Here is a 72,089-nt window from a genome sequence, read left to right as displayed (position 1 = left end):
ACCCAGCAGTGGCACAGCAGTGATGTAGCTGGTGGGGATCCCCAAGCCCCGCCAGCCGAAGACTCCTGGCATTTTTCCCTCCAGGAGATCAGGGGGTTTCTTAACTCTATGCCTCCAACTCCCCCCCCCCCCCCCAGTACCTTTAAACCCTTTAGTTCTTCACTGGCAGCGAGTAGCAACATGTTCCCTCTGCTTGAGTCTTCCCTCTGATGCAACTTCCTGTTTGTAGGACGAGGAAGTTGCATCAAAGGGAATACTCAGATGCTGCTCACTGCCGGTGAAGTAGTAAAGGGTTTAAAGGTACTGGGCTGGGGGGGGGGGATGTTGGGGGAGTGGAGTAAAGTGACTCCCCCTATCTTCTGGAGGGAGGGGGGAGAGATGCCAGATAGGGGGGTGGGAGTTTCATGCCCATCCACTTCTTTGGGCTCAGGCCCACCCAAAATTGGGTGTCTGGCTACGCCTCTGTTGTTGACCACTGTTGGAGACCAGATGGTGGACTCCATAGATAGCCAGCCTCACCCAGCATGGCACATCTTCAGCTCTTCTGTTTTTAAAGAGGCTGAGCCAGTTTGGCTTGGCCCATTGCATGCTGGAGGCACAGCCCTTTGTTCTTATAGAAACCTGGGAAATGACATCCGTATGCAAGTAGTGGGGTTAGAACCAGGCCAGGACTGACTCAACCGCCTTGGGCTGCCTTTTAGAAATAATGCCCTCCCTGTCTTCTGTACATTAGCAGTGTTCAGTGAGACCATCTTATTCTGATTATAAACCAGCCTCTGCCTCTCAGCCAATCAGAGGGCTCAGTGAGCTAAGCTCCTGTATCTGCTGCAAGAGGGGTCCCAGGTTGAGAGTTATAAAAAAATCCTAAAGTTTGTTCTTATTTTTCAATTAGCTTTATTGGTTTTTATAACAAAACGACAATCTATAAATAGCCAATTGTGACAAAATTAACAAGTTATAAACATGTACTCGGGTAGACAAAATACAATGGAGAATTTAGCTCGAAAGTAAGCAAATATGATACAATAAGGTGAAATGCTAGTGATAATGTTATTCACACCAATCTTAATAATTTTATTTATTTATATATTGCACTTGTATCCCACATTTTCTCACCTATTTGCAGGCTCAATGTGGCTTACAAAGACATGTTATGGCATAGCCATTCCAGGGTAACAAATACAATTTGTGTTACAAAGAGATCAGGATGACAAAAAGAATTAAGCAAGCAGTTATAGAAATAAGACATTCAGAATAAGGGTGAAGTGGTGATGGGTTGTGATTAAGTTATGGATTCTCGTGATAGACCTTGTTGAAGAGGTAGGTTTTCAGAGATTTGCGGAAAGTTGGTTATTTCATTAATTGTTTTCAAGTTAGTTGGTAGTGTATTCCACATCTGCGTGCTCATGTAGGAGAAGCTGGTCGCGTGTGTTAGTCTGTATTTTAATCCTTTACAGCTGGGGAAGTGTAGATTCAGAAATGTGCGGGCAGATCTTTTAGCATTTCTGGCTGGCAGGTCCATGAGGTCTAGCATGTAGGTCGGGCCATCTCCGTAAATGATTTTATGAATAATCGTGCAGATCTTGAACGCGATACGTTCCTTAAGTGGGAGCCAGTGTAGTTTCTCTCTTAGGGGTTTTGCACTTTCATATTTTGTTTTTTCCGAATATGAGTCTGGCTGCGGTATTCTGGGCTGTTTGAACTTTCTTCATAGTCTGTTCTTTACAGCCAGAGTAGAGTGCGTTGCAATAGTCCAGGTGACTTAGTACCATTGACTGTACCAGGTTGTGAAAAACGGTCCTTGGGAAGAAAGGTTTTACTCTTTTGAGTTTCCACATGGAGTGGAACATCTTCTTAGTTGTGTTTTTCGCGTGGTTTCGAGTGGTCAAGTAGGTAAGGGTATACATAAGTATATAGCTATAGTACCCAATAGTAGAACGCAGTTAGTTTTTAGAAATAGAAGTTTGTACTGGAGACCATACTTTCTTGAAAGATAAAGTGGATCCACATCTATCAGCAGCTGCATGTTCATATTTTGGCAGTTAAACAGACTTTATTCCACCACATATCGTATGCTAACTTTGTAAAGTCTTTCCAACGATGGCGTATCATCTTGATTGCTATGTGCAATAATATGCCGAGATAAATGTGCACATATCAGCCAGTCGCAAGAGCAAGTGCTGCGCTGCCTTTTGAAAACTGCATCCTTCCTTTTCCCCTTCCGTTCCTCCCCTCCCCCCAGCATTTTCCTGGACAGTGGCAAGCTAAGGAAAGGGGGGAGGGGTCAGATCCCTAGTCAATTGTCTGGATGCTTGGTGGCAGAAATAAACAAATTTCTTTCAGAACAAATGAATCTCAAGTACAATAAGGAATGTAAGAGTAGCCATACTGGGTCAGACCAATGGTCCATCTAGGCCAGTATCCTGTTTCCAACAGTGGCCAAGTCAGGTCACAAGTACCTGACAGAGTGGAGGAGTGGCCTAGTGGTTAGGGTGGCGGACTTTGGTCCTGAGGAACTGAGTTCGATTCCCACTTCAGGCACAGGCAGCTCCTTGTGACTCTGGGCAAGTCACTTAACCCTCCATTGCCCCATGTACAAATGTAACAAAAATAAAATAGATACTATTGGAGATTCTACATGGAATGTTGCTATTCCACTAGCAACATTCCATGTACAAGGCTGCGCAGGCTTCTGTTTCTGTGAGTCTGACGTCCTGCACGTGGCTTCTGTTTCTGTGAGTCTGACGTCCAGACTCACAGAAGCAGAAGCCTGCGCGGCCACATTGGTGATCTGCAAGGGCCGACTTCTACATGGAATGTTGCTAGTGGAATTGCAACATTCCATGTAGAATCTCAAATAGTAGCAACAGTGGAGGAGTGGCCTAGTGGTTAGGGTGGTGGACTTTGGTCCTGGGGAACTGGGTTTGATTCCCACTTCAGGTACAGGCAGCTCCTTGTGACTCTGGGCAAGTCACTTAACCCTCCATTGCCCCATGTAAGCCGCATTGAGCCTGCCATGAGTGGGAAAGCGCGGGGTACAAATGTAACAAAAAAAAAAAAAATACCAATAGTACAAAAACACACACAAAAAAAATAAAGAACAAAACTCCACAAGAGTGAATATACAGAAAAAAAAAGAGCTCTGTCCACAGTGACACCCAACACCTCGAACAACATTGCTATTCAAAAAAATGGGGAAAAAGGTGCAAGCACATGAGATTTGAACCCATGTCATTAAATGCCAAGAAGACTTTTCTAGTAGAAGGAACAGACATTCCACAAATAATTCATGACCAGATGTAATCATGAAGCTGAATTACTAATCAGGCAGAGCCAGGAAGCCTTGAAATAAATATGTGTATATCTGAAATGTGCATTTTGTGGCAGAATTTGCTGTGTGGTTATACTTTCCCTGGTAATTGACCCTACTATCCATTAGGGGTCTGCACAGGGCAAACATTTCGTGTTCATTTTTACTCTATTAGACCTTTGCCCCCCAATTTTTAAATGTTTTGTGCTTTGTTTCATGCATACTGACAACTTGCTTTCATTCATAGGTTAATGCATACTAAATTCATTTAGCATGCATTAAATCGTTAAAGGCATATTAACGAACTGAACATGCACTAACAAATGCAAATCCCTATTAACCATCATTCAACTCCTAGGAGCAATTCCTTGCTTGCTGTACTCCCAGGAACAGTCTAATGGCATTTAAAAAAGGTATTTGTTGCAGGTGCGCTGAAAAATTATTCTGCGTGCGCCCAAAACATGCGCCTACACTACCGCAGGCCATTTTTCAGTGCACCTTAGTAAATGGACCCCTCTGTTGCTTGGTGAGGGACATGAGGGCTACACACCAGGGGCGTAGCTAGGTGGGGCCATGGGGGCACGGGCCCCCACAGATTAAGCCCTGGCCCCCTCTACTTTGGACCCCCCCTCACGCTGCCGCCGACCCTCCCCCGGCGCCGTCAGGTACCTTTGTTGGCGGGGGTCCCCCACCCCCACCAGCTGAAGTCTTCTTCAGCGCCTTCGCTGTTGATCTGTTTCTGACTCTCGATCTCCTGCATGCATGTCCTGCACGGGGCTACACACAGGACGTGCACGGAGGACGTCAGGAGTCAGAAACAGATCAACAGCGAAGGTGCTGGAGTCAGCCGGCGCTGAAGAAGACTTCGGCTGGCGGGAGTTGGGGACCCTCCGCCAGCAAAGGTACCTGGCGGCAGCAGCGACGGGGAAAGGTCGGCGGCGGGAGGGGGGTCCAAAGTGGCAGGGGGGGTTGGCGGCTGGGGAGGTGGCCTAAACTGTGCCTCCCCACCTCGGGCTCTGGACCCCCCTCCCGCCAAGGTCTGGCTACGCCCCTGCTACACACATGTAGGGATCCAAAAGTCTTACCTTCAGGACTATCTATAGAATAAGTCACATGACAAAGTGATCCCCTCTTCTATAAACAAGTGAGAATCCTGCACATGTGCAAATTTTCCTGTATTTTCAGCTTGACACTATTCAAAGAACTGCTCCCTCGTCAGGTTCAGACAATTTTCAATAGAGTATATTCCAGGATTGTGGTTGGCCTCCACCCCAAATTTAATCCTGATCAGGCCACTAGTAGGAAAGTTATTAAGCTTGTGGACAGAGAGATGTAAGGACTGAATCACTGCACGAGTGCTCTTTCATGTATGTTGGAAAACCTAGGGTTACCATATTTTGTCCCCCAAAAAGGAGGACACATGCCCTGCCCCCACCACACACCCTGCCCGCCCTCTTTCACACCCCACCCACCCCCTTTCACACCCTCACTCCGCCCCATCACATTTTCCCCTCCCCCCTGTCACACACCCCGTCACCCTTTCTCCCCGTCACCCCCCTCCCCTTACCTTACTACTGCCATTGTGGTCTAGTGACCTCTTCAGGACAGGAAAGAGTCCCCTCTTTCCTGTCCGGAGCGCTGCCCTGCATGCATCCTTCCTGTTGGTGATCTCGGCGCCGATTCAAAATGGCCGCCGAGAGTTGAAGTCTTGCGAGGTCACTTCAACTCTTGGCGGCCATTTTGAATCGGCGCCGAGATCACCAACAGGAAGGATGCATGCAGGGCAGGGCTCCGGGCAGGAAAGAGGGGGCTCTTTCCTGCCCCGAAGGTGGAAGAGGTCACTAGACCACCAGGGCAGTAGTAACTAAGGGGAGAGGATGCTAGCAATCTGTCCGTTTGTCCGGATTTCTGGACAAATGGGCAGATTGGCAAAACCCGCCCGGTTGCCCGGACATGTCCTCAAAAAGAGGGACATGTCTGGGTAAATCCGGACATATGGTAACCCTAGGAAAACCTAAGGAAATTTCCATTGACAAAAGAGGAACCAAACTTAAGATTTTGATCTGTAGATGTGCAGAACCACATTCATTTTCTCCTGGGACCTTTGACCTGGATATAAATCCGGTCATCCACTTGTCTCAAGTCCAAATTTTCATAGAAGGGGTCATTTGAAAATAGGGTGCATTATTATTGGTGAATGAAAAACACAATACCTCCAATGTTCAAATTATTTAACTGGCCAGACATGGCTGCTGACTGGTTAAATAGCATATCGGCGCCTGCCAATATTCAGCGAGAGATAACCGGTTATCTCTGATGAATATTGCTGGTTAGCACCTAGCTCAAAACCAGCTATATCGCGCAATTTATCCAGTTAGGACCTGCTGGGAGCAGCCGCGCCGCTGTCGGCTCCGCTGGTTCCCTGCTCCCTCTGCCCCAGGACAGGAAGTAACAGCAGAGGGAACAGGGAACCAGTGGAGCTGACAGCTGCGCAGCTGCTCCCTGCACCCCTCCTGCCACGCGCACCCGGGGCAGACTGCACCACCACCCCGCCCTCGGTACGCCATTGACAGAATGCAAGTGAAGTGGGTATAAGGTAGGTTTTAAGCACTCCTTTAGGAAGCCGTCCAATCCTTTTTTAAACTCCACTAAGCTAACCGCCTTTACCACATTCTCTGGCAACGAATTCCAGAGTTTAATTACACGTTGAGTGAAGAAAACCTTTCTTCGATTCGTTTTAAATTTACTACATTGTAGCTTCATCGCATGCCCCCTAGTCCTAGTATTTTTGGATAACTAAGATCGTTGGACCATGGGAGGTGGCCAGGCTGCCTCCTGTGGTCTGTCCTGAGCCTGGATATCAAAGAAAAGCCACACAGGAGCAGAGGGTGACGAAGTGACTTCCAGCCTGGGAAAGAATGTTCAAAGGTTCTTTATTTAAAGGCACCAGAGAAATAACCCAAAACCATTGTTCACCATTCAGCTTCAGATTGAAACAACATGGTTTCATTTATTTATTTATTTATTTCAGGTCATTTATACCCCGCCTTTTGCCACAGTTTTGCAGCCCCAAAGCGGCTTACAATGAACTAATAAAATAAATACAGTTACAGTTACATTTCAATAGTTAGAGCGGGAGAACAGGATAAGAAGGGAAAGGGAAAGGTAAGGGAGACAAAGATGGGCAGCAGAAGTCCAGGTAGGCCAAGGGGGATGACGGAAATCCAGTCTGACACGAACAGGTCCAGCAAGGCGAATGAAGCTATCTCCCAGATCCAAGTGCTTAAGTCCGAAAACTCCCAGTGATCAAGTTGGAGGGGACATTCCAGAAACCTCATAAGTGCATTTCCATGATCCCGGATAGAGGTGGGGAAAGAAAAGAGGTCCAGCATCCCTCCCAGGCCATCTTAATCCCTCCATCACTGATGGACAAGTCATCAACCTACCATTTAAATATTTACAACTGCCCAGGGAATAAAGATTGATGCATGAATTATTTACCACCAGACTTTTATCTATCAAAGCACAGTGTATTTAGCAGAAAGGATTCCTTCTGAGGCATCCAGAGGAAGCGATATATAGACATTTTTTTGGCTAAAGCAAAATTCTCCAGAACAGCATTATTTATGCATAAAGCTTCCTTGTAATAAATGATGTGCCAATCAAAGCCAGCTATGTTTTTGCTTAAGACTCCTGAGTTAGGCAGCAAATCGTAGAATTCAGCAAAGCCTGTTACAATCAGGTAGTATAAAATCAAGGAAGCAGTGAGAGCCGCTGGTTACAGAACTGGCTTCGAGTCCAAGGGAAGCTGAGTCCCCAATCGCATCGGTTCTCGTTACACCCTGGACAAGTCACTCCCCCTCTAGCTCTGAGACTCAGTTCAAAATAAAGCGCTTGTCTTAACCTGGGTCCCAGTTAACAAATTGTTTTTGAAATATGTAGTCACTAGTAAAAAAAAGCCCCGTTTCTGATGCAAATGAAACGGGGGGGGGGGGGGGGGGGGGGGGCTAGCAAGGTTTTCTTCAGAGTGTGCATGTGGGAGTGTGTGTGTCCCTGCCCTCTGCCCTCTCTCCTCTCTCCCTTCCCCTGTGCTGTCTGTCCCCTCCCAGTCGAGCCCTTCAGTGTTAAGTTTCCTGCTGTGCTGTGTTTGTGTTACAGAGAGAGCGAGGGCGGGGCAGACACTCATGGGCAAACCGGATATCTCTGCCGCTTCACACTTCCGGCTGAAGGCTTCATTTAGAACGTTGGTGGTGCCTTTTATACATAGCGATATGTTCCGCTCTTGAAATTGACTTGCAACCAGGATTTGGGCTTTGTAAAATTGGTTACACCTGTGAATAGCGTGGACTTGGATACGAAATACTGCCCTGAAATAAGGCTTCCTCATATGCCCTTATCTCTTTGTGGGCTTTTCTTCCCATCTTACAAAGTCTGGGAAATTAATGTGCTGGGCAGCAGATACTGACTTTTGGGATGTCCCTTTTACCCTATTATGGTTGCCAGAAGTCTGAACCTGGTCCCAAGTGCAGGAAGAGTGCAAAATGGCGGTGAATAATTAGGCATGAAAATTTCTGGGACTAGATGTGTCTGCCCGATTTTCTGTGGGTTGTGATATACATTTCTGAGGGACCCATTCCTCTCCATAAGTACATAAGTATTGCAATACTGGGAAAGACCAAAGGTCCATCGAGCCCAGCATCCTGTTTCCAACAGTGGCCAATCCAGGTCACAAACACCTGGCAAGATCCCCAAAAACTACAAAACATTTTATACTGCTTACCCCAGAAATAGTGGATTTTCTCTAAGTCCATTTAATAACAGTCTATGGACTTTTCTTTTAGGAAGCCGTCTAAACCTTTTTAAAACTCCGCTAAGCTAACCGCCTTTACCACATTCTCTGGCAACAAATTCCAGAGTTTAATTACACGTTGAGTGAAGAAAAATTTTCTCCGATTCATTTTAGATTTACTACATTGTAGCTTCATCGCATGGTAAGGGAGCTATGTTCCTGGGAGCATTTTATGAAGTCCACTGCAGTGCCCCCTAGGGTGCCCGGTTGGTGTCCTGGCATGTCAGGGGGACCAGTGAACTAGAAATGTTGGCTCCTCCCATGACCAAAGGGCTTGCATTTGGTCGTTTCTGAGATGGGCGTCCTTGGTTTCCAATATCGCCGAAAATCATAAACGACCAAAGTCATAAACGAAAGGCTAAAGCAACTAGCGCTCTTCAGCTTGGACAAAAAGCAGCTGAGGGAATATATGATAGAGGTCTATAAAATAATGAGTGGAGTGGAACAGGTAGATGTGAAGCATCTGTTTACACTTTGCAAAAATACTAGGATTAGGGGGCATGTGATGAAGCTACAATATAGTAAATTTAAAACAAATCGGAGAAAAGTTTTCTTCACTCAACGTGTAATTAAACTCTGGAATTCGTTTCCGGAGAATGTGGTAAAGGTGGTTAGCTTAACAGAGTTTTAAAAAGGTTTGGACGGCTTCCTAAAGGAAAAGTCCATAGTCTGCTATTGAGATAAACATGGGTGAAGCCACTGCCTGTTCTTGGATCGGTAGCATGGAATATTGCTACTATTTGGGATTCTGGTAATTGTGACCTGGATTAGCCACTGCTGGAAACAGGATACTGGGCTAGATGGACCATCGGTCTGACCCAGTATGGCTATTCTTAGTTTCATTTGTTAGTTGCCCTTTGGGATGGTGATCTCCAGTGTGTGTGTGTGTGTGAATAGTGAGCACTGTTTAAGTGCACACTGCTGAAAGAGTGTGAATAGTGTGCACATGTGCATACATCAGGAAAGAATGTGCACATGTATTTTTATCTGAGAGTGTGTGTTCTTTCTCAGAGTGCACAATCTTTCCTGATGTGTGCACATGCACACGCTATTCGCACTCTTTCAGCAGTGTGCACTTTTTTTGGAACAGCGCTCACCATTAACAACATTCAAAAAAATTGAAATGTAATTTTATTTCTTGTTGTTTCAAACAAATGCACATTCCTGTTGGCCACTGATTTCACATACAATTGAAAAAGGGGGAGGGAACAATATCAGCCTGATCATGACAATTTGGTGCCATCTGGTGGTAAACTTTATTTAAACCACCTGTCTCATAAGGGTCATGTCTCCTGTAAAAGGAGAGAAAGGGGATGGGATTTGATATACTGCCTCGCTGTAGTTACCAAGTGGTGTCTATATTATGTAGGGTACTACTTACTGGCTACTGCAATAGTATTTTTATTGGGTGCAAGGCCCAAGTCCTGAAAAAAACTCCAGACTGCCCAAAACACGGCAGCCAGACTTATTTTTGGTAAATCACGGTTTGATAGTGCAACGCCTCTCCGTTTTAAACTTCGCTGGCTCCCTGTTTTGGAACGAATACATTTCAAAGTCCACACGATGATTCATAAGATTATCTACGAAGATTCCCCAGCCTACATGTACAATCCGATTGACCTTCCTACCAGGAATTGCTGTAGATCTTCTCGGACTTATCTAAATCTACAGCTTCCCAACTGTAAAGGAATCAAGTATAAAACTTATTATGCATCCAGTTTCCCCGTTATAGGCAGCAGGCTCTGGAACACCTTGCCAAGATCAATTCGAATAGTCAATGGCCTTCTACCCTTCCGGAAGCTGCTGAAAACTCACCTTTTTAAGCATGCCTACACATATGACGAGACTTAAATTAGTTATTCATCTGTGATACCTGGATCTACTACTTGACAGAAATTAAAGTATGTTTTTTTTATCCTTTTGAATTCATCCCTCTTTGAACCATTATTATACATTCTTCCTAACTCACAACACATTACCCCAACTTACACCCTCTCCCTGTTCCCTACCTCTACCACCGTCCTCCCTTATCCTTTTTATTGTCCATCTCTTTATATACTACTAGTAAAAAAAGGCCCGTTTCTGGAGCCAATGAAACGGGCGCTAGCAAGGCTTTCCTCTGGCCCCCCCCCACCCAACGCACCTTTGTTTTTAGTGACGCCATTGTGCTGCCGTGGTCACCGTCGATGTGTGACTCTGGCCCCCCCACCCAATGCACCTTCGTCGTCAGTGACGCCATTGCGCCGCCCTGGCCACCGTCGATGTGAGTGAATTGCTCCGCCCTCAACGTCATAACGTTTGACGCGAGGGCGGGGCCCCGAGACTGTGCTTTTCGTGGCTTCAGAGCTTCGAACTTACGAACCTTGGCTTCAGTGACGTCAGACAATAGAACGTTGAGGGTGAGTTTTATATATATAGATAGATGTTTAGATGTTTTATTCATTTTGCTTTATCTTGTAAATTTGCTATATTATGTAAGCCGCATTGAGCCTGCTGACAAGTGGGAAAGCGCGGGTTATAAATGTTACAATACTTAGAGAAAGGGAAAGTTGATTTGCCCAGAATCACAAGGAGCTATAGTGGGAATCAACAACACTAGTCATTAGGCTACTCCTAATGCTTGTATGTAGGATGAGTTTTATTGTGCAATTGTCAGATTGTAACCTGCTTCAAATACTACGCTGAGGTTTGTTCTAAATCAATGCTTCTCAAACCTGTCCTGAGGGATCACTAGCCAGATGGTGTTTCAGGGTATCTCTAATATATAATGTATATAATATGTAATTTGTGCCCCTCCAGCACAAACCTATGGACGGATTTTTCCACAGTTGGAATGTCAAATTATCCTGTTAGGAGCTGAACATTCATGATAAGTAAAAGTGTTTTGCATGTTTTTTTTATGGATGTTGAACAGCTGAAGGATTTTGAAAATGCTCTTGAATTTAGGGGGAGGTGCCTTGGACTGATTTTATTGATTTACAACTATGAGGGTCAGGTCTGGGTTCATTATTACAAATTCGCGATTTAGTCTGTGTGGGTGGTCTCACTGTGCTGTATAGTTATAGTGGTGTAGAAGACAGTGAGTTTTTTTAGATCATTCGGTTTTCTCACGTTAAGGTGAGTTTTTTTACGTCTGGTCTGTTTTTCTCCTGTTCTTCTTCCACTAGGACCTGTGATAGTAATTGACTCCTTACAAAAATGGGGTTAAGATTTGTACTTGCAGACTAATGTTTGCAGTAATTTCCCCAGTAGGAGAGTTGAGGTCCTTTGATAAGTTAAAGAATAACAGGAATTGTCATTTTTAATTCCTTGGACAGAGGGAGACTCACTCATTTGATATTTTCAAACATTTTGTGTGTTATAATATATAATATACATGAATATATATAATGATTTTCCTCCCCCCACGGGATTAAACAAGGAAGTAGAGTGGGCGGGTATGGTCTAAAGGGAGGAGGGGCCGACAGCCCTGGATATGTATTTAATCAGGATGGGCGTATGCGCTGGCGTTTTACAGCAGCAGCGCCATTTTTCTATGACTCCTGCGTGGGGTCTGACCTGCGGGAACAGCCGATATGATTTTGAAGGTACAATTTATGTATAAAGAGAGAGTACTTAGGAATTTTGTATAATAAAAATTTGATAAAAATTTATAAAGTAGAGTGGTGGTTACTATTGAGAAGATAATGAATATACATGAGAGAGATTAGCATATAATGGAAGTGGCAGGCTTGCAAATCTGTTTCATGCATATCAATTAGGGGTATCCTTAAAACCTGACGGACTGGTGGTCCCCTAGGACAGGTTTGAGAACCAGCGTTCTAAAGTGTGATTATAAAAATAAATACATGTGGAATAAGCCACAGTCTCAATCCAGCTCCCAGGGGCTACGTGTCCACATTACTAAAACCCACCCTCAGATTTGATTGAGTTCAAAGAATGACACGAGGCATATTTTCAAACCACTTAGACCTACAAATGGATCTTTGTAAGTCTAAGTGCTTCGAAAATGAGGCCCATAGTAAATGTTGGCAGATAAAGACCTGCACGTTCCATCCAGTCCTCCCAACCAGGGGCGTAGCTAGGTGGGGCCATGGGGGCATGGGCCCCCACAGATTTAGCCCTGGCCCCCTCTAATTTCAACCCTCCTCCCCCCGCCAACCCTCCCTTGCCACTTTCGACCCCCCACAACCACCGCTGCAGCCACTAGGTACCTTTGCTGGCAGGGGTCCCCAACCCCCGCCAGCCGAAGTCCTCTTCAGCGCCGGTATCTGGCGCGTTCGCTGATCTGTTTCTGTGAGTCTTGACTGCTGACGTCCTGCACCCATTGAGCTGGTACCTATGCTCCTGAGTCTATTCTCTTTCCCCTTCATCCCAGAGCTCCCTTTCAATTGAAAGAGACTCACCTCTCTGCATTTATGTAGTGGAAGTGTTTAAATGTCTCTAACAGCAATTCCCAGACTGTGATTCAGGACCCCAAAAGGAGAAAGGGAAATGGGACTTGATATACCGCCTTTCTGAGATTTTTGCAACTACAATCAAAGCGGGTTACATATATTCAGGTACTTATTTTGTACCAGGGGCAATGGAGGGTTAAGTGACTTGCCCAGACACAAAGAGCTGCAGTGGGAATTGAACTCAGTTCCCCAGGATCAAAGTCCACTGCACTAACCACTAGGCTACTCCTCCACTAGCAACATTCCATGTAGAAGCCTGCCCTTGCAGATCAGCAACGCGGCCGCGCAGGCTTCTGTTTCTGTGAGTCTGACGTCCTGCACGTACGTTGATCTGCAAGGGCAGGCTTCTACATGGAATGTTGCTAGTGGAATAGCAACATTAACATTCCATGTAGAATCTCAATAGTAGCAACATTCCATCTAGAATCTCAAATAGGGAAAGATAAATGGGACTGGATATACCACCTTTCTGAGGTTTTTGCAACTACATTCAAAGCGGGTTACATATATTCAGGTACTTATTTTGTACCAGGGGCAATGGAGGGTCACAAAACTTGCTTTTGGAGTCATGACCTTGGTGGACTCTCAGTAGATGCATCATTATTCAGCACCACCAGGTGTCACATAATTTTATTTGGCTGGAATGATGGGGGTCACAGCCGCAAAAAGATTGGGAAGCATTGCTCTATCATATCTCCCCTCTCCCACCTTTCTTCTGTTTGATATTTAATCTGTCTCCGTACACTTTATAATGAAAACCACGAACCATTTTAGTGCCACCCTCTGGACTGACTCCATCCACTTTATATCTTCTTCAAGGTGTGATCTTTAGAATTGTATATAATTTTGTTAAATGGGGTCTGTGAGGGACTGGATAGTATAACGAAGAGCACCCCCTCGTGGATGACGCAGTTCAGCCTCCATGTAGCAAGGGGCACTAGCCTGCTGAGGCTGAGGCAGTTGTTGAGTCAGAGGGGTGGGGCTTAGATCAGGATGGAGCTAAAATACAGAGGCCCTAGGAGGAGAGAAGCTGCCTTGTAGTGTAAGGGTTCCCCTGCTGATCATGACATGGCTGAGGTAAGCCACTTTTGTTATTTGACGGAGACTTGAAAGTTGTGTTTTGAGGTCTGGCTGGAGACAGACCTGGGACTTGGAGAAGAACCAAGACCTTACAGGTTGTGTCTGGGACGTGGCAGCCGCACCAGCCACAGACTATGTTTGGGCCTATCGACCAGAGGCCTGCTGGAGATTGAGTTTATTGAATAGAGGAAGGTTGTTCAACTTATATTCCTGGCCCTGTGAAGTAACAGGCCTCAGAGATAAATAAATAAATTCAAAAATGCATAGGATATACACAAAGGAATCCTGTTTAGAAGGAATGCATCCACAGAAGCTTAGTGGAGATTGGGTGGCAACACCGGTAATTGGGAAGCAAAGCCAGTGCTGGGCAGACTTCTACGATCTGTGCCCTGAAAATAGCAAGGACAAATCAAGGTCAGGTATACATATGAAGTATCACATAGCATATGTAATGAGTTTATCTTGTTGGGCAGACTGGATGGACCGTACAGATCTTTATCTGCCGTCATCTACTATGTTACTATGTTTGTATCCTCTTATCTGGCTGAGTTCTTCCATCGGGGTATCACAGGGTCTCATCAGATACCTATATAGAGGCACTATTAACTCCTTCATTCTGGTGGCCATTCCTTTCCCTATGCACCCAAGCAACATTTTGGCTTTTGTGGTTGCCTTTTCTACCTGTTTGGCCACCGTAAGATCATCACATAAGATCACACCCAAGTCCTGCTCCTCTTTCATACATAGAGGTACTTCATCCCCTAAACTCCCTTGGGTTTTTGTAGCCTAAATACACAACCCTGTACTTTTTTAGCATCAAATATTAACTGCCAAATTCTAGACCGTTCTTCAAGCTTTGCTAAGTCCCTTCTCATGTTATCAGGGGTTTCTACCCTATTGCAGAGGAATAATTGGTAATGAATGGTTGTGACTATATCCTCACTACTTTTATGAAGTTCAAAAACATATATATCCTGTATGATAGATCTGATCATTATGAAATAATAATGTGGATGAAAGCATATTAACATAACATAGTAACATAGTAGATGACGGCAGATCAGAATATTTGTGATCAATAATGATCAATTTGTTTTTGAGGAATTTTCGGGGCACTTAGACTTACAAAGTTCCATAGTAACCTGTGGAACTTTATAAGTCTAAGTGTTTTGAAAATGAGCCCCAATGTAACCAAAGACCGATATGGACATTACCTGACTCTTCCTCTCAGAGAGGGAGAGGAAGAGTCAGGTAATGTCCATATCGGTCTTTGGTTCCCCCCAATTGTACCTACCATACATGTACCTCATTTTAAATTTACTACTTTATAGCTTCATTGAATGCCCCCTAGTCCTAGTATTTTTGGAACGAGTAAACAGACGCTTCACGTCTACCCTTTCCACTCCACTCATTATTTTATAGACCTCTATCATATCTCCCCTCAGCCGCCTTTTCTTTCTCCAAGCTAATGATCCCTAGCCGCTTCAGCCTTTCCTCATAGGGAAGTCATCCCATCCCCTTTACCATTTTTGTCGCCCTTCTCTGCACCTTTTCTAATTCCACTCTATCTTTATTGAGATGCAGTGACCAGAATTGAACACAAGATTCGAGGTGCGGTCGCACCATGGAGCGATACAAAGGCATTATAACGTCCTCACTTTTGTTTTCCATTCCTTTCCTAATAATACCTAACATTCTATTTGCTTTCTTAGCCGCAGCAGCAACTGAGCAGAAGGTTTCAACGTATCATCAACGACGACACCTAGATCCCTTTCTTGGTCTGTGACTCCTAACGTGGAACCTTGCATGACATAGCTATAATTCGGGTTCCTCTTTCCCACATGCATCACTTTGCACTTGCTCACATTAAACGTCACCTGCCATTTAGACGCCCAGTCTCCCAGTCTCGTAAGGTCCTCTTGTAATTGTTCACAATCCTCTTGCGATTTAACAACTTTGAATAACTTTGTGTCATCAGCAAATGTAATTACCTCACTAGTTACTCCCATCTCTAGATCATTTATAAATATGTTAAAATCGTGAAGTAGTGGAACCTGTAACTCTGGCCAGCTTGATGGATGGTCGTTGAGGTCTTTATCTGCCGACATTTACTATATTACTTTGGTGCTTTATTTCTAATACAATGCCAATTCCTAAAAGAAAACAGTAATCACTGGGGAAAGCGCCCTGGCACTGATTCAGAATGTTCTAGAGATGAGTTTAAATTATTGAAGTGTGAAACTTATCAGGTAGATGACACCAGATAGAAACCACTGTGATCAGGTTACAGGGAAGCCCTGGTACTGGGCAGGCATGCCCTCCCCCACCGCATCTCCTGCTCTCTCCTTCTCTGGACCGTATTTAAGGACTGGGCAAAAATTGCCGAACCTTCCAGCAATGATGTCTTCTTTTAGAACAAGTTGAAGGTTCAAAATCTCGTATTAGTTGTGCAAAATATTTGGAGTATAAATGTAAAAATAAAGTACTGCTAGGTTTGGAGCCATGGTTTAATGTGATCATTTAATCTCTCTCTTCCTCCTCCTCCTTCCTTTCTGTCTGTCTGTCTCTCATCGGTGAGGTCCTCTTCTTCCCATGCAAGGCTTCGTTCTGACTGTTTCTGACGTCCTGCATGTTGTACGTGCAGGACGTCAGACTCACAGAAACAGAACGAAGCCTTGCAAGGTAGGTGATGGTGACAGCGACGGCGGATTGGCAGCGGGATGGGGGGTCGTGAGGGTCGTCGGCAGGGGGGTCCAGGGCCAAATCTACAGGGGCCCAGGCCCCTGTGGCCCCATGTGGCTATGCCACTGCTATGGGGCCCTTTCACTAAGCTGCATAAGTGCCCAAAGTGTGCCAAAATGGATTTACCGCATGGCTCTTGCGGTAATTTCATTTTTGGTGTGCATCCAATACGCACATCTGAAAAATATTTTTTTATTGCCGGGCGCATGTAATGGACGTGCGCCAAGTGGCGCGTGAAGGTCATTACTGCCCGGTTACCGCTTGAGTCTTTACCGCTAGGTCAATGGCCGGCGGTAAGGTCTCAGACCCAAAATGGACGCGTGGCAATTTTGATTTCACCGCACGTCCATTTTCGGCGAAAATTTACAAAAGGCCTTTTTTACAAGCGCGCTAAAAATGGATCGGCGCACGCCCTAAACCCACGCGTACACTACTGCAAGCCTTTTTCAGCGCGCCTTTCTAAAAGGGCCCCTAGGTTATTCCTCCATGCTACTCACTTCATTTACTTTTCGTTTTGTGATTGCATTGACAGCTGCGCCTGAGTAACCACTGTTCTCCTTTTCTCTCTGCTGATTCTTGCTCTCTCCTCTCTCCTTCTCTCCCCTGTGCTGTCTCTCTTTCATGCTTCTGGTTTTTCTTTTTTATGCCACTGCCAGAAAGGCAGAACAGGGACAGGAGCAGTGGGCAGGGCCGCCGAGAGACTGAGCCAGGCCCGGGGCAAGGTTGCCCCAGGGCCCCGCCACCCCCCACCCCCGAGGCTGTCGCCCTCCCAATCGCTACTCAGGCCGCTGGCACCACAGTCCCTAGTCTTCACCCACCCACCCCCAGCCCCGTCGACAGCCCCCCTCCATCCGCCACTGGGCCCCCTGCATTCAAATCGATTCGGCAGCGCCTCACCTCCATGTGAAAGTGCAGCGGCACATCGCCTCCCTTCGGGCCTTCCCTCCCTGTGTCCCGCCCTCGCAGAAACAGGAAGTTACATCAGACGAGGGTGGGACACAGGGAGGGAAAGCCTGAAGGGAGGAGATCTGCCACTGCGCTTTCACACGGAGGTGAGACGCTGCCGAATCGATTTGAATGCAGGGGGCCCAGTGGCGGATGGAGAAGGGCTGTCGACGGAGCCGAGGGAGGGCAGGGAAGACCGGGGACTGTGGCGCCAGGCCCTCCCCTCTCAGCGGCCCTGGCAGTGGGACCACTTATCTGGAAATCCTGCTTCCAAATCCCCCATCCAGCTCTCCCAGTGTGAGGGCCTCTTGGAGCAGGTCTTTGGTGAACTGGAAGTCCTCTCTGACACAGGCATCAAAAACCAGGCAAGGTACTTTTATACAACTGTTCTTGTACTAACAGCCTAAACAATGCGTGTTCATGTTTTGACTGAACATCATCATAAGGTATGAGAAAAGGACTGACAAATCAGCTCCTGCTCAAAAGTAGACCTGACAACTGGTAGACAAACAGGCTCATTTTCAAAAGAGATGGACGTCCATCTTCTGACATAAATCGGTACTTGGACGTCCATCTCTCAGAGACGTCCAAATCGGTATAATTGAAACCCGATTTTGGATGTCTCTAACTGAAGTCCATCGCAAGGACGTCCAAGTTTCAAGGGAATGTATTGGAGGCGTGGTGAAGGCGGGACTTGGGCGTGCCTAACACTTGGACGTCTTTGGCCCATAATCAAAAAAAGCAGAGACGTCCACGACTACAACTTGGACATTTTCACCCGGACGTGTTTTTATTACAAATAAGGCACAAAATGGTGCCCAAAATGACCAGATGACCACCAGAGGGAATTGGGGATGACCTCCTCTTACTCCCTCAGTAGTCACTAACCCCATCCCACCCTCAAAAAACATCATTAAAAATATTACGTGCCAGCCTCAGATGTGATACTCGGGTCCATGACAGCGCATGCAGGTCCCTGGAGCAGTTTTATTGGGTGCAGTGCACTTCAGACAGGCGGACCCAGGCCCATACCCCCCCTATCTGTTACATTTGTGGAGGAAAGAGCGAGCCCTCCAAAACCTACCAGAAACCCTCTGTACCCACATCTAGGTGCCCCCTTCACCTGTAAGGGCTATGGTAGTGGTGTACAGTTGGGGGTAGTGGGTTTTGGGGGGGGGGTTGGGGGGTTCAGCACAAAAGGTAAGGGAGCTATGTACCTTGGAGCATTTTATGAAGTCCACTGCAGTGTCCCCTAGGGTGCCCAATTGCTGTCTTGGCATGTCAGGGGGACCAGTGCACTAGAAATGCTGGCTCCTCCCACGTCCAAATGGCTTGCATTTGGACGTTTTTGACTTGGACGTCTTTGGTTTCGAAAATTGCAGAAAGTCAAAGACGTCCAAATCTAGGAACGTCCAAATCTAAGCACATCCTTGGTATTTTCGAAACAAAAGATAGACGTCCATCTTTTTTCAAAAATACGCTTTTCCCCGCCTCCGGATTTGGACGTTTTACAAAGACGTCCAAATCCCAACTTAGACGTTTCTTTCGAAAATGCCCCTCAAAATCACTTATCGTTTATTGGGTTTAGTATACTGCTTTTTTTTTTTTAGTAGAATAAAAGAAAATAAAAGCAGAACTCCATACTAAGATAGGAAAGAAAAACAGAGAATCAGTTCAAATAGACAAAGACTTGCTCCTCTCCTTCAGAAAAAAAAAAACCCAACTGAAAGTGTTACGCTATTGTAAAAGCTATTTCGAACAAATATAAATATAAGAATAAAGATAAAGAATTCATTGGTCTCAAAACATGTTACTATGTAAGCCGCATTGAGCCTGCGATGAGTGGGAAAGCGCGGGATACAAATGTAATAAATAAAATATATTGAAAAAACTTGTAATAGCTACTTGAGGTAGATGAGGTAGGTCAATGAATATGCATGAGATCTATTTGCATGCACTGCTTCCATTGTATGGAAATAGATTTCTTGCATGTTCATTGGGGAAATCCGACTGGGTTGCGGCCCTCAAAAGACTGAGGTTCTCCGTCCCTGGTCCATTACCTCAAGTACAAACTTTGCTAGGCTTTCTAACCTGCACTAATGTGTGCTATTCCAATCAGTAGGAATTTTATTAGTAAATAGACCTGCATTAAATGTTCATTAGATTGTATTAAAATGTGATGATGTCAATATACAATAACACATGGCAGTAAATCTAGCCCGTAGATAGTAAGCCCTGAGAATTTGGAATAATCATCAACTGCATATTAGGTTACAATCTTCTTGCATGCTTTTCTGTCAGCAATTAAAAGCTTTTCTATTTGGGAAACATTTAGCTATTCAAGATGACAATTAATGATCCTTTATTTCTGTGGCTGTAAATGTAATATGATTTAATTGTTCTGGTTCTCTTTATTGTACGTAAGCCACCTTGAACTCACTGAGAAGTGGGTGGAATATAAATTGAAGATCCTACCCGTAACCCATAACCTCCGCTCTCAAGACAAATCCCTCCTCTCAGTACCCTTCTCCACCACCGCCAACTCCAGGCTCCGCCCTTTCTGCCTCTCCTCACCCCATGCCTGGAATAAACTTCCTGAGCCCATACGCCAGGGCCCCTCCCTGCCCATCTTCAAAGCCTTGCTCAAAGCCCACCTCTTCAATGTCGCCTTCGGCACATAACCACCATACCTCTATTCAGGAAATCTAGACTGCCCCTACTTGACACTTGACATTTCGCCCATTAGATTGTAAGCTCTTTTGAGCAGGGACTGCCCTTTTTGTTAAACTGTACAGCGCTGCGTAACCCTAGTAGCGCTCTAGAAATGTTAAGTAGTAGTAGTAGTTTACTAAGGTGCGTTAGCGTTTTTAATGCGCCTGTAAATTTAAGGCGTGTTAAACGCTAACCTTGCCTATACATTTCTATGGATGCGTTAGCGTTTGACACGCGTACACCATTTACACACGTTATAAAACGCTAACACACCCATAGCGCTGCTTAGTATACATAGGCATAGATTAGTAAAAATCGTCTTGTACTTGTGAGTAACAAGTAACCAAATGCAGAAAACTTTAGGGTAGATTTGTCTTCATTTTTGGATACTAGGAGGGGCATTTTTGAAAGAAACGTCCAAGTTGCGATTTGGACGTCCTTGTAACATGTTCAAATCCAGGGGCGGGGAAACCCATATTTTCAAAAAAAGATGGACGTCCATCATTTGTATCGATAATACTGTCAGAGACGTCCAAATCCTTGGATGCCCCTAGATTTGGACGTCCCTAGACAAGGACATTTCTGACTTTTGGCAATTTTTGAAACCAAAGACATCCATGTCAAAAATGTCCAAATGCAAGCCATTTGGACGTGGGAGGAGCCAGCATCTGTAGTGCACTGGTCCCCCTGACATACCAGGACACCAACCGGGCACCCTAGGGGTTACTTCCTGTTCCGGGGTAGAGGGAGCTGCAGCGAACGAGCAAAGAAGTTTAGCAAACTCGGAGCAGGCGCGCGCAGCGGCACCCCCCCCCAGCGGCGTGCACCCGGGGGGGGGGTGTCATTTCGCCGGAGGGGGGGAAGGTGTAATTTAGTGGGGGGGCGCATCGGCGCTCCACCCCGGGTGCCATCCAGGCAAGGAACGCCACTGCTGAAGACCCATCTCTTTAACAAGGCATATCACAAAGATCAACAAATGCGAACTCCTATACATATATCCAGTACTGTCTTACAATATTTGCTTGTCAAACTACTACCATGTTCTATCATTATCATGTTACCCAAGATCCTTCTGTTATACTAAATGTATATTTTCTTATGTATCTTCACTACTTATGATGTATTGTAACAGGGGCGTATCTGGAATCCGGCGGTAGGGGGGGCCACAGCCAGAGAGGGGGGGCACATTTTTGCCTCCCTCCCCCCCCCGCCGCCGCCGCCGCCGCCGCCGCCGCCTCTCTCCACCCCCTCCCCGCCGTCAACCCTCCCCCGCTGCTTACTTTTGCTGGCGCCGAGGTCCGATCCGCAATCTCCGTTTTTCGTCTTCCTCCGTGGCCATGCTTCCAGGAAGTAACGCTGCAGTGCTGATTCGTTGAATCCAGTTCGACGTCTGACGTCAGACGCCGAACTGGATTCAACGAATCAGCACTGCAGCGTTACTTCCTGGAAGCATGGCCACGGAGGAAGACGAAAAACGGAGATTGCGGGTCGGACCTCGGCGCCAGCAAAAGTAAGCAGCGGGGGAGGGTTGACGGCGGGGAGGGGGGCCAGGGCGAAATCTGCGGGGGCCCAGGCCCCTGTGGCCCCACGCAGATACGCCCCTGTATTGTAAGCCACATTGAGCCTGCAAAGAGGTGGGAAAATGTGGGATACAAATGCAATAAATAAATAAATAAAATATACACAGACACCTTCTTTCTCCCTAGTGGGCTCACGCACTTGCCATGTATATTTCGTCCACGCTCTCATTACCTCTCGCCTGGACTACTGCAACTTACTCCTCACTGGCCTCCCACTTAGCCATCTATCCCCCCTTCAGTCTGTTCAGAACTCTGCTGCACGTCTCATATTCCGCCAGAACCGATATACTCATATCACCCCTCTCCTCAGGTCACTTCACTGGCTTCCGATCAGATACCGCATTCAATTCAAGCTTCTCCTTCTTACCTACAAATGCACTCAGTCTGCTGCCCCTCACTATCTTTCTACCCTCATCTCCCCTTACGTTCCCGCCCGTAACCTCCGTTCACAGGATAAATCCCTCCTCTCAGTACCCTTCTCCACCACCGCCAACTCCAGGCTCCGCTCATTCTGCCTCACCTCACCCTATGCTTGGAACAACCTTCCTGAACCCTTACGCCAAGCCCCCTCCCTGCCCGTCTTCAAGTCTTTGCTTAAAGCCCACCTCTTCAATGCTGCGTTCGGCACCTAACCCTTACCGTTCAGTGAATCCAGACTGCCCCAATTTGACTGCCCCTATCGGACCGACCGTTCACTTGTCTATTAGATTGTAAGCTCTCTGAGCAGGGACTGTCTCTCTTTGTTAAATTGTACAGCGCTGCGTAACCCTAGTAGCGCTCTAGAAATGTTAAGTAGTAGTAGTAGTATATTTATGTTTATTTAGAAATGTGATGTATCACACAATTTTGGCAACACGACGTTCAGGAGTCAGACTCCAAGGAGAGAAGGACATGCCCTAACCGTTCAGAAGTCACATTTTAGGTTGAATATCTGGAAGCTTTTAATCTACTAATAAAGACATTGTTTTTTTTTTTTTTTTTTAAACAAGGTCTGCTTCATTGTTTTTTTGTTACATTTGTACCCCGTGCTTTTCCACTCATGGCAGGCTCAATGTGGCTTACATGGGGCAATGGAGGGTTAAGTGACTTGCCCAGAGTCACAAGGAGCTGCCTGTGCCTGAAGTGGGAATTGAACTCAGTTCCTCAGGACCAAAGTCCACCACCCTAACCACTAGGCCACTCCTCCACTGTTGCTACTATTGGAGATTCTACATGGAATGTTGCTATTCCACTAGCAACATTCCATGTAGAAGTCAGCTCTTGCAGATCACCAATGTGGCCGCGCAGGCTTCTGCTTCTGTGAGTCTGACGTCCTGCACGTACGTGCAGGACGTCAGACTCACAGAAACAGAAGCCTGCGCAGCCTTCTACATGGAATGTTGCTAGTGGAATAGCAACATTCCATGTAGAATCTCCAATAGTATCTATTTTATTTTTGTTACATTTGTACCCTGCGCTTTCCCACTCATGGCAGGCTCAATGCGGCTTACATGGGGCAATGGAGGGTTAAGTGACTTACCCAGAGTCACAAGAAGCTCTGAAGTGGGAATCAAACTCAGTTCCCCAGGACTAAAGTCCACCACCTTAACCACTAGGCCACTCCTTCACTCCTGAACTTCTTGTTATCTTCTATAACAAGAAGTTCAGGCAATTTAACAAAAATATTTGACATCGTCCACTTTATCTATCTAAACCTTTTTCAGATATTTACCTATTTATTTATTTGTTACATTTGTATCCCACATTTCCCCACCTATTTGCAGGCTCAATGTGGCTTACATAGTACCGTAAAGGCGTTCGCCAATTCCGGTATGAACAAATACAGTAACGTTGTGGTAGAATAAGGTTCGTGTTTACAGACACATTAGGGAATCGTAGAGAGGAAGAGTTATTATATGTCCATTATATGACCTTCATAAGGAGAGTATTGCGGCTCCCTATGTGATGTTATAGGTTAAAGGTTATACTTCCTTTTACATCTTGGCTCCAGAAGTTCTTTTTCTGGTTCTTCTTATTCTTTTATTGTCATTATTTTTTATGTTGTTTGATTGTTTTTCATGTTTTGTTTCCCTATATTGAAAATTAATAAAATTATTTGAACTGAAAAAAAGAATAGTTACACAGTTAGAAGGGAACACCATAAAACCAGGAAAGGAAAGAACATTTAAACTAAGCATAGGAGCTAAAATAGAAAGAGCCCACGTGTCATGCCACTGCCATCCGTCCGTCAGTGCAAGCCAGTTTCAAAACCTGTGGAAAATGGATGAGTTTAATTTTGATTTAAATTGATTATAAGTAGAGAGGTGTGGTAGCCGTGTTAGTCCACTCTTAAGGTTATCAATAGAAATCAAACAAAATAAAACATGGACAAGAAAATAAGATGATACCTTTTTTATTGGACATAACTTAATACATTTCTTGATTAGCTTTCGAAGGTTGCCCTTCTTCGTCAGATCGGAAATAAGCAAATGTGCTAGCTGACAGTGTATATAAGTGAAAACATTCAAGCATTACTATGACAGTCTGACAGGGTGGGAGGATGGGGGTGGGTAGGAGGTATGCATGGGGACATCAAAGCATTATAAAAAGCACCATTTCAGGTAGACTCCCAGTGAGCTTTTCTGAGATGAGTAAGTATCAGGCAATGATCGTTGAGGGAGCAAAGCATTCAAGTTGGAAGATAGGGTATTGTTAAACGGGACAGGTAATCCAGCACTTAACCACTATTCTGCAAAAACCCGTTTAACTTACAGAGCAAGTATTTGCAAGGGGGTTTTTACATAGGGGTGGAGCATGGCTTACAATGTATCGTTCTTGGTGGATAATAGAACAGTGAATAGACAATTAGCGTTACATAGGAATCGAGCATAACATAATAGAAAGTTAAACAATCTTACAACTTATCGTTCTTGATGGATAATGGATCGTAAAATAAACAGTTAGTATTGCGAAAAGGCCATGCATCATATATTAAAGAATTAAACAAGCAAATATATGAAAAAGAACAGATCCGATTGTGGGTAAAGTGGAGATGTGTTGCATTTACATTTTTTGGTCTTTGTGGTATGCCTTGTTGAAGAGGTGGGTCTTCAGAGTTTTGCGAAAGTTGGTTAGATCATATATAGTTTTCAAGTTGCGTACTCAGGTAAGAAAAGTTTGACGCATGAGGAATGTGCGGGATGATCTTTTAGCATTTCTGGGTGGCAAGTCTATCAGGTTTGACGTGTAGGCTGGGGTGTCTCCGTGAATGATTTTATGGACTAGGGAACATATCTTGAACGCAATACGTTCTTTAAGTGGAAGCCAGTGTAGCTTTTCTCTTAGTGGTTTAGCGCTTTCATATTTTGTTTTTCCGAATATGAGTCTGGCTGCGGTGTTCTGGGCGGTTTGAAGTTTCTTGATGATTTGTTCTTGACAGCCAGCGTATAGTGCGTTGCAGTAGTCTATGTGACTAAGCACTATTGACTGTACCAAGTTGCAGAAAATAGTCCTTGGGAAGAAAGGTCTTACTCTTTTTAGTTTCCACATTGCATGCAACATCTTCTTATTTGCATCTCTGATGCATTTAGGTGCACTCACTTATACCAACTGTGGGTTCCTGTTAGGCAAACTGATACCAGGCTATGCTTGTATTCGATAATAGAACCTACATACTTACAGGCACTTACCATGTGGCCTCGGAGCACCTAAATGGAGGCATCTTAGGTCCTCTCTGCTTTTCCAGGATCAGGAAACAGTCTCCCTCCTGGAATGGATAACTTGGCAGCTCTGTTACCTTCTGCTATTGACCCCTGAAAGAACGGATCTCACCAAGTATAGCAGTGATTCTCAAACCTGGTCCTGGGGGCACTCCAGCCAGTCAGGTTTTCAGGATACCCACAATAAATATTCATTATAGAGGTTTGCCTGCAGTGGAGGCAGTGCATGCAAATCTCTGTCATGAATATTCATTGTGGATATCCTAAAAACCTGACTGGCTCAGGTGCCTCCAGGACCAGGTTTGGGAACCACTGAAGCAGGGAAAGATCTACCCAAGAACCAGAGCAGACCACAGAAAATGTCACAGCCTGGATTCATAGGGTTGTCAGCTAGCTGATCCACTCCAGGTTTTGTCCCATTGCATGTGTGTGGATTATAGTTCTGATTTTGCTGGAGCCACATATCCGTCCATGCAATGGGAGTAACATTAGGGCTGGAATGACCTGTTATGCACACAACGGAGCACTGAGCAGTTAGCAGCCCTAAATATCATCTTAGAACCAATGCTGACCTTTCCTGTGGGTCCTCTGCACTGCTTTGTTCAGGAGACAGGCTCTATTATTAGAATACCTTCTTTAGAAATAAAGATCTTCTAACAAGACCCTCAGGGATTTGCAGCAATGTAAGTAACTCCATATAGCGACAGCACCTCTCTGTTGGATCCTGCTGCAGAGCAAAGCCCCCGTTCCGGACGTTTATGCTAAGGAAAACCAAACTTCCAGCCACAGTCCATGGGGCCGTGACAGAGAGAACCGTGTTTTACACATATCCAGGACTAAAGCACACCCTGCCTCTGCTCCTGCTGCCTGTCCAGGTGATGACAACAAGATGAGATAGTTTTTCACTGCAGGGTTGGGTTTCGCAATTGGACTCCTGAGCCCTCTCTGGTGCTGAGGTGCGGGGGGGGGGGGGGGGGGGGGGGGGGGGGGGGCGCGGGGGGACTCCTGGGTGCTGTTGACTCTCAGTTCAGCATATTCGGCAGCCGTGAGTCTTTTGCATGTGTTGTTTGTTTGTTTGTTTTCCTCTCTCTGTTTTTAGTAGAAAAGGGATGGAGCAAAGGTGAGTTTAGCCGGGTAGTTGGTGGGGTTTCAGTCAACCTGGATTGGAAGGTCTTTTATGACAATCAAATCAAAACGTCTAATTTACTTTAAAGAAAACAAAACAACAAATGGATCCGGACAATTCACTTCCATAGACTAGTATTTTTTTTTTAAATCTATTTTCAATATTTGGGGTCTCATTATTGTTTTTAAGTTAGATTTTTTTTTCAACACTTATTTGACCTCTAAAAACGAAAATGTGTCCGAAGCCACGTGAGGCAAAACTTTAAACGGACTTTTGCAAAAAAGGATTTCCATGGTTTTTGCAAACGTGTGTGACGGGTTAAGTCAATTATTTTCTCTTTTCGAAGAGATTCTCAATGATATCTGTTTATATGACCCCCCCATCGCTGTGTCCTTCTGTAACCTACCATGTAATGAGAAAACGGTCGCAGGCAAAATCTGGAAACAGCTCATCAAATCCGACCAGGTGGTTTCTCAAACTGGACAGTTTTGCGACTTCATTCTGCTATGATGAACGGACTGTGGACAATGTGTTGTGAAGGAGAGTTCGTTTCTCATCTAGACCCTCTGTATTAAGGACACGATTGGTTTTATGTCCTAGCAATGTCCCTGCACTCAAATCTGTACCATCCAGGCAACACTTTCAACTGAGGTAATCAAGTCAACGTTTCTGTTGCAGATTGACTTGTTTATTAAGGACAATGTAGGGGGAAATTTGATTTAGCTGACTGAAGATGGCTGGATAGCTCTGATTTTGGGGAGCTTTGTGCAGCAGGAAGTGTACCAGAAAAACGTAGAGCCCCTTTTACTAAACTGCGTTAGGCTCTATGCGTGCCCCAATGCACGCCAAAATGAACTTACCGCCCGACTCCCGCGTGCCTCTTGCGGTAATTTCATTTTTGGCGCGCGTCTGGAAAATATTTTTTTTATTTTTGGATGCGTGTAGTGGACGCGCGCCGAGTGGCATCGGATGCGCGTAGTGGACACACGCCGAGTGGCATCGGATGCGCATAGTGGACACGCACCGAGTGGCATCGGATGCGCGTAGGTCCTTACCGCGCAGATTCCTTACCGCTAGGTCAATGGCTGGCGGTAAGGTCAGACACCCAAAATGGATATGCGGCAATTTTGATTTTGCCGCATGTCTGTTTTCAGGGGGGGGGGAGAAATATTTCAGCGCGCGCCCAAAACATACGCCTACACTATCGCGAGCCACTTTTTACTGTGGCTTAGTAAAAGGACCCCTTATTCTTTACTCTCTTTCTGCTAGAAATGTGTACTTTTGAAATATTTCTTTGAAGGCAGGTCCTATGACAGCTTTCCATGGGCATATATATATAAGCCCCGCCCCCAAACTTTCTGGGGTTCCTTAGTTTTTATCTAATGGTAACAGACAGTGATGCAGGGGCATAGCCAGACCGCAAGGTGGAAGGGGGCCAGAGCCCGAAGTTGGGGGCACATTTTGAGTGCCACCCCCCACCGCCTTGCCTCCTCGCCCCCCCCCCCCCACTGCCTCACCCCGCCTTGCCCCCTCACAAACAAATACCTTTATTGGCAGGGGTCCCCAACCCCCGCCAGTTGAAGCCTTCTTCAGCGCAGTCTCCGGCACAGCCGCATTCGCTGCCTGCCCCTGCTCTTCTTTCTTCTTGCTCCTCCTGTTCACGCTGACGCTGAGAGGTCTCTGGCGCAGCCGCATTCGCTGCCTGCCCCTGCTCTTCTTTCTTCTTGCTCCTCCTGTGCACGCTGACGCTGAGAGGTCTCCGCGCAGCCGCATTCGCTGCCTGCCCCCTGCTCTTCTTTCTTCTTGCTCCTCCTGTGTACGCTGACGCTGAGCGGTCTCCGGCACAGCCGCATTCGCTGCCTGCCCCCTGCTCTTCTTTCTTCTTGCTCCTCCTGTGCATGCTGACGCTGAGAGGTCTCCGGCGCAGCCGCATTCGCTACCTGCCCCTGCTCTTCTTTCTTCTTGCTCCTCCTGTGCATGCTGACAGTCAGCATCAGCATGCACAGGAGGAGCAAGAAGAAAGAAGAGCAGGGGGCAGGCAGCGAATGTGGATGCACCGGAGACCGCTGAGCGTGCACAAGAGGAGCAAGAAGAAGAGCAGGGGGCAGGCAGCGAACGCAGCTGCGCCGGAGACCGTGCTGAAGAAGGCTTCGGCTAGTGGGAATTCCCGCCAGCCAAACCAGGGGCCCGGATGAAATTTGCAGGGGCCCAGGCCCCCGTGGCCCCCTGTAGTTACACCCCTGCAGTGAAGAGTGCTGATTTCTCATGTAAATGGGATCACTGGTCCCCATTATGATCCTCCTTCCTTACCTCACTAACCACTGCCCTCCTACTTGTTAGCCTCAAGAATTCAGTAGGATTAAAAAACAACAACCTTGTAGGCAGCACTGGATTTCAGCTACCACCAACCCCAGGCAAGGTTGATGCAATTGCCATTTACAGCACTCCCCTCCCCCCTCCTCCCCAACCAAACATTTTCCTCCCTAAATACCTTAGGTCTTTATCTGCCGTCATTTACTATGTTACTAACGTTACTCTTTGGGGTTCTATGTGGAATGTTGCTACTAATTGGGATTCCAGAACCTTGTAACTCTTTAGGGTTCTAGAATTTTCAGAACTTTTAGTACAAGAACAGTGCTGGGCAGACTTCTATGGTCTGTGCCCTGGGAAAGGCAAGGACAAATCAAACTCTGGTATAAAGTATCACATACCATGTAAAATGAGTTTATCTTGTTGGGCAGACTAGATGGACCGTTCAGGTCTTTATCTACCATCATTTACTATGTTACTACGTTACTCTTTGAGGTTCTACATGGAATGTTGCTACTAATTGGGATTCCGGAATCTGTAACTCTTTAGGATTCCAGAATCTTCAGAACGTTTAGTACAAGAAGAGTGCTGGGCAGACTTCTATGGTCTGTGCCCTGATCGTGACTGAATAGATAGGTATGGGCTGGAGTGTAAATTTTAAGGGGCTTCGATTGTTAGCTTCAGAACTTAGTACAAGAACAGTACTGGGCAGACGTCTACGGTCTGTGCCCTGATAAAGGCAAGGACAAATCAAACTCGAGTATACATTAAAGTATCGCATACCATGTAAAATGAGTTTATCTTGTTGGGCAGACTGGATGGACCGTTCATGTCTTTATCTACCATCATTTACTATGTTACTCTTTGGGGTTCTACATGGAATGTTGCTACTAATTGGGATTCCGACTCTTGTAACTCTTTAGGATTCCAGAATCTTCAGAACGTTTAGTACAAGAAGAGTGCTGGGCAGACTTCTAACGGTCTGCGCCCTGAGAATGGCAAGGACAAATCAAACTCAGGTATACATATAAAGTATCACATACCATGTAAAATAAGTTTATTGTGTTGGGCAGACTGGATGGACCGCTCAGGTCTTTAAGTCTGCCATCATTTGCTATGTTACTATGAAGAATGCCCATTGGCTCAGAGGCCGGACTACATTCTGCCATGTGCTACTGGAGTTCAATTTTTTGAGCAGGATTCTGCTCCTTGGGTAGGACAGAATCAGTGCCCCAAATCCCTGGGATGGAGGGAAGCCTTCACCATCACCTTACAGTGAAATCTTGCTGCCAGATTCAGAGACCAAGATTCCACACTCTGAAGGGAGCAGATTGCATGAACCCTGGACAGGGAACACTGCTCTGATGGCCAGCTTAAAAAGTTAGAGAATGGATATCAGACAGAGATGAAATGTCCCAGGTAATTGTAAATAGAGACTTATAGCACTGGTTTCCAGTCCCAGCCCCCATTATAATGAACTGGAAAATAAAAAGGAGAAGGGGGCTTTTTAACGCACTGTGGTAAAAAGGGCCGCTGCGCACGGGAAAAACTGCCCCCACTGCCACCGCAGGTCTCTCTTTCCTGCGGCTTAGTAAAAGTGCTTGAAAAATGAGCTTCGTAGCATCAGTCAGACTACAAAAATGATAAAAGGGATGGAACAACTATCCTATGAGAGAGGTTAAGACGGTAGGACTGTTTAGCCTGGAGAAAAGGCGGCTGAGGGGTGATATGATAGAGGCTTACAAAATAATGAGTGGGGTAGAGCGGACGGATGCGAAGCGTTTGTTTACGCTTTCTAACAATAATAGAACCAGGGGACACAAGATGAAATTAGAATGTGGTAGGTTTAAAACAAATCGGAGAAAGTGTTTCTTTACTCAGCGCGTGGTTAGACTCTTTAACTCATTGCCGGAGAAGGTAGTGACGGCAGCTGGCCTTGCTGAGTTTAAAGGGGGTCTGGACAGATTCCTGAAGGAAAAGTCCATTGATCGTTATTACATTTGGGGTTTTTGCCGGTTCTTGGGGCCTGGATTGGCCGCTGTCAGAGACGAGTGCTGGGCTTGATGGACCTTTGGTCTTTTCCCAGCGGTGGCGGTGCTTATGTACAAGGGAGGAACTTTTCTTAAAAGCAGGTGAAGAATAGCTCATAGACTAGTAGTCTGAAGACCATCGAAACTGGGGTTCAGATCCCACTGGTATGCCTCATGGTCTTAGACAAGTCACTTAGGGCCCCTTTTACCAAGCTGCGGCAAACGGCGCATGTTTTTGACATGCCGAGGCCCCCTTTTACCGCAGTGGGTAAAAGGTAGTCCTTTCTTTTTCAAAGAAATGGCCATGTGGCAAGTGAAGCACTTGCCGCCCAGTCCATTTCGGCGGGGAAGCTCGCGCTAACCATCAGTACTGGGCTGCCTGATTACCGCCGGTTACACACTGGCGCGCAAAAATTAATATATTTTTGTAGCACCGATATGACGGCGTGCCTGGGAGTGGGAAAACAGTAGCCTGGCGGTAGTTCATTTTTAGCACGCGGTAAGCCTTAGGGCCTCTTCTACTAAACTGCACTAGCGATTCTCACATGGTAAATGAAAGGAAACCATTCAATTCCTCTGGGTCTCCTTTCATTACCATATCGGGAATTGCTAATGCAGTTTAGTAAAAGAGGCCTCTTAATTCTCTGTTGACCCAGGTCCAAATTTAGATTGTAAGCCTTCTCAGGACAGGGAGGTACCTTCCTTTTGAATATAAAGAAAACCCACCTTGATCTAATATTAAAAGAGCTGCCAACTCTGTGGGTGCTGAGCACCCCAATATGAAGCCAGCTACTTTGTTGCATGCATGGAGTGGTGATTTGTATTGTGTTCAGCTTCCGAATCGTTTTGAAAGGGTTCTGAGCAAAATCCAGACAGAGCTACAGAAAGACACTAAGGGGTCCTTTTACTAAGGTGCACTGAAAAATGGCTTGCGCCAATTCATTTTTTAGCGCGCCTGTAAAAAAGGCCTTTTTTTGCCGAAAATTGCTGCACGTCCATTTTGGGTCTGAGACCTTACTGCCAGCCATTGACCTAGCGGTAAAGAATCTGGGCGGTAATGACCTACATGCGCCAAACGCCATTTGGCGCACGTCCATTACGTGCGACCAAAAAATAAAAATAGTTTCCAGACGTGCATATTGGGCACGCGCCAAAAATGAAATTGCCACAAGAGCCGCGCGGTAGTCGGGTGGTAACTCCATTTTGGTGCGCGTTGGGCGCGCATAGATGCTTACGCAGCATAGTTAAAGGGCCCCTAATACCATTATTTGTTTCTTCCCCCAAGAATTGAGTTATTAGTCTGTGGAGAGGCAGGTCAAAGAGTAAACATATTGTCGGATAAAGCTTGTTAAAATGGCTTATTGTGGAAAATTACTGGTTTCTAAGTTTTGTCATGTTTAAAATGAAGCATTTGCCAGAAAGCACTGATGCAATCCAGCTTGGCACCATTGGTACCGGGGCATCACAGAATGATAATGTTTCTAATTCTTCTCATTGTCCGCATCCTGCTTCAGCTGTTAGCTGGAACAGCATTGAGCTGGGAAAATCACCAGAGAGGCACATGCAGCAATGGGCTTCAGTGCAGCTGAATGCTCAGATGCTAAGAATATCACAGCAGGTGTCACCATCAAAGAGAAAGCGTGACACCTCATTGTCCTACAGGAAGGCCACCTCAGAAAGGGGTAATCTGTGCCAAGGTTCTGGGGTGGTGGTGGGGGTGTGTGTCTCTACAGGAAGGCATTGCAGAAAGGGTTAATCTGTGTCAGGGTTGTGGGGGTGGGAGGAGCCATTGCAGAAAGGGTTATACAGGAAGCCATTACAGAAAGGGTTAATCTGTGTCAAGGTTCTGGGGTGGGGGTGTGTGTCTCTACAGGAAGGCATTGCAGAAAGGGTTAATCTGTGTCAACATTCTGGGGTGGGAAGAGCCATTGCAGAAAGGGTTATCTGTGTCAAAGTTCTGGGTGGTGATGGGGTGTCTCTACAGGAAGCCATTGCAGAAAGGGTTAATCTGTGTCAAGGTTCTGGGGTGGTGGTGGTGGGGTGTCTCTACAGGAAGCCATTGCAGAAAGGGTTAATTTATGTCAAGGTTCTGGGGTAGGAGGAGCCATTGCAGAAAGGGTTAATCTGTGTCAAGGTTCTGGGGTAGGAGGAGCCATTGCACAAAGGGTTAATCTGTGTCAAGGTTCTGGGGTGGTGGTGGTGGGGGTGTCTCTACAGGAAGCCATTGCAGAAAGGGTTAATCTGTGTCAAGGTTCTGGGGTGGGGGGTGTGTGTCTCTACAGGAAGCCATTGCAGAAAGGGTTAATCTGTGTCAAGGTTCTGGGGTGGTGGTGGTGGGGTGTCTCTACAGGAAGCCATTGCAGAAAGGGTTAATCTGTGTCAAGGTTCTGGGGTGGGGGGTGTGTGTCTCTACAGGAAGCCATTGCAGAAAGGGTTAATCTGTGTCAAGGTTCTGGGGTGGTGGGGTGTCTCTACAGGAAGCCATTGCAGAAAGGGTTAATCTGTGTCAAGGTTCTGGAGTGGGAGGAGCCATTGCAGAAAGGGTTAATCTGTGTCAAGGTTCTGGGGTGGGGGGTGTGTGTCTCTACAGGAAGCCATTGCAGAAAGGGTTAATCTGTGTCAAGGTTCTGGGGTGGGAGGAGCCATTGCAGAAAGGGTTAATCTGTGTCAAGGTTCTGGGGTGGGGGGTGTGTGTCTCTACAGGAAGCCATTGCAGAAAGGGTTAATCTGTGTCAAGGTTCTGGGGTGGTGGTGGTGGGGTGTCTCTACAGGAAGCCATTGCGGAAAGGGTTAATCTGTGTCAAGGTTCTGGGGTGGTAGGGTGTCTCTACAGGAAGCCATTGCAGAAAGGGTTAATCTGTGTCAAGGTTCTGGGGTGGTGGTGGTGGGGGTGTCTCTACAGGAAGCCATTGCAGAAATGGTTAATCTGTGTCAAGGTTCTGGGTGGGGGGTGTGTGTCTCTACAGGAAGCCATTGCAGAAAGGGTTAATCTGTGTCAAGGTTCTGGGGTGGGGGGGGGGTGTCTCTACAGGAAGCCATTGCAGAAAGGGTTAATCTGTGTCAAGGTTCTGTGGTGGTGGTGGTGGGGTGTCTCTACAGGAAGCCATTGCGGAAAGGGTTAATCTGTGTCAAGGTTCTGGGGTGGGGGTGTGTGTGTCTCTACAGGAAGCCATTGCAGAAAGAGTTAATCTGTGTCCAAGGTTCTGGGGTGGGAGGAGCCATTGCAGAAAGGGTTAATCTGTGTCAAGGTTCTGGGGTGGGAGGACCATTGCAGAAAGGGTTAATCTGTGTCCAAGGTTCTGGGGTGGTGGTGGGGGGGGGGGGGGGTGTCTCTACAGGAAGCCATTGCAGAAAGGGTTAATCTGTGTCAAGGGCTGTGGTGGTGGTGGTGGGGTGTCTCTAACAGGAAGCCATTGCGAAGGGTTTAGATCTGTGTCAAGGTTCTGGGGTGGGGGGTGTGTGTCTCTACAGGAACCATTGCAGAAAAGGGTTAATCTGTGTCAAGGTTCTGGGGTGGGGGGGGGGGTGTCTCTACAGAAGCCATTGCAGAAAGGGGTTAATCTGTGTCAGGGTTCTGTGGTTCGGTGGTGGTGGGGTGTCTCTACAGGAAGCCATTGCGGAAAGGGGTTAATCTGTGTCAAGGTTCTGGGGTGGGGGGTGTGTGTCTCTACAGGAAGCCTTGCAGAAAGGGTTAATCTGTGTCAAGGTTCTGGGTGGGGGGGGGTGTCTCTACAGGAGACCCATTGCAGAAAGGGTTAATCCTGTGTCAAGGTTCTGTGGTGGTGGTGGTGGGGTTGCTCTACAGGAGAGCCATTGCGGAAAGGGTTATCTGTGTCAAGGTTCTGGGGTGGGGGTGTGTTCCTCTACAGGAAGCCATTGCAGAAGAGTTAATCTGTGTCAGGTTCTAGGGTGGGAGGAGCCATTGCAGAAAGGGTTAATCTGTGTCAAGGTTCTGGGGTGGGAGGAGCCATTGCAGAAAGGGTTAATCTGTGTCAAGGTTCTGGGGTGGTGGTGGTGGGGGGGGGGGTGTCTCTACAGGAAGCCATTGCAGAAAGGGTTAATCTGTGTCAAGGTTCTGTGGTGTGTGGTGGGTGTCTCTACAGGAAGCCATTGCGGAAAGGGTTAATCTGTGTCAAGGTTCTGGGGTGGGGGGTGTGTGTCTCTACAGGAAGCCATTGCAGAAAGGGTTAATCTGTGTCAAGGTTCTGGGGTGGGGGGGGGGGGTGTCTCTACAGGAAGCCATTGCAGAAAGGGTTAATCTGTGTCAAGGTTCTGGGGTGGGGGGTGTGTGTCTCTACAGGAAGCCATTGCAGAAAGGGTTAATCTGTGTCAAGGTTCTGGGGTGGGAGGAGCCATTGCAGAAAGGGTTAATCTGTGTCAAGGTTCTGGGGTGGTGGTGGTGGTGGGGGGGTGTGTGTCTCTACAGGAAGCCATTGCAGAAAGGTTAATCTGTGGTCAAGGTTCTGGGGTGGGAGGAGCCAATTGCAGAAAGGGTTAATCTGTGTCAAGGTTCTGGGGTGGGTGGTGGTGGTGGTGGGGGGTGTGTGTCTCTACAGGAAGCCATTGCAGAAAGGGTTAATCTGTGTCAAGGTTCTGGGTGGGAGGAGCCATTGCAGAAAGGGTTAATCGTGGTCAAGGTTCTGGGGTGGTGGTGGTGGTGGTGGGGGGGGGGGGGTGTCTCTACGGAAGCCATTGCAGACAGGGTTAACCTGTATGGGGATTACGCATCAATTTATACGCCTTATGCTATTCTGTAAGGACGTGGATCCTTTATAGAAAAGGGCTCAGCGCTTACATTTTTCATCGACAATTTTTTTGGCGCCATTTATAGAACTAGTCCTATCTGTGTGTGTATGTATATAAGTATATATATAATGTGTTGCATCCTTGCGCTCCTCCGTCCTCCTTTTGTCTCTTAATACAGTTAGTGTCGGGCCATTCAGACAGATTTTCTGAGTGATGCTATACATATAAACTTTGGAAATATAGAGGTTAAGCTGGTTCTACATTTATCAGCAGCCAGTGGTTGGTAAAAATGAATAATCAGCCCGACTGTTGATAGGCTATAAATGATTTTAAATAAATACATAAAAGGCATCACCCCTTCCTATTCAGGAGATTAAGGAGGTTTAAATCTCTGGCTTTGCCACTGCTGATTTTTGAAGTTGTGCCAATGTAATGGGAGTTCTCCCCCCACCCTCACCCCACACCGGAGTTCCTTTAGCCTATCATGGGGAAGGTAAAATGAAGACCTCTGTAGCATTTGGCCACTGTAAGGGACACCTGCCAGTTCTTTATCATTTCCCAGATAATTCAAACATGCTTCTTTCAGGTTCGCCTCACCCTGGTTATTCTACACCATTGAAACATTCTCTCAGATCAAGATAAACAAGATACAGCAGAGCAGAAATGAAGGGGACGAAGAGAATCCAGTGCATCTGGAATCAGATTATATATATTCTGAAGGGATAATTCCCAAAATAAAGGTTTTATAAGTCAAGTTTTTAATTGGCCAACGGCGACTCTAAATGATTGCTCTCCGTTGGCACTTTATGTAATGTTCAGAATACTCTTGACGCTATGACTTCTCTTCTCCAGCTAATAAGGAAATTCTGTCTGAACTGGGAATCAATGCCTCATTATCTTTTCATCCATGATCTCCTCCCTGTAAATTCCGGTTTGACCTAGTTAAGCAGGTTCTTGATTAATTTCCACGCTCCAGTGCCCGAGCAATATCGTTTATCTTAAAACATGAAGCCTCTTGTGCTCACGGCTCTGCCTTTGTTTAGTAAACAATATGAACTAATCAGATATAATTACAATTTATTTATTTTGGCCTAGGCAAGTCTCTTGTTTGGACTCAGCTTCTGCTAGGGCTACATGGCTATGAGTCTTCATAATTATCTGGAGATTTTCCTCCCTTGTTTTAAAACTCGGCCCCCCCCCCCCCCCCCCCCCCCCCCCCCCCCCACACACACACACACTTCTCACTCCTGTCCAGCTGCTGATGTGCTGAATGGGCTCTCAGGAGCTCTGTTTTACATACACCTTGCTTTCATATAATAATTTAACAAGGAGAGATAACTTGCCCCACCACCACCACCATCACTGTCCCCAGCAGCTCATTCTCAGACTGAGAAGATTAGATCCATGATTCCTTCTGAAACCTGTCACGCCAGTACATAGGTATTGCCACTCTGGGACAGACCAAAGGTCCATCAAGCCCAGCATTATGTTTCCAACAGTGGCCAATCCAGGTCTCAAATTCCTGGTAAGATCCCAAAAAAGCTCAATACATTTATGGCCTATGGAATTCTCCTTTAGGAATTTGTCCAAACCTTTTTTTAAAACCCTGCTAAGCTAACCGCCTTTACCACATTCTCTGGAAACGAATTCCAGTGCCTTTCAGTTACGCAGCAGCCCTTGCATTGCACGAAAGACTGAGATAGTGGCCTTTCCCTGCTCAGCCAACTGATGAACTAGGTTTGAAAATTGGACCCATATCTTCCTTCATGGCATTGTAGAGTGCTGATGCTGGGTCCATCAGGGCGGCTCCAGCATTACCATTTTTTTGTTAATTAGAATGGCCTGACTTCAAACCTGCCCTGTTTTGGAAAAAGCGACAACAAATTTTTAATTTCCCCATACGACTAGTGCAATGCTTGATATATATATATATATATATATATATATATATATATATATATATATATATATATATATATAAACTAAGTCTGACAGATTTATGGCCTGACTGGACCTTCCACTAGGAATGTTAATTAATGCAACTGAATTAATCTCCATAAATGAGCTGTGTGGCTGCAAATGTTTTGACAAGTTTGCAAGTTGTAAGCAAGACTTGAAGGAGGTATGACATGGGCATATTCCAGATTAGAACAGGAAACAGTGAATCAGCTCAGAAAATATCCCTGTCAGCATTTACCCTGCTTCAAGTCACAAATAAAGCCCTGGCTAACGGCTTATGTGGACCCAGGGAATTGTGCTCATTTCCCTGGTGTTCAAAACCTTGCATAAGGTTTGTGTTTCGGAGGACATCTTATCCGTGTATGCAGTGCTGCTCCTAGTAATGTTGCTCTGTTTTTAGCATGTTTATTTATAAAGTGACTTTTCCCTGTTGTGTTTGGCATCATATATGCACATGTGCCAAACCTTTTATAGCATCATCGACATGGGTGCACCTATGTTTAGGCATGAACATTTACGGCATGTAGCTTCCCTTACAAGGGCTGTGTTGTCGTTTAAAAATGACAGAACAGCACCTGCAACATTCAGGGTCGATATGCAAAGTGATTTAAATGATTAGAATTGGCTCCTGGCCATTTAAATCACTGAAAAATGCCCTTCTGGCGCCCAAGCAGAGGCAGAATCAGCACTTAACCAGCTAAGATAAATAAGGCTGTGGTACGCTGTCGCTACAGGACAAACGCCTTCTCTAAGACTGGCTTGCTAGTAGGAAGTTTATCTTTCCACAGCCAAGTCTGGTTTGCTATTTTTCAGAAGATTTTTTGTCTTCCAGAAATTATCTGAGCAACAACATACAGGGACTCCTGATGCAGTCCTGAGCGGCTGAAACACGACTCGTGTCGAGTCAACATTTTAAGAATTAAACTTATGCTGTGAACTTTGTAGAGTCCAGTAGAAGTTTTTGCCATCATCTTTTCTGTCTCCTTCGCTGTGACTTTTTCCTTTGGCTTGACCAGTGCGGAGGATTGTTCTCTTCTGTTTTTGGTCACACCCATTTCCCTGTCCATAGCCATGCCACTTTTTGGATTTGCACGTTAGAATTTTGGCATGTGTTACAGAATACGCTTAGTGAGTTTATGCGAGTAAATTCTAATTATTGCCAATTAGTGCTCACAATTGCTGTTAAGCACTGCTATCAACGCTGATTGGCTTGTTAGGCCAATTAAGTTACGTGCATTTTTATAGAATACGCTTGGATTTTGATACGGAATACTGGGTACGCTATACAGAATCCGGAGGAGAGCAGCCACCGCTCTATGGATAAATCACCTCTCCCTGAACTACGAGCAGCACAATACACATTGGATTAAATTTAGTCAATGATGCTCAAAAAATGGCAGCAAAAAAAAATCAACGCACAGTGCTATTATGTAACGTCACTTTGAGTTACGCACCATTATAGAAAGCACGTAGAGCTGATTTCCACACCAAACTTTGGGTGTGAGGATTTGAACTAATGAAACCTGGTGTAAATCATGTACATAATTTATGATTTATACTCAATCTGTCAAAAGGGTCTGGCTATGGTTCAGTCGTGTCAAAATAACATGTCAACAAATAATGGGACCGGCGGTTCATCATGAAAATCTATCTATTTATCTATGGAAGGAGAAATGGGGGGAAAAGTCTCGTATATCACTGGGTCAACACTCCAATGTTCACTTAGAGAAGATTTGAAAACCCCTTTGGTGATTATGTAATCATTGACAAAAAAAAACCCTCCATCCAATGATAGTTGGCATTCAAAAGTAATTCATATCTAAATAATACTTAATTGGTTATTCAATACAAAACCCAATATATGTTGTGCTGAGTGACTGGCGGTAGACTTAAAAATAGTGCAGGGTGGCACTTATCTTTAGCTCACTAGGTCCCAGCGGACATCCTTTTTGCCATTGCTTTGTCAAGGGATTGGAGCTTTAAAACAGTGACCTCACGCCTGCTGTATGCTGCTATTGCTGCCAAACGACAAGCTATGCCCCTGAGTACACCACTGTGATCTGCAAGTTAGTGAACGGCGGTATAGGAAATCTAAGAAATAAATGTACACCACTTGGTGGATGCATGGAATGGCCTCCCGGTGGAGGTGGTGGAGACGAGGACTGTGTCAGAATTTAAGGAAAGCGTGGGACAGGCACGTGGGATCCCTTAGGAAAAGGGATGACCAGACTGGATGGGTCATTTGGTCCTTTTTCTGCTGTCATTGTTTCTCATGAATATGTTCACTGCCCCTAGGTGAGAACGGGGCTCCCAATGATAGAGACATTCCGGTACTCAGATATGCCTGCACAAGATTACAAACATGGCACCAGCTGACCGACCGTCTTGTGCGTGTAGCGTTAATGAATGAAGGCTTCCCTCGGGAGAGGGAGGCATTAGGAATGCTTCAATGAGCTCTCATCTCACATGCACCTATTAAGTATTAATGGCAAAGGACTGCTTATAAAGGGTGAATCACAACCCACAGTGACCTCGATACCATGCCTGTTTCAGCAGCAAAGCTCATGTCTGAATCTAACCTTCCTCCAAGACGCCAACAATCCTTCAAGAGATGGGAGACATGCTCTTAAATAGTCAATAAATGGACCATCTTCATTCTTCTTGGTCTCCTACAATACAGGTCCTTTAAATTTCTGTTTTGGGTTATATATATACTTCTACTTCTCCTGTGTCGTTAGCTGCAGGCGGTTGACTGTTGTATATGTATCTCAGTCTGTAACTGATCTGTCTATTCTAAATAGTACATGACGGCTATCTGTGATAGGTTTATTCTCACTGAGATTTCCAGCTAATGTGTTACTGCAGTGCTTCCCAAACTCGGTCCTACAGGCACCCCAGCCAGTCAGGTTTTCCGGATAGCCACAATGAATATTCATGAGAGAGATTTGCATGCATTGCCTCCACTGCATGCAAATCTATCTCATGAATATTCATTATGGGTATTCTGAAAACCTGACTGGCTGGGGTGCCTCCAGGACCAGGTTTGGGAACCACTGTGTTACTTGAAGATATGATACAGGAAAACAGAAATGTTTTGGGGTGAAGACATCAAAAATTCAGACAAGATCTGGGAATATGGGCTGAAACAGGCGAAGCTAAGCACAGAGAGAAGAGGTGTGCCATTGGGGCCAGTCTTCATATCAAAGATGGCATCTGATGGCAATGAGATGGCGATGTTGATTTCAGAAGCCTCTCTCCTCATTAGTTACTACTGAGAATAACCCTTGTCTGTGAAGTGCAGTCATTCCCGTATTCTCTTTAGACCTTGGGTGAGTGGCATTTGGTTATGATGAAGCTAGCATAGGCATTAGAGTGTCTTTGTGGAGGTGTTGTCCGCTATCACAATAGCTCAGGTCTCTAGTCTTTGTGATATCACAACTGAATGGCTGGAGAGTGTTTGATGTATGATTGCTTTTATAGTTCATAGCGTCATGGGGTGGCCGAGAAGGGGGTAGAGAGGGCCGGATGCAAGACTGCTCTAGCGCAGGGGTTCTCAATCCAGTCCTTGGGAGTCCCCAACCAGTCAGGTTTTCAGGATACCCACAATGAATATGCATGAAATAAGTTTACATACAATGGTATCCACTCCTACCTTAATATTTAACCATCTCTCTGACCTCATGTGCAACTTTCTTTAAATTAGTCATCTTACTCTCTTACCTATCTATATGTTACATCTTTGCTTTACCCTTCACTATCAATTATAATGTTCTATTATGTATTGTGTTGACATTGTAAGTCGTATACTATGCCATACTTTGTATTGTTATTTGAATATTTTTACAGCTGTAATTGCCTATTGCTCATGTTTGATCTGTTCTTACTGTACACCGCCTTGAGTGAACTCCTTCAAAAAGGCGGGAAAGAAATCCTAATAAATGAATAAAATGGGTGTATGCATATTCATTGTGGGTATCCTGAAAACCTGACTGGTTGGGTACGTCCCAAGGTCTTGGTTGAGAACCCCTGCTCTCGTGCAATGCTTTGCAGAAGTGGCTTTCCCCCATTGCAAAAGCTGGAAATCTTTTCATTATTAGAATCACCAGTCACTTTTACATGGGAGCAATGCTTGGAGAAATCCATCTAGGGTATTCCAGTGAATCAGACTGCTTGGAGTCAAATGGAACATTTTACGACCTTGTAACACAATTTTCCATTCCTCTTTCTGTAGGATGCATGGCAAAGGGCTGGATTCCTCAACCCTCGTTCCTTTTGAAAGCCCAGTCAGCCAGTGAGGATGGACAGGTATGTAGAATATTAGTAGAAGCAGGGATACATTTTTACGGTGCCATTTTTTCCAAAGCACTATACCGTATTTAATAGCAGAAGCTCTAGCTTCTATTTTCTAGCAGCAAAAGAAAAAAAAAACACACGATAAGGTCTTCAAGCGTGGAACAATCGAGAGAACTTTATTTGTAAAGACCCAACACGGGCTGTGTTTCGGCATGAACAATGCCTGCTTCAGGGTTCTAGTGGTTAGGGTGGTGGACTTTGGTCCTGGGGAACTGAGGAACTGAGTTCGATTCCCACTTCAGGCACAGGCAGCTCCTTGTGACTCTGGGCAAGTCACTTAACCCTCCATTGCCCCATGTAAGCCGCATTGAGCCTGCCATGAGTGGGAAAGCGCAGGGTACAAATGTAACAAAAATAAAATAGATACTATTGGAGATTCTACATGGAATGTTGCTACTATTGGAGATTCTACATGGAATGTTGCAGGACATCAGACTCACAGAAGCAGAAGCCTGCGCGGCCACATTGGTGATCTGCAAGGGCCGACTTCTACATGGAATGTTGCTAGTGGAATAGCAACATTCCATGTAGAATCTCAAATAGTAGCAACAATGGAGGAGTGGCCTAGTGGTTAGGGTGGTGGACTTTGGTCCTGAGGAACTGAGTTCGATTCCCACTTCAGGCACAGGCAGCTCCTTGTGACTCTGGGCAAGTCACTTAACCCTCCATTGCCCCATGTAAGCCGCATTGAGCCTGCCATGAGTGGGAAAGCGCGGGGTACAAGTGTAATAAAAATATACAAAATTTTATCTAAATATGTAAAAAAGTAAAAGAATTTCAAAAGAAATAAGATGCAGATTCATGTGCTGGTATTCTTACATATAAAATTGAAATATATGTGCCATATTCTACCTCGTAGTACCATCCATTATCCTTTCCTAAAATGCTTTTGATCTCATGCATTACACCAATGGTCTCTAATTGTTCTCAAACCTCACACTATTGGCTTTCATCTCACCTAGAATGTAAACTGCACTGAACCCTGGAAAGGGGATATTAGTGGCATACAAGTATTGATTTGATTTGATATTAATGTGCTTAATAACATGCCCACTGATATACATAAAATGCAAATATACCTGCTTGAATGCACTATATATGTATTTTTGGTAGGAGTGGATAAACATGTCCCGCTGCAGTATGTGCAGCCCGAGTCAATCCTTGTGTGTGTGAGTGAGACTAGCAAGTTAGTTATTTCTTCTGTTAAAGGCTTGGTTGAAGAGCCATGCTTTCACCTGCTTCCTGAAGTACAGGTAGTCTTTTGTTAAGCGGAGCCTTTCAGGCAATGCATGCCAGAGTGTGGGGGCTACTCCGGAGAAGGCTCGCTTGCGGGTATCACATCGTATAATGTCTTTTGGAGAGGGTGTAGTTAGTGAAAGTCCTCGGGAGGACCTTAGTGTCCTTGGCGGTGTGTGGAGGATCATCCTATTCTTCACATACTCGGGGCCATTTCCTTTCAGGGCCTTGAAGATCAGACATAGTTTTAAATTTAGCCCTGTATTGTACTGGTAGCCAATAAAGTTTTTGCAAAAATGGTGTGATGTGGTCACGTCGCTTGCAACCTTCTATGAGTCTTGCTGCAGCTTTCTGAATCAACTGAAGCTGGTGTGGGTCCTTTGTAGTCAGACTGTTGTATAGTGCATTGCAGTAATCCAGTCTTGATGTTACCATGGCATGTACAACTGGGATAAGATTAACCTTCTCGATGTAAGGAGAGAGGCAGCGTAGCTGTCGCAAATAGAAGAAGCAGCTCTTGAATCTAACTGTATTCCAAGGTTCCTGACTTGTGATTTGAGAGATGATGATGATGATGGCAGAAAAAGACCTGCATGGTCCATCCAGTCTGCCCAACAAGATAAACTCATATGTGTATACCTTACCTTGATTTGTACCTGCCTTTTTCAGGGCACAGACCGTACAAGTCTGCCCAGCAGTATTTCCCACATCCCAACCACCAGTCCCGCCGCCCATCAATTCGAGTCTTAGTTTTGTTGTGTTGAGGATCGAGGCATTTAAGTTGGGTCATCAGGGTATGCCTTTTTGAATAAGTTTTTATTTATTTATTACATTTGTACCCCGCACTTTCCCACACATAGCAGGTTCAATGCGGCTTACATAGTAAATAGAAAAGAGTAACTGGCTAGAGAGGGAGTTCATACTTCCCAAAAGAGATTTTGATGTCAGGTATGTATCCACTTGTGTTAGGGATACAGAGAAGCTCTGTTTTACTTGGGTTCAGGCAAATTTTGTTGTGTTTAGCCCATTCTTGAATTGATGTTAGACAAGTAATCAGTTTATTCAAGGCTGTAGGTAAGTCAGGTTCAATGGGTATGAGTAGCTGCACGTCATCCGCATAGATGTAGAACTGAGTGTCCATTGACCGAATCAGCTCAGCTAGTGGCTTGAGGTAGATATTGAAAGGAATAGGTGACAGTATCGATCCTTGTGGTACCCCACAGGTCAGTGTCCATGGTGACGATGAGTTGCTGCCAAACATTATGGATTGTTGCCTGTCTGATAGATAGCATCTGAACCAGGCAAGTACTGTTCAGTTGTGCTAGCAAGATATCATGATCCACAGTGTCAAAAGCTGCTGAGAAATCTAGCAGTACTAACATCGAGGCAAATCCCTTGCCTCGGTTTCTGTGAAGATCATCTAGTAGGGATACGAGGACCGTTTCTGTTCCAAAACCGGGTCTGAATCCAGATTGATATGGATCTAGCCAGTTACTCTTTTCTAGCCATTCATTAATTTGAACACAGACTGTTTGTTCTATGAGTTTCCCAAGAAACGGGATGTTGGATACTGGCCTGTAACTTTCAAGTTTGTCCTGGTCAAGGTTGTTTTTCTTCAGCAGAGGGTGAACCACTGCCCTTTTTAATGCTGATGGTAGTTGCCCATTAGAAAGAGAGGTGTTCACAATTTTCACGGTGCCTTCTATAAGGCCCATACTTGCCTGCTGCACTATCTTTGATGGGCAGGGATCGAGGGAGCAGGTAGTTGGTCGAAGGTCTCTTAGGATTTTGTCAAGGCTCTCCTCTGTCATTAGGTTAAAAGTGTTCCATCTGTCTCTGTTAGGAGGGGGCGAGTTTGTGCACCCCTGGTTGACTGGTTGGGCACTGGGTGGGATTGCCTGTAAATCCTGGTGGAGACTTTTAATTTTGTTGGCAAAGTATGCAGCAAAATCATTGCAGTTCAGTTTAAACTGGGCAGGCTGGTTTTGTTGTGGGGGTTGCAGTAGGCTGTTTACTATACTGAACAGCCGCTTGGTTGAATTGGCAGCCTGTGCAATGCATTGAGAGAGATACTGTTTTTTGGTTGGGCTTGGCGGTACTTTGCCATGTGCTTCCTGCAGTTTAGCCTGTCTTCATCCAGGTGAGATTTGCGCCATCTCCTTTTCAGTTTTCGTCCTTTGCGTTTAAGGATCCGAAGTTCTGGAGAAAACCAAGGTGAGCGTTTGTGAGTGGGGCATAAGACCTTTTTTAGTGGTGCTGTTTTCTCTAAGGTCTTGGCTAGGTGTGTATTCCAGATGTCAACTTGTTCTGACACTGTTGTCTTTTCATCCACATGTGGATAGTCCAAGGCCTCTAGGAAATTCTCCGCGGTCAGCTTTTTTTTTGTCTCTGATCTTCTTCCATACTCTGGGAGGTGCCATTTGTTTCAGGTGGTCACTTAGGAAGAATTTAATTAGAAAATGGTCTGACCATGATAGGGGTCTTATTTCAATACTGTTATCCCAGAATTCTGGGATATCCACCCCTTTGTAGAATACCAGGTCTAGTATGTGACCCTTTTCGTGGGTTGGAGAATTGATCACCTGTGTAAATCCTAGTGCTGTCATCGTGTCCAGAAAGGCAGCTGTGGTGGTATCTGGGGTTTTGATGTGTAGATTGAAGTCCCCCATGATCACCAGCCTAGGGTAGTTCAGGGTCACTTGAGTAGTCAGGTCTAGGAGTTCTTGCACAGATAATGTGTTGTTACGAGGTGCTCTGCATACCATGAGCAGCCAGATTGGCTTCTCCTCTTCAAGTTGGATTAAAAGAGATTCTGATCTATGTAGCTGGGGGATGGATATTCTGCGCAGTTTGATTGTGTCCCGAATCAAGACTGCTACCCCTCCACCCTGTCTTCCTTGTCTTGGTTGATGTTGGATATTGAAACCTGTTGGGCATAGTTCAGCCAGTGGTAAACCCCCACTTTCATCTAGCCAGGTTTCACTTATTCCTAGGATGTCAAGATGCTATTCATTTATGGCATCATGGATCACCGAGGATTTCTTTGCAGCTGATCTGGCATTCACCAGTCCTATGGTTCCCAAGGGTGGTCTGGCGGTGCTGTGGTGTGGTGTGACAATATGGTGATCTTTTAAGTACTGTTATGTAGGTGTTTGACCTCTTGCACTTTTGCCTTCTCTTTGGTTTGTGAGGGTTATGGTTTCCTCTCCCACACACCACCTGGATGCTTGCATGACACATTTTTGTGTCAGAAGCTAGTTAGGCAACATTTCACTGGGTGGCGCTGCAATCCACTCTTTGGAGTACACCCTGTAGATCAGCAGTCTTCCTAGTTGGCAATGCAGGGTTGAGACTTTAATAGCTGAAAGAACAGACCTTTTAAAGTTGTAAATTCCTTACAGCAGTGGTGTGCTGGAGCGGGCTCTCATGGGCTCGCGAGAGCCATTTGTTAAGTTTTTAAGAATTTTGGGAGCCGGTTGTTAAAGTAGGCCTCCCCATGGATACTTTAACAACTGACTCCCAAAATGTGGGCTTGGGCCCCCTCCTGACTTCTCTTTTACTTTGATGGCAGTGATGCTGGCCCCACCAGCCAAGTAAATAGACTGCTGCTGCTCCCTGCTCCTTGTTTCTGACTCTGAGCATCAGGCTGGGACTTTTCATGCAAGCACAAGAAGGTTCCATCATGCTGCTCAGAGCCAGAAACAAGCAGCAGAGAACGGTGGCAGTCCATTTATTGGCTGGTGGGGCTCGGCAAAGGTATGCCTAGCATGCCCACACAAGGGAGGGGAGAGAGAGGCATGTATTCCCCCCCCCCCCCCCAAAAAAAAAATTTCAGGGCCGGCTATGCCCGGAGAGAGAGCCCGTTGTTAAAAACTTACCAGCACACCTCTGCCTTACAGATATGAGAAAATGTAATCCATAATCTTTTCTGTCTTTCTATTTTCCTGCAGGTCACTATGTGATGAGAAAACAACATCTGACTGACTTCAGCCTCTCTGGTGGCTCTGATACTGGCATGTCCAGCTGGAAGGAGATGGAGGTTTCACACCTCACTTTCGAGAATTCGGCCGGAAAAGGAGAGGATCTAACCTACTCCAATGATCCCATTGCCGGCAACCAGTCAGGAAAAGGACTCCCCACTTGTGTCACCCTCCTTTCAAACTGGAAATGTCTCATCAACGAGAACTCAAACAACGAGACAGCTTTATCCAGCATCTCCAAGGAATGCCAAGAAACATTGGGTATTGCACCAGCGAGGATGGATGAAGGAGATCAGAGAGTGATCATCAACATTGCAGGACTTAGATTTGAGACACAGCTGAGGACTCTCAATGAGTTCCCAGAGACTTTGCTAGGAGATCCACTGAAACGAATGGCATACTTTGATTCCATGAGAAATGAATATTTCTTTGACAGGAACAGACCAAGTTTTGATGGGATTTTGTACTACTATCAGTCTGGTGGGAAGATCAGGCGGCCAGCAAATGTACCCATTGATGTTTTCGCAGATGAAATAAAGTTCTATGAACTAGGTAATGAGGCTATGGACCAGTTTAGGGAAGATGAAGGCTTCATCAAGGAGGCAGAGATACCATTGCCCTCAAATGAGTATTATAAACAGTTTTGGCTGCTCTTTGAGTACCCTGAAAGCTCTAATGCTGCACGAGGCATGGCACTCGTCTCAGTCTTGGTAATTATCATCTCTATTCTTATTTTCTGTATTGAGACTTTGCCAGAATTCCGAGAAGAGAAGGATTTCCAACTGCCCAAGGATGGAAACAACTTTACAGAAAAAGTGAAAGTCCCGAACACCTTCACGGATCCATTCTTTGTGATAGAGACTGCATGCATCATTTGGTTTTGTTTTGAACTGGCTGTTAGGTTCACTGTCTGCCCCAGTAAGTCTAAGTTCTTCCAGAACCTTCTGAACATAATCGATATTGTGTCTATCATTCCATATTTTGTCACACTCATCACTGAACTCATCCAGGAGACAGAGCCCAGTGGGCAGCAAAACATGTCCCTGGCCATCCTGAGGATCATTCGACTGGTGAGGGTTTTCCGAATTTTCAAGTTGTCCAGACACTCCAAGGGACTGCAGATTTTGGGACAAACCCTGAAGGCCAGCATGAGAGAATTAGGCTTGTTAATTTTCTTCCTATTTATTGGGGTTATCCTGTTCTCCAGTGCTGTGTACTTTGCAGAAGCGGATGAGCCGAAGTCCCAGTTTACCAGTATTCCAGATGGATTCTGGTGGGCGGTCGTAACTATGACCACTGTTGGCTATGGAGACATGTGCCCCATGACTGTGGGGGGTAAGATTGTGGGCACTCTCTGTGCTATTGCAGGGGTTTTAACTATCGCCCTTCCAGTCCCAGTCATAGTATCCAACTTCAACTATTTCTACCACAGAGAGACAGAGAATGAGGAAAGACAATCTTTATCAGTAGAACCAGAAAACACCCAGCTTGCCAGCTCGGTGAAAATAGGAAGTGAGGCTTCTCTGAACAAGAATGAAGAAATCTATATCCATGAAAAAGCCAAAAATGGCAAGTCATGAAAACTCCTGAAGCCTGCAGGTGTCAAGACTCTATTATTACAGTAACTGATCCATTCAGTTTTTCAGAAAATTCTGACTGGGCGTCAAAGGGATTAAAATAACTTTTCTGTAGCATGGCCCAAGGGCTTCATAAACACAGGGACACTTGTGATCAATCCTTTCGTTTGCCCTGTGTGTCTCTGATGATGGCTAATACAGAACTATTCTCTTGACAAGGGAAACTAGGCTGAGTCCTACAAGAGTTATTAACTGACCCCAGGACATTTGGCAGCTAAGCCTGTCCTGGTTTTCATTCAACTAGACGGGAGGGACTGTTTTGAAACTCCAAAGGCTGCTCACCAATTCTCTCTAACTTGTGAGCAAACTTTCAAAAAGAAACTCCCTGCAGTACTTCCCTTTGAAAATTTGGGGCCAGCAAGAACCACAACTACAAAATTACCCGTTGACATTGTAGAGATTTTTTTAGATAAAGTCAAAGATTGAAAATACCCATAGTCTTGTTGTACCCCCCCCCCCCCTATCTTCAGCTCTATCTCTTTCCCCCATCATACCTTTAGCCGCTGAGTGCAAGGCAGTTTTCTGTCCAGGTAAATCCATTTCAGAATGGTTCTCCTAACTTTGTGAACAATCTCTGTAATAAAAGCAGGGATGCTAGAGCCTGTCCAGGTGATGCGGAGTCATTTAAGAAGCCTCTGTCTCACATCTTGCAGGCTCAGTCTGATGGCTGTAGAGACAGCTGAGAAATAGATGTCAGGGCCCAGTGGTGAGTTTCTGGCAGGTTCAGCCCAGGCCACCAACTTGGAACTTTTATGATCTTTTGTTGGCTTTCTTCCAATTGCAGCTGGAGTGGCTGAGGGATGCTGCCACTGGCCCTCATTTGGTACCTGCCAGTGTTTCGTGACAAAAGAAGGGATCACCTTCCCGCACTGGTAGTTAGTGAAATATTAAACTGGAAAAGCAAAGGAAAATGTTGTGGTGGGGAGGGTTTCTCCAAAGGAATATGCCCGCTCTGTAGACTTCTTTCTCTATCAGGAAGCCTCATTCCTATTCCCCCCACCCAAACAGTCTCAGACCAAGTGGGCAAAAGGCAGCACTGCATGGGTTTGAGTCTGAAACACTTTCTTGTGCAGGCAGCCAGAGCCCTTGTCTCCTCGTTAGTGGACGTGCAACAGAGGGTCAGGAAGCTTATGCTTATGGGAAGCTATGAGGCAGGCTTCGGCCTACACTGCCTGTTTACACACGTTGCTGTGGTACAACTCTGAGCAGTAACACAAGCAGAAGGGGGCTGGGAATCTGCCACAGATTAAAACTAGTTAGGCTGCAGTGCAGTTGTCTAAGGCTTTAACAAAATTTGTAACAACATTTCCTGGCTGCAGAAATGAATGCAAGTTACTGAGCAGTGAATACTGCCCACTCCAACCAGTTGCCATAAGGGTCCTCCCAGAGAGGATTTTATATCTGGGATCTCTCTGGGTCTGGTCCAGAGACTTGAGGATTTCAGTCAAATTGCAGGAGCTCAGGAACATTTCTAGGTGCCGGATCTTTCCCTCCTGCTCCTTGTGGGCTACCTGGGAGGAGTTGAAAGAAAACAGAAGATGAGAGGCTGGATTAAGGACCAGAGGAATCCTGCTCTGTTTTGTGTATTCCACCTTCCTGTTCCTTGCATGACAGGAGGGGGGAGCCACAGGAGAGGAGGGGCTGGATTAGGAAGCAGATGGCTCTTCTCTGGATCTGCCTGTTCCAGGCTTCAGCCGCAACCAGGCAGTTTCCTCTTGTTCTTTGAAGCTAACTTAGAGGGGAGGGGCTGAAGCCGGTAGCAGAATAATGCTCTCTGTTGGGTTCACCATGCCTAGATTCCTAGCAAGGGACAGAGCTGTGAGGGTTGGAAGAGTATGCCAAGAGGGAGCATGCCGAGGTCATGGAAGGGGGGAAAGTACTGAGCTCAGGCTTAGGAATTGAGGAGGAAGTACCAATGTCATTTCTGGAGAGGGGGTGGGAGGGAGAAGAGAGAGAGAGAGAGAGAGAGACAATGGGGGAGGGAGTGAAGGTTGATGTATTACCCCAGCTCCAGCCATCCATACCGAATCTCAGGGTGACCACAACTCAAAATTTCCCAGGTATGAGGGATCTTGAATTACCTAGCCCCTTCCCATAATGGCTTGGTATAGGAGTATAAAGGTATGGGGGGGGGGGGGGGCAGTGTTCCTTCCAAATGCAGAGATGTCAAGGGTGGCTTATCCCAAAGCTATGTCTAAAACGAGCTCTGGCAGATGTACGTTATATTCTAATCAATGAATAGAAAATAAAATTCCTTTTTCTACCCTTGTTGTCTGGTCATTTAATTTTCCTCATCATGTTGGTCTCAGTCTCTGGTTTCTGCTTTCCTCTCCCTTCTCTTAACTCTCTTGCTAGGATGTTTTGGTGCATTTGGAATTTCTTCTCTCTCCATGTCCACTCTCCATCATCCCTCTGTGTTGCTATTACCTTGTCTAGTATTTCCCCTGTGTCCATGCTCCAATCCTCACACCATGTTTATATTCTTGTCCTATCCAGTATCATCCTTTTTGTCCCCATCCCCCCTCATGTGTCATTATATCCACACACACACACACACACCTGTCCAGCATCATCCCTCTGTGTCTCTGTTTCTCCCCATGCCATAGGAACGTAAGAGTAGCTATACTGGGTCAGACCAATGGTCCTTCTAGCCCAGTATCCTGTTTCCAAACAGTGGCCAAACCAGATCACAAGTACCTGGCAGAAACCCAAATCGTGACAACATTCCATGCTACAAATCCCAGGGCACACAGTTGCTTCCCCATGTCTGTCTCAATAGCAGACTATGGACTTCTCCTCCAGGAACTTGTCCAAACCTTTTTTTAAACCCAGATACATTAACTGCTGTTACCACCCCTCTGGCAAAGAGTTCCAGAGCTTAACTATTCGTTGAGTGAAAAAATATTTTCTCTTATTTGTTTTAAAAGTATTTCCATGGAACTTTCTTGAGTGTCCCCTAGTCTTTGTACTTATGGCATGAGTAAAAAATCAATTTACTTCTACACCAGTCAGGATTTTGTAGACCTCAATCTTATCTCCCCTCATCCATCTCTTTTCCAAGCTGAAGAGCCCTAACCTCTAGCCTTTCCTCACATGAGAGGAGTTCCATCCCCTGTATCATTTTGGTCACTCTTCTTTGAACCTTTTCTAATTCTAATTCCAGCATCTCTTCCACTCTCCTCCTTTTCCAGGAATTCAGCAAAGGTCCCTCTCTTTCTGGCCCTGACCCCACCCCTCACCTCACACCAGTGGCATAGCTAGGTGGGGCCATGGGGGCCTGGGCCCCCCAAATTTCATCCAGGCCCCTGGTTTCGCTGGTGGGGGACCCCAACCCCCGCCAGCTGAAGCCTTCTTCAGCGCCGGTCTCCGGCACCGCCATGTTTCCTGCCCTTTCTTCCTCTTCACGTCCTGCACGCTCCTCTTTCCTGCCCAGTATGTCTGCAGACTGTCTTTCTCCTGGTGCCAATTCAAAGTGGCGGCCTCGTGAGACTTCCACAGAAGTCTTGCAAGGTCACAAAGTCGAAATATCTTAGCATAGGGTTTCACTGAATAAAGTGGGACCTGCACTAAGATAACCCAGCTTGTGTCTTAACAGTAGCCCATGTTGATAACTGTCCCCCTTAATTAATGAAAGGCATCCTTTTAGCTTTTGGTGTCACCTTTTCTTCCTGTTTGGCCAACTCTCACACCCAAGTCCTGTTCCTCTTTCATGCACAAATATTCTACACCCCCTAAACTATACTGTTCCCTCGTGGTTTTGCAGCATATTTTAGCATTAAATCTTAGCTGCCAAATTCCAGACCATTCCGCTAGCTTCGCTAAGTCCTTCCTCTTGTTATCCATACCATCAGGGGTGTCTACCCTATTGTAGATTTTGGTATTATCCGCAAAGAGGCAAACCCTGCCAGACAACCCTTCAGCGATATCGCTTACAAAAATGTTAACAAGAACCGGCCCAAGAACCGAACCTTGTGGCACACCACTGGTAACATCCTTTCCCTCAGAATAAGCTCCGTTTACCACTACCCTCTGTCGCCTTCCACTCAACCAGTTCCTAACTCACTGGAGTGTAAGATCCCCAGTGCAGGGACTGTCACTTATGGATATCTATACAGTGCTGTTTATATCTAGTGGTGGTATAGAAATAAGCAGTTAAAATAGTTGGAGTTTTCTAATTCCAATTTGTTTTGAAGAAAATTTCACAAAAAAAGCAAAAAACAATGTTTAGTGGAAGGGTTACAATTAGGTTGATATCAGTAGCGGAGCCAGGTTGATGCCGCGGGGGGAGCGAAAGCGGCGCGAGAACGGACTTGCGCCGGCGCACATTTTCAATGAAACATGACGAGAAAAAAATAGGCGCTGGCAGAACTCCGTTTGGGGGAGCGGACGCTCCCCTGGCACCTCACCTAGTTATGCCACTGGTTGATATAAAAAAAGATTACGTTAGACCTTGATGTACAGTGACAGTCATTCATTGAGGCAAAACTGATCTCACATGGTAACAAATTTATCCCAAGTTTTCATTTTCATAGCTGCTCATTTTTTGTTCTTGAGAACCATGCAGACCTGTCCTCGGCAGTTGTAGACGAGTTTTAATACTGCTTGAAGTTTGCAAAATCAACTCTTCAGTGCAAAACCTATTTAAAACTGATCTGAAAATGTCCAGGTTCATGTCCAGGGGGGGGGCTTGCATGCACATATTTTTAGACTGTCTGGGACGCCTGTATTTTCTTTCTTCTCCGCCTTCGGTTGCAGGTTTTCAGTAATTAAATCGCTGGCACTTGTACTGCCTTGACCTAGTCACTTTTTGTGTTTGAGGGAATCAAAGGTCTCATGTTTCTCAGTGACTCTTATCGCAAGAAGGAAATCTTAAAGCAGTAGATGAAACACTTTTTCCACTGTTTAGAAATAATATCTTACAGCCTCTTGCAACCTGTAAGTGAATACAGTTAGCCATGTGTCTGACCTGTATGAATGATGCTTGCCCTGGTTTCTGATCCTAGTTTGGGTCTGAGACTTGGGATTATAATTTCTCAAAGGATGGCCCATTGAAATATTTATCTTGCGGCTCAGTGCTCATGGAGGGTTGACTCCTGACACCGACTTAATCATGCCACTACAATTATTCATTTATATACAGCTCAACACGGAAAATTAGCCTGGAATTTCCATGATGGCCTTGAAATCAGAGAGGCCCTGGTCACAGATATCAACGTGCACTGACACGGTAGTTGTCTTTTCATCCACACGGGAGCAGTCTACTCTAAGGCCTCTAGGAAATTCTCAGCAATCAGATTTTTCTTGTCTCTAATCTCTTTCCAAAGTCTGGAAGGCGCTGTCTGTGCATGTCAGGCGTTCACTTAGATAGTGGCCTCTCCATGATAGAGGTGTTATTTCAACACTGCTATTCAGATACAGTGGTGTTCTTTGGTTGGTGCCATCCTGGGCGGATCACTGCTGCGCACCTCCCCTCCCCAGGTGCAGCACAACACCCCCCAGGTGCAGCACGACCCCCCCCCCCCAGGTGCAGCACCTCCAAGCCCCCCCACCCCTCAGGTGCATTATTCCACTATTCATTTTTATTGGTCCACTCCTACTTCCTTGTCTTTTGGCGTTCCTTTCATAGGCTGCCTTTTTTCTTTTTTTGTTTACTTGTGTTAGCAGGTACAGTGGGAATGGCCATTTTACAAAAAAAAAAAAAAAAGCTTGCAAATGTAGAGAAGGGGTCTCTTGGGGCTTTGTATGTATGTGTAAGTATCAGCCGTTAAAACAGTCAGCAGCTTATGTAGTATCACATCATACCTTATGCTATGAGTTTATCCTGTTGGGCAGACTGGATGGACTGTAAAGGTCTTTATTTGCCGTCCTCTAATGTGTTCCTATGGGGCTCATTTCCGTAAGAGAAAAAAGTTCCAAAAGTGTCATAAAGCACTATTTGCATGGATTTCTTCTCAAAACGTCCAAATTGGTATTTTCGAAAGCTGTTTTGCAGACATCTCTCTATGCATTTCGTCTGAAAAGCATTCCAGATCACAAGGGGGCATTTCAAAGGTGGGATTAGGGCAGACTTAGGTTGTGCCTAACACATGGCTGTTTTACAGTCATAATGCAACAAAACGAAAACGTCTTGGATGAAAACTTCAACGTTTTCAAATGAATAAGACACGAAAAGGTGCCCTAAATGACCAGCTGACCACATTCAGAGATTACCCCCTTACTCCCCCAATGGTCACTGACCCCCTCCCACCCCCCAAAATGTGAATAAAATTAGTACTCACCAGCATCTATGACAGCCTCAGATGTTATAGCAGGTCCATTAGAGCAGCATGCAGGTCTCTGGAGTAGTCTAGTGGTGGGTGCAGGACACTGTAGACAGGTGAACGCAGGCCCATACCTCCCCCTACCTGTTACATTTGTGATAGAAACTGTGAGCCCTCCAAAACTCACCAGAAACCTGCTATACCCACATTTAGATGCCCCCTTCACCCATAAGGGCTATTGTAGTGGTGTACAGTTGGGGGTAGTGGGTTTTGGAGGGCTCAACTGACAAGATAAGAGCATAAATATGTACCTGGGATCATTATATATGAAGTCCACAGCAGTGCCCTCTAGGGTGCGCCATTGCTCTCCTGGGATGTCTGCTGGAGGAACAGTCTGCCTCTCCTACATCCCAATGGCTTGATTTTGTGCATTTTTTAACTTGTGTGTGTGTGTTTTTTTTAAATGGCGTAAAAAGATAAACGCACAAAACACAAAACCTTGTTTGAAACAGTATTTTTATTAAAAGACATTTTTCTTTTTTCAAAAACGAGTATATTTCCTATTCAGATTTCGGATGTTTAGCGCAAAACGTCCAAAGTCCGACTTAGACGCACTATGAAAATCCCCCCTCCACATTACAGTGTTGCTGAGGGGAGACATGATAGAGGTATATAAAATAATGAGTGGAGTGGAACAGGTGGATGTGAAGCGTCTGTTCACGCTTTCCAAAAATACTAGGACTAGGGGGCATGCGATGAAACTACAGTGTAGTAAATTTAAAAGAAATCGGAGAAAAGTTTTCTTCACCCAACGTGTAATTAAACTCTGGAATTCGTTGCCGGAGAAAGTGGTGAAGGCGGTTAGCTTAGCAGAGTTTAAAAAGGGGTTGGACGGTTTCCTAAAGGACAAGTCCATAAACCGCTACTAAACGGACTTGGAAAAATCCAAAATTCCAGGAATAACATGTATAGAATGTTTGTACGTTTGGGAAGCTTGTCAGGTGCCCTTGGCCTGGATTGGCCGCTGTCGTGGACAGGATGCTGGGCTCGATGGACCCTTGGCTTTTCCCAGTAAGGCATTACTTATGTACTTATGTACCCTTACATGTATCTATTGGCACAAACGTATTAGTACTAGATTTTGCAAAACTGCACATCCATGGGGAGGAAAGTAAAGAACTTAAGTGCCAAAAGTTCATTTTTTAATTTCTGAGGTAGTTCTGAACACCAGAGAGATAGTCACTTCTTCAAATTCAACACCTTGAATCTGTGCATGTATCAGGTATATAATATGTGTAAGGAATGGCTGTTTCCAGTAAATATGTGTCCATTAACATATATAAAGTAGCTTTTATTTAACTTAAGTAGATAAGTACATAAGTATTGGCATACTGGAACAGACTGAAGGTCCATCAAGCCCTGCATCCTGTTTCCAACAGTGGCCAATCCAGGTTACAAGTACCTGGCAAGATCCCAGAACAGTAAAATAGATTTTATACTGCTTATCCTAGAAATAAGCAGTGGATTTTCCCCAAGTCCATTTTAATAATGGCTTATGGACTTTTAGGAAGCTATCCAAACCTTTTTTAAACCCCGCCAAGCTAACTGCTTTTACTACATTCTCTGGCAATGAATTCCAGAGTTTAATTACACGTTGAGTGAAAGAATATTTTCTCTGATTTGTTTTAAATTTACTACTTTCCTCCCCCCCCTTAGAGTAAAGAGTTTCAGGGGGAAAGTTATCAATGTGGACTACTATTGAGATAGGTTATTTTACCACTAGCTCATGCTATTTTAGTACAGGTCCCATTTTATGCCATGAGATCTTGTTACTAATAACCCAAATTAACAGTAAAATAACCTGTCTAAATTGTAGCCCTTGCTGATAACTTCCCCCCTCAGTCTTTGGTAACCAGAGTTGATATTGTGATGTCATAATGCCTCATTCTACCAATGCCTAAGAGCCAACCTCTTCAGTGATGTCACAATGGCTTGATTGTCCTATACTTGGTTCTCTTTTATTACATATAGCAGTGATTTTGATTTCTAGAGACATTTCTTTAATTAAGGGGAAAATTATCAATGTGGGCCACTGTTAAGATGTGATATTTTGCTGTTAACCCCACTTATTAGTAACTAGGTCTCATACCAGAAACTGGGACCTGTGCTAAAGTAACACATTTTAATGGTAGTCCATATGGATAACTACACCCCTAAGACAAAGACATGCTATTTTGCTGTTAGAGATTAGTAACTAGATCTCATTGCATAAAATGAGACCTGTGCACACATTAGTGGCAAAAATAATACATCTTATTGGTAGCCCACATTGATAACTATGCCCCTTAGTCTGGTAATTAGGTACAGTGCAGACTCGATTATCTGACCTAAACGGGACCAACTCATTGTCGGATAAGTGAAAGGTCAGGTAATATGGAAAATGGTAGCCCTTCAAACAGTGCATAAAACAAACGAACAGAGTTCTCAATTTTCACAAATTTTCAAAAACGTTTTCTTTAGACAGAAATAACTTAGAGCTGATGATGACATCACCGAGGGGTCTGTCAGATATGTTGGATAGTCGGATTAGTGAAAGTCGAATAATCAAGACTGTACTGTACTTAATTTTATCACCACCTGTTATGCGTCACCTAACTTATAGGATATACAGTATTTCCTGTTTTGTTATCTACCCATCTGTTCAAAAATACATCTTTGTCTTGGTTTGTAAATATGTAATTTACCAGTTGAACACTAGGTGTCAGTATAACACTACAAATAGGCAAGCATATCTTGCACACCACCCATTGGATATTCAGTCTTTTTAAAAATAATATTTCAGAATTCATCCATAACACTTTAATATTTTGTTTTTGTTTTTTTATTTTAAGAAATATGAGATTTGTGAGGAATGGCACAAACCAGAATTATATAATAAAACCTCAGGAAACTAGGTTCAATGGTAATGCTTTAAATAGTGAGGGAAAGAAACTGAGTTTAAAATACAGTCTTTCAGTTTAGTATCTGTTTTGAACATGCACTTTTGCTGTACTTTCTGCATTTCCAATTACAGATGGAATTCTGTGCATTTGACATAATAATAGTAATTATTATTATTACAGAACTGTAGATTCCACGATGTGCCATTTGAACAGGAAGCAGACTGCGCCAGAGGAATGCAAGGAGAAAGAAGCTACAAATAATTTCATGGACCTGGAATTTCAAAGTTATGCCATATTGTTTGTCAAAGATTTTATTTTCTTTCTTTTTTTTTTCTTGTTTTAAGGGAAATGAGAAAATCAGGGAATGGCTGCTGTAGGCGTAGGGCTTTAGAAAAATAGTTTCTAACTATCTTCCCGCAGGTATAGGGCATATCTGAAATGGACTTGAAAGAGGCCAGAAACCTTTCTTTATTAGTAGAGGGGAGCTTGTAGCTCTTAATGAAATGGACATAGGAAGCTTTTTAAATGGGGCTGACTGGGAGCCACAGAACCTGGAGTGAAGAAAAAGCCGGTACCCCACCATTCCTTCCCCAGTCTTTGTTGCTGGAAACCATACAGGGATAGTTCTGTGTCATGTTGCACATGGAAAACCACACAAGTTGTTCTCTATTTGTAAAGTATGCTGGGGAGTTTAACTCTTCAGGGCCTGGACTAGCTGCCCAGCATCTTCTGCTCCAGAGAGTGAAATTCCAGCACAAAACTAAAATTCCCCAGCTGGTGTCCTATTTGAGAGCTTGTGGTGTGATTATAGCACTTCTTAGAAGAGGCCAAGCACAGATCGGATCAGAGTAAATACTGAGAAAATGTGCCAAAATGATCTCTCTGTCATGTTTCAGCTGCCAAAACACTTTTTCTACTATTTCACTCAGCTAATCTGGAAAGAGAGAGAGAGAGAGAGAGAGAGAGAGAGAGAGAGAGAGAGAGAGAGATTGCAAACAGACCATCAGCTTTCTGCTTAAATCATTCCATTCCCCATCAAGGAGCTGAACTTTGGGTCTCCACAGTGGCCACTAAGGTGGCAATTCTATATGTGGGCACCATTACAGGCTCCCTGATGCCATGCACTGAGATCCTCTTCTCTATGGGCATCATTGCACCCAAATTCCATTGTAGAATTCTAGTGTAACCCGGGATCAGCAGGCCTCCGCGGACCCCTAAATGCAGCAAGGATGTTTGTAACCTACAGTATTCTGTAACTGAAGCGTGTAACTGGGAGCCCTGCCCATACTCTACCCACTCGTTCACGCACCTTGCATTTGTGCACTATAGAATTCATGCCCTTATAGAATAATGCTTAGGGAGCTCATGTGTATACATGCTACTTTTTTGAGCACATACTCCTGCATCAGGGCGCCACCCACTGGCACCTAATTATAGAACTGCCCTTCATGCCCACTGACCATGCACCGCTTAACCCTTCCTGCACCTTACGCTGTTTAGCAATGTTTCCAGTCAGGTGACCAGCAGGTTCTGGATTATTTTTCCAATGTCATCTTAATCTCTCATGGTTTTTCCCTCACCTATAGTCTGGATTTTCCTAAAAGAAACAGGAACTACAATTTCCTCACATGGCATATGGTAAAATCAGGATTGGGTATAAGGCCAGCGGGTCATTTTCATTTCAAAGTAACTAAGAGGGGCATAATCGAACGGCGCTGGCCATCTATATGGCCGGTGCCACAAAAGGCGGTCCCGAACCGTATTATCGAAAAAGATGGTCGGCCATCTTTTGTTTCGATAATACGGTTGGGGCCGGCCAAACGTCAGAGATGGCTGGGTTTGAGATGGCCGGCATCGGTTTTCGCCAATAATGGAAACTAATGCCGGCGATCTCAAACCCGGCCAAATCCAAGGCATTTGGTCGTGGGAGGAGCCAGCATTTGTAGTGCACTGGTCCCCCTCACATGCCAGGACACCAACCGGGCACCCTAGGAGGTACTTCTAAAAATTAAAAAATAATAATAAAAATAGCTCCCAGGTGCATAGCTCCCTTACCTTGGGTGCTGAGCCCCCCCCCCAATCCCCCCCAAAACCCACTTCCTACAACTCTACACCATTACCATAGCCCTTATGGGTGAAGGGGGCACCTAGATGTGGGCACAGTGGGTTTTGGGGGAGGGGGTTGGAGGGCTCCCATTTGCCACCACAAGTGTAACAGGTAGGGGCCTGGGTCCACCTGCCTGACGTGCACTGCACCCACTAAAAACTGCTCCAGGGACGTGCATACTGCTGTCAGGGAGCTGGGTATGACATTTCAGACTGGCATAGAGGCTGGCAAAAAAGTTTTGGGTTTTTTTGGGTGGGAGGGGGTTGGTGACCACTGGGGGAGTAACTGGAGGTGATCCCCGATTCCCTCCGGTGGTCATCTGGTCAATTGGGGCACTTTTTTGAGACTTGGTCCTAAAATAAAAATGGACCAAGTGAAGCCAGCAAAATGCTCGTCAGAGCCGGCCTTCTTTTTTCCATTATCAGCTGAAGCCGGCCATGTCTTAACAACGCCCCCATCCCGCCTTCCATACCCTTCCAAAACGCCCCCTATAACTTTGACTGGCTCTGCAACGGAAAGCAGTTGGAGCCGGCCAAAATCGGCTTTCCATTATACTGATTTCGTCGGCTTGAAGAGATGGCCGGCCATCTCCCGATTTGTGTCGGAAGATGGCCGGCGATCTCCTTCGAAAATAAGCTGGTAAATCGTTAGGGTTAAGCTAAGGCACTGCTGGGTTTGCCCCATTGTACCTATGACAGGGTTTCCCAAGCCTGACCCATAGACCCCCCCATAGCCAGTTGGGATTTCAGGATATATACCAGTGATTCCCAAACCTGTCCTGGGGGAACCCCAGCCAATCATTTTTTCAGGATATATCCGCAGTGAATATTCATGAGATCAGTTTGTGTATACTGTCTCCTTGGTATGCAAATCTATCTCAAGCATATTCATTATGGATATCCTGAAAACCTGACTGGGTGGGTGTTTCCGCGAGAACTGGGATGTGAATCAATGCTTTAGGATCCGGAGACCCAGTACTGGCTTTTCAATTCCTGTTACAAACCTTTTGTCTACTGAGAATGTCCCAGGCTGCTTTGAAACAGGAGTTGAAACACTAGGATCCTGCTTGCGTCTAAATGTTGCTAACTTGTCTCCATTTCATTTCCAAATCTGATCCCACCTTATGCTTGTTCCATCATGATTTCTTTGTTCTGTGGGGAAAACCAGGACGAAAGTTTGGAACTAGGAAGCATTCTGGTTGATGACGCGTTAATACTGCCCAACCTAGTCAGACAGGGAAATAGTTGAGATGAGCACCTGCCTTCAGGTGAGCAGGCGCAGGTGAGTTAATCCTGTTACATTTCAGCTCAGATCTCACTGGCAGGTTTCATCTTGCGTGGCCAGTATGCTTAACCCTACCAAGGATTCAGCTGAGTCTCCACGGTTCACACGGAGCATTATATCTGCAGGAGCAACACGTTAGTTGACAACTGCTATAGATTCATTTAATTTCCCTGAGGAAAAGATGAAATACTACCCCACTCATTAATACAAGGACCTCTTGTGCCCATCAGCTCAACCCAAAGACTTTACCAACTGCCCATATCAGCTTGTAGCAGTATAAAAATGCTACCAGTGAAACTTCAGCCCTACAGGAACCTACGTCCCCACAAAACATTGAGGCCCTGAAGTTCAGAAGCAAATGTGGGTGCTAGAGACCCTTAGCTCCCGCTGAATGCTCAGAGCCAGCGAGCGCGTGAAATAATGAGCTCGCCAGCTCTGGGCGCAATAAGCATGCAAAGGCATGCTAATGAGGACCTCCCGCGTTCCTCCCCAATGCTCAGCGGACAGCGTGTCAAACAAAGGCACTCCTCCGGTGGCAAACCCTATGCCAGCTGAACTCGAAGCTGGCATTAAGGTTCTGCTGAGCAAAGGATGAATAAGGAGACTGGCCGTCACAGCCCTGGTGGTCATGTGGACCCCTGTCAGACTTGTGAGTTCTTGTACCAAGTAGAGTGCTGCTGAGCCCGGTACTCGGGCCAGGTTCTGCTTGGTGGCTGGACAACCCCGGGTTTTGCCTGCACTGACTGCCGTTCCCCAGAGGTTGAGCCCCTAAGTGCGGGCGGCCTACAGGACTTACGGGACGGAGCTGGAAGCGGGGTGATGAATGTATCGGCCAGGCAGGCAGCAGGTCAAGAGAGTAATCCAGGTACAAGTGGCAGTCAGTAGGCAGGTGGCAGGCAAGAGAGTAATCAAGGTACAGGCAAGTCAGTAGACAGGCGGCAAGCAAGAGAGTAATCCAGGTACAGGCGAAAGTCAGTAGGCAGGCGGCAGGCAAAAGAGTAGTAATCCAGGTACAGGTGAAAGTCAGTAGGCTGGCAGCAGGCAAGAGAGTAATCCAGATGCAGGTGAAAGTCAGTAGGCAGGCGGCAGGCAAGAGAGTAATCCAGATGCAGGTGAAAGTCAGTAGGCAGGCGGCAGGCAAGAGAGTAATCCAGATACAGGCAAAGTCAGCAATGAAGGACCAGTAGATAAGAAGTAGACTACAGAGTTAGAAACACCTACCAAAGTAAAAGCCGAAGCATGGAGTCCAGGGAGAGCTCAGCTGATAAAGTGCTGGTGACTGACATCAGCAGGGAGAAGGGGCACAGCCATAGGACAAGAGCAGGGGAAGGAGGAACCAGAAGACCAATAGGAGGGAAGCAAGGGAAGCCAGGCAGAGGAAGAGCAGACCTAGGTGGGTGGAAGCAAAGCAATCAAGGAGCCTGCAACCACCGCTCTGAACAAACCCAGAGAGGACTACACACACGTGGCTCAGGCAGTGCCACTCAAGTGTGTTTGTCGACGGGACCCCGTGCAGCCCGAGGACGCTGCTTGCGTTGAGGTAGTGGACATGACAACCCCAGACTGCCCACCCCTGACCCCAAAGACTTCCATCCTTGGTGGTCCAGTGGAACCCAGACTCCTCACTCCCCCCAAGACGTGAGGGCCTGATGGTCCAGTAGACCAGTGGCCCCCTCCCAATAAAACTGACTCCCCCCCTCAAGGGCTAGCCCTGGTGATCTAGTGGTGGCCCCCCAACCCTCTCCTACCTTGGAAGAAAGAGGAGGGAATAGGACTCTCTCCACCTGCTTGGCATTTCTTCGAAATGGCATTGCCCTGCCTGGTGCATCCTAAGATGGGCTTAACTACCATATAAGGTCTTGGGGGGGGGAGTCTGGGTTCCACTGAACCACCAGGGATGGATGTCTTTGTGGGGGGGGGGACTTGGGGTCCACTAGACCACCAGTCCCTCAAGTCTTCAGGGGGTGGGGGTGGGGGTGGGAGGTCTGGACTCTGGAGTCCACCAGACCACCAGGACTTTAGCTTTCGACAGGTTGACAGGTCATGGCTTTATCTGTGCACAGCTCTTGAGTTCAAGCCCAGGCGCAATCCGCCCACAGTTGTCCCTCTAGCTCAACGCTATGACTGGCATTTTGGAACAGCACCAGAGTTTTGAGCATCTGGCCTGAATGAATGCTTGACACTCACTGTTTGAACTGATAGCACAAGGGCTGCACCAATGTGATTGCATTCCAGCTGTGCATCACGTGATATTACCCACAGCGCCGTCTTATCCAGCATGTGTGTGACACAGAATCAGTTTCACTAGTACTTAAACACACAGTCATACACAGACAGACATACAAACATGCACACACATGGGCACACACTCATGTACATACATGCACACACATATATAGACATGCACGCTCATGTAAATACACACAAAAGCACACCAACATCATTATGCTTTCAGCATGGAGACTGTAGCCAAAAAATATTCATATGGGATTGACTTCAATCTAGAAAAACCCAAATAGCAACAGTCAGAAAAGCAGATAATTGTCAACTTCCCACCCCCAAAATATTCAGCACTGCCTGAAAAATCTATTTAAGTGCTTTAATGCCCTGCACTCCACCCTTTCTCTGAAGCACACACAATGCATTTTATTCATCTCTGGGAGCCTCCAGGCTTGAATATATTTGCTATCCTAAAGAAACAATTTTGATATCTTCAAATGTGTTTCATGCTTTGTGAAAAATAGAAACACCTACCTCCATTTAGCCCTTTTCCTTAACATTATCTGTCCCTCCTCTTGTTACAGGTTCCCATGCAAAAGTCACTTTTAAAGAGCCAGTGACTGCGGAGATCTCGATTTGTATTTTAGGAACAGTTTGGCATCTGAAGGGCGATTTGCTCATAGAGGGCCTTTTTCTAAACTACAGTATAAAGTGCTCTCTTTTCTTACACTAAGGCCATTTTTACTGGCTTTGTTTCTATTTGTTGCATTACTGCCCGTGATGTAATGCATTTGTGAGAGCCCTGCGGGTACATTACTGACAGGTGTGCCAATCCCGGGCAATAGAATCCGTGCACCGTTACAGAATAGGGCTCACCATCATGTGTCCTCAGGGTGCCTAGTTATTGAATTAACCCTATAATACCATGCATTACCCTATACAACTCTCACTATTTCTTATAACCTAATCGAAGCCTATTTTTCCTTTACACTTAGTCTATCAGGCCTCACATACTCACAATTGACCTGCATGTACTCTCTGCATATAGGCAAACACTTGTTCACATAGGCACATCTCAGTTCCGCTCTTAAGCAAAACACATTTCCATAGGAAAAGCAAGTCCCTGAAGTGTGAGAGGAGGAGCAGACACCGCATTGCAGTATTAGCAAGCGTGAGTCCCTTGTATTGACTGCTCACATCACTGCTACATACAGCCCATTATTTCAGGAAATAGGAGCCTCTTATACCTGTATAACTAGTGATTTCACAAAGCCACAATCCCAGGAACAAATGGTGCCTTTACTATTAGGTCTTCATAAAGGGGCCAGGGGCGTAGCTAGGTGGAGTCACAGGGGCATGGGCCCCCACAGATTTAGCCCTGGCCCCCTCTACTTTCGACAACCCCGCTGACCCTCCCCGCCACTTTTGATCCCCCCTCCTGCCACCGCCGACCCTCCCCCACTTCTTTTGATCCCCCCTCCCACTGCCGCCAACCTTCTCCCGCCGCTGCAAGCTACCTAAGTTGGCAGCGTCCCCAACCCCTGCCAGCCGAAGTCTTCTTCAGCGCCGGTCTCTGGCGCCTTCGCTGATCTGTTTCTGTCAGCTCATTTTCAAAACAGAGAAAACATCCAAAGGGGGGCAGCAACAAAGCGGCAGATGGGCCTTTCTTTTTGCCAAAAGGTCCAAATCACTATTTTTGAAACCCATTTTAAAGACATTTTTCTATGCAGTTCATAGGTAGTGCATCCAAATCACAAGGGGTGGGATTTGGGTGTTCCCCAAAACATGGATGTTTTTCTGCCATAATGGAACAAAGCAAAAATGTCCAGGACTAAAATTTAAACGTTTTGGTCTAGACCTGTTTCAATCACAACTAAGTGACGAAAAGGTGTCTTAAATGACCAAACCACCACTGAAGGGATTAAGGTACAGCAAAGAGAGGGAACAAAGTACAAGCAAAAGTCCAAACAGCAAAAAAAACAGCACCAAGGGCCTTAAAAAGAGGGACACAATTCTTTAATTATTTAATTGGAACCTGTATAAAACAGTCTTTGAAAAAGACCCGACACGGGCCGTGTTTCGGCGCTCCGAGCCTGCGTCAGGGGTCTCCGCACATGTAGCGTTCAAATAGTGAAGAAAACTAACGCTTCCTTTCCCTGCAGACAGGCTGGGGCTCTGAAGAGTTGTTTTCAGTGCGTCCCAATATCTTCCAGTGATCTCCTGCTTCACGGGGTTCCAGTATAGGGTAAATAGGTGTTAATTGGATATCTGACTTCAAGAAGCTTAGAATTTAATCCAACATGATTACTTCTATTCTGCTTAACCCAAGTACGGCTCAAGGCGGATTAGAAAAGAATAATAAGACTTGGCCACTCTCCCAAGTTATGACATCATAATCATATACTGTCATCGATTAAAAATATCTTAGCATTAATTTATCTGTTAAGATAGTGAAGATCAAATAGGTAAACTTTGACATGGTTTATTAAAATCTTACTATACCGCCTTTACAAGAAGGACAAAGTGGTATACAGGCTAAAACATAAATTAGAAAAGAACTCCAGACAAGACAAAGAGCCAAACACATCCTGACATTAAAATTAAAAAAACATATATATACATGATAACTTAGGTAACACATTAGTTTGTTCCACAAATCAGGGCCATTGCCTACAATATATCTCTTTCTAGTGTAAATTTCCAGCAGACAAAATTCAAATATTTCTGCCGGAATTCTGTGCCAAAAAAAAAAAATTATGTGCAAAAAATTTCAAAATTCTGCTCACAAAATTTGCAAATTCTGCAAAATTCTACACACAAAGTTCGCACATTCTGCAAAATTCTATGCACAACGTCTGCAAATTCTACGAGTTTATTTGGCATAATTTAACCACTATTACAGCCCCCTCTCCCTGTACACAGATCCATATTTTTCCCATCACACATACATCCACCTTTTTAAAGCCCCCCATCCCTTCACCCACACACGATCCATATTTATTCCTGCCCCTCGTAGCACACGTAGCATCCCTATTTTTTTTACAGCCCTCCTCTGCCTTCCTCCCTCCCTGCACCCACACATAGCTTCTTCCATTTTTCAGCCCCTCTCTCCCTCCCTTACACAGAGCATCCTTCTTTTTTTGCAGCCACCCACAACATCCCCCCTTTTTTTACAGCACCTCCCTCCCCACAGCTCCTCCCTTCCTTCCTCCCTCCAGCCACCCCCGCACTCACCTGTGAGATTGAGGAACTACAGGAGATTACCACTTGAAGTCTTGGTGGCCATTTTGAAAAAGCGGCGGCAGTGGGGCAGGAAAGAGTGGGGTTCTTTCCTGTTCCCAAAGAGGCCACCAAACCACCAGGGCATGCTGTGCTCAAGTAGGCCGGGTGGCAGCGGGTGGGGTGGTTGGATGGCAGTGGGCGTGGGGGGTCAGGCGACAGGTGGGAGAGAGCGCAGATTCTGCACAGAAATGTAGAATTCTACGCAACTGGAGAATTCTGCACAAATTCTGCATTCCGCAGTTGCGCAGAATTCCGGCAGGAGTAATCTTTCTCATTGTGTAGAGTGTAACTGTCTTATAACAGAATATAAAGAATGCTGGCCAAAGCTAGTCACATGGATTCCTATGAGAAATGTCAAAAAAACCATCTATTTTATGCCTATTTTTGCAGACTGCCCTGAACCCTACGTGGACCTAGGGCTGTATAGTTTGTAAAGAGGGGCAGTGGCATGGCAGTCATGCCATTAATCAAAAAGTCAGCATTGTGGGCCGGGCATGACAGGGCTTGAATGTGCACCGAAGCTTAAGGCCCTGTTCCAACCATGCTGGCTTTTGTTTAGTGCTGAAGGTGCAGCAGCGTCAGATTGGGATGAGGGGTGAGTTAAACCTAGCAGGGGGAATAAAATCGGGGAGATGCAATAAACTTTGTGTGTTCATGTGTGTGTGGGGAGGGGAGAGGATGTAGGGAAAGAAGGGGCAGAAGCTGAAAACCTGGAAGGGGAGGTAGGGAAAGGCAGGCCGGATGCTGGACATCCTGGAGTGTCGTGTCCAGGTGATGCGGAGTGGAGGTGAGCCTTTGTGCCATCACCAGGAAGAGTAGCTTGATGGTCGACGAATCTGGACCAACCACCATTCCTCGAAAGTTGAGCCTTCGGGTTCGGGTGGCCAGCATGGCTTGAAGGACCTGCAGAAGGAGAAGTCAGGCAGGGCAGAGGAGCCCATAGAAAGAAGAGCCGACAGCAGCAACTGAATTAGAGCCCAGGCAAAGGCAACAAGCAAGGCAAGTCAGAATCCAGGCAGAGATCAGGTCAGGCAACCATCGGGTAGAAGCAGCTGAAGTTGCGATCAGGGCAGTCAACGCACAGGAGCAGCAAAGCCAGCAGGACCTGTTGCTGAGGCCCCAATTAGACTATGGCATTTGTAAGTTTATCCAGACCACATGGAGGTGTTCCTAGGATTTGCATTTAGCTCCATATTTTTGAAAACTCATAAGAACATAATAGCCATACTGGGTCAGACCAATGGTCCATCTAGCTCCGTATCCTGTTTCAAACAGTGGCCAAGCCAGGTCTCAAGTACTTGGCAGAAACCCATGTTACCAATCCCAGGGAAAGCAGTAGCATCCCTATGTCTGTCTCAATATATACTTTTCCTCCAGGAACTTCTCCAAACTTTTTTTAAACCCAGATATGCTAACCGCTGTTACTATAGCCTCCTGGAAAGTCAGCCTGTATCTTTTACTCTAGCAAATCTTAAACCTACTATTTGGTTTTGGAAAGGGTATGCAATCCCCGCTTTTCAATGGTCAGTATTTTTTTGAGGGTTGGATATCCTTTTAAGATCTACGCTAGGCAGTACATATTACAACTGGTAGCAAACAGGATCCAATGTCAGCACCAGTGGCGTAGCCACAGGTGGGCCTGGGTGGGCCGGGGCCCACCCACTTAGGGCTCAGGCCCACCCAACAGTAGCACACGTTTAGTGGTAGCTGGTGGGATCCCGAGCTCGGCCAGCTGAAGACTTCCTCCTGATGGTAACGAAAACGCTACTCTCCATGATACCGACACCTGTGTATGTTCAGTTTTCAGCGCATGCCTGCTGCAGACTGCCAAGGTAGAAAGAAGCGTTTTCCCACCAGCTGAGATATTTTTTGGGTGGTGGTTGGGGAGGGGGAGAACAATTGGTGCCCACCCAGTTCTTCCTTAGGCCCACCCAAAACCTGTTGTCTGGCTACACCCCTGGTCAGCACTAATTAGCTGTAGAGAACCTCTGAATTACTTCTAAATATCTAGATAGATATCCATATGTGCATACATTTTTCTTCACTCAACGTGTAATTAAACTCTGGAATTCGTTGTCAGAGAATGTGGTAAAGGCAGTTAGCTTAGCGGAGTTTTAAAAAAGGTTTGGACGGCTTCCTAAAGGAAAAGTCCATAGACCGTTATTAAATGGACTTGGGGAAAATCCACTATTTCTGGGATAAGCAGTATAAAATGTTTTGTACATTTTTGGGATCTTGCCGGGTATTTGTGACCGGGATTGGCCACTGTTGGAAACAGGATGCTGGGCTCGACGGACCTTTGGTCTTTCCCATTATGGCAATACTTATGTACTGCTGTAAATTTGTCCGTGCTAAAGAGCAGGTGTAAGCAGAAGGGCATCCGTTCCCTGGGATCATTTTCAAGCTTGCTGTTTGAAGGGTTGCTGATGTGCACGCAGTGAAAGTATCTGCAGACTTTTTCTGCAATGCACACGTTTATGAAATTACTCCCACAGTGGTGGCCCCATCTGGTGAGTGGATCTGTTTATAGCACAGTTTTTGGTTTTTTTGAGAGCTGGCATGCGTACCATGTCTGCGAAAACTATGAAAACAGCATATGGCTTTGGAATTTTTATTCAAGTCCTTCCCAGGCCCCAGTAGGTTTCGTGTCATGGTGGAAATGTCCCAAATGCATTTTTTTTGCTAAGGGAAGAGATTAACCTATTTAGCTTAGCTGGTTAAAGCTATTATCGGGAATTAATCTTGAGAGACTGCGGTGTCTGCACCTGCTAATCAGCATTAAGTTAGGGTCCAGACTCTAGTTAAGAGCAGCCGATGTTTGGAGGGCTTTCAAAGCTGACGTTCTGTCCCCATCTTGGGTGTATGAAAACGGTAACAGAATTCAAGCACGCGTGGGATAAACATAAAGGAATCCTGTTCAGAAGGAATGGATCCTAAGGAGCTTAGCCGAGATTGGGTGGCAGAGCCGGTGGCGGGAGGCGGGGATAGTGCTGGGCAGACTTATACGGTCTGTGCCAGAGCCAGTGGTGGGAGGCGGGGCTGGTGGTTGGAAGGCGGGGATAGTGCTGGGCAGACTTATAGGGTCTGTGCCCTGAAAAGGACAGGTACAAATCAAGGTAAGGTAGTCACAAAAAGTAGCACATATGAGTTTATCTTGTTGGGCAGACTGGATGGACCGTGCAGGTCTTTTTCTGCCGTCATCTACTATATTACTATGTATTAGTGAGGCAAGAATTAGAATTAACAAATGAATAAGACAGGCATTTTAGAAAGGCTACAGCCTGTTCTAAAATACAGGTGAGATAGACGTCCATGTGCCGGCAATGTCCAGCATGAGCATCCATTTTACAAACTGAAATGTCCAAATTATGAACAGTCAAAACAAGAGGAAAAGCCAGAAAAAACAAACAAAAAAAACAACCCCCCCCCCCCCCAACTGTACAGGAAAACTAGTGATGAAAAGTATATAAAGAACCCACAGGAAAACTAGTGATACGCAAAACTAAATAAATATCTTTTCATAGAAAAATATATAAAAAGTGTCTCAAATTGAAAATCGTGTATGTAATAAGCTCCCACCCAAACAAAACCGGGGCTAAAACACTTAAAAAATCTTCAATGCTCTTCTTAAATAATCCAGTCTCAATCGGCGCTAGATATACGTAAGCTGGCAGGGTCCCAACATGGACCATGTTTCGCTGCTCGCTTTTTCAAGGAACCCTTAACCCGAGGTTCCGATATTTCACAGTGTCAGTTCCTCAACTTCACCCACATTGTGAGAGACACTATTTTTGTATGACGATTGCTGATTTAGTTTTATGAATTTCAAATTATTAACAGAGCAAAACGAAGTACCTGGACGTCTTTGTGGCAGCTGAGGAACATCCATGCCAAGGAGAAGCCCTAATGCTTAAAGCAGCCAGCAGAGGACCAGAGCAGGCAGTAAAATCGATAGCTGAGCTCTAGAACAGTGATCTACAGGTTGTTGGTTCAAGTCCCACTACAGTTTTTTGTTTGTTTCTTTTTTTAAAACTGTGAACCCTCCAGGGACAGAGAAATACCCCCTGTGACTTCCTTTGTCTCCATTCGGTGGAGAACCGCACCTATCTCTAACCTGGATGTGCCAAGTACCAGATCTAAATACAGAATCTTGTTTGGGTCCCATGATGCAATGCATCCCCCTCCCTTCCCCCCCCCCCACACCAAAAGCACACTCTAACACCAAGATACTCCTTTGTCAGCACAGAGCCCTTCGCTTTCACATGCTCTCCCCACTCCATGACAAGAATCCTGCTCTCCATTACAAACCCCCACACTATAGGAGAAAACCTCCTCCCCCACCAGTGATGAAATACCTCCAGACTTCTCCCTCAGCAGGGAAGTCCCCCACATGTGGGCATGATGCCCACATATGGCAGCCTTCTCTCTCTATATATATATTTTTAATTACATTCGTACCCTACGCTTTCCCACTCATGGCAGGCTCAATGCAGCTTACATGGGGCAATGGAGGGTTAAGTGACTTGCCCAGAGTCACAAGGAGTTGCCTGTGCCTGAAGTGGGAATTGAACTCAGTTCCTCAGGACCAAAGTCCACCACCCTAACCACTAGGCCACTCCTCCACTGTTGCTACTATTTGAGATTCTACATGGAATGTTGCTCACTAGCAACATTCCATGTAGAAGTCAGCCCTTGCAGATCACCAATGTGGCCGCGCAGGCTTCTGCTTCTGTGAGTCTGACGTCCTGCACGTATGTGCAGGACGTCAGACTCACAGAAACAGAAGCCTGCGCAGCCTACATGGAATGTTGCTAGTGGAATAGCAACATTCCATGTAGAATCTCCAATAGTATCTATTTTATTTTTGTTACATTTGTACCCTGCGCTTTCCCACTCATGGCAGGCTCAATGCGGAAATGGGGAAATGGAGGGTTAAGTGACTTGCCCAGAGTCACAAGGAGCTGCCTGTGCCTGAAGTGGGAATTGAACCCAGTTCCCCAGGACCAAAGTCCACCACTCTAACCACTAGGCCACTCCTCCACTCCCACTCCCCCCCCCCCCCCAGATCTCAATGCTTTGAAAGTGGCCTTGTACTTACCAGGGCCCCTGGTGGCTAGTGGGGCAGGAGCAATGGCCACCGATGTCCTCATGCCCATCAAAATGGCTGCTGAGACCTCTAGCAGCAATTCAGTTATATTTCTTCTAAGGGTCAGGCTTCCATTTATGGGCAAAACGTTCATGCCC

General features: G+C 45.7%; 1 protein-coding gene across 6 annotated transcripts; it reads left to right on the top strand.

Moving 5' to 3' along the window:
• Positions 1-25,917: 25,917 nt before the first annotated feature.
• On the top strand, positions 25,918-49,178 carry LOC115482006 (potassium voltage-gated channel subfamily A member 10-like). Of its 6 annotated transcripts, none has more exons than XM_030221532.1 (3): positions 25,918-26,056; positions 41,776-41,849; positions 47,084-49,178. In XM_030221532.1, the coding sequence occupies exon 3, from the start codon at positions 47,095-47,097 to the stop codon at positions 48,691-48,693; it is 1,599 nt and encodes a 532-aa protein (XP_030077392.1). In that variant the 5' UTR covers positions 25,918-26,056; positions 41,776-41,849; positions 47,084-47,094; the 3' UTR covers positions 48,694-49,178. The 6 variants fall into 6 exon arrangements, with proteins under 6 accessions (XP_030077392.1, XP_030077389.1, XP_030077393.1 ...); XM_030221529.1 differs by lacking the exon at positions 25,918-26,056 and adding an exon at positions 26,168-26,248; XM_030221533.1 differs by lacking the exon at positions 25,918-26,056 and adding an exon at positions 26,258-26,329.
• Positions 49,179-72,089: the final 22,911 nt, after the last annotated feature.

The sequence above is a fragment of the Microcaecilia unicolor genome, chromosome 12, assembly GCF_901765095.1.
Source record: "Microcaecilia unicolor chromosome 12, aMicUni1.1, whole genome shotgun sequence".
NCBI lineage: Eukaryota > Metazoa > Chordata > Amphibia > Gymnophiona > Siphonopidae > Microcaecilia > Microcaecilia unicolor.
The sequence above is the reverse complement of the archived record's forward strand: the minus strand, read 5'-3'. Positions and strand labels throughout refer to the sequence as shown.

Coding starts and splice junctions, on each gene's coding strand:
- LOC115482006 (XM_030221532.1), top strand. CDS start 47,095: ATGAGAAAACAACATCTGACTGACTTCAGCCTCTCTGGTGGCTCTGAT.